This window comes from Peromyscus eremicus, chromosome 16_21, assembly GCF_949786415.1.
Source record: "Peromyscus eremicus chromosome 16_21, PerEre_H2_v1, whole genome shotgun sequence".
Taxonomy (NCBI): domain Eukaryota; kingdom Metazoa; phylum Chordata; class Mammalia; order Rodentia; family Cricetidae; genus Peromyscus; species Peromyscus eremicus.
The window spans coordinates 54,048,913-54,121,001 of NC_081432.1; the positions used below are offsets into that span (position 1 = coordinate 54,048,913).

The following is a 72,089-nucleotide window of genomic DNA, read 5'->3' on the forward strand; positions in this document are numbered from 1 at the left end:
TACATGACAGGAATTCTTTTATTATTTTATTATTTCCCAATTCTTTTACTCAGCAGGGCAACCTAGCATGTATAAATCTGAGAATAGTAGCATTTTTTCTTAATATATAAATATTCAGTGTACTTTCTTCTACGGTTTCACCACATTTCTTATTTTGCTCATTAAGAATCATTGAGTTACAGTGAGTCAGAACAATTTCATTTATTGGGTTAAACATGTAATCTAAATGATTAAGAAATCATTTTCATATTTACAGTTTTTAAACCATCAAATTATGCTCATTAACTAGACTGAGAAACAAGTCCTTTCTCTTGGTGAATGATAACTGATTCAACATACAAGATAGGCTTAAGTGCCTATACCACTAAATCACCTTCTACTATTTCCTCAGTTTGCAAATCTGTAGAGAAAACCACAGTACAAATGATATTTTTTTTCTGTATTTTTTAGTGCATATATGATTGCTTTTAACTATTTAGAGAAAATAAAGACCCATGGTTTTGTGCATTTTATAACTTGTTTGTTAATCTATGACCTTAACTTTTTAATAAAACTATGTAAGTATAGCTCATATGTTCATTTAGAAATATATACCTGAATGACTAAATCATACCATATTGATATTTTTCTCATTTATGATGAGAGAAGATATTTTTAAAACTATAATAAGTCACAAAAAAATCAGTGTGTAGACATGTCTTCTATAGGATGATGAGACTTCCTGGGAAGGTGGCACTTGTTGACCCAAGGAAATCACTTGATCAGGGCCAGAACTCAACCCTGTTGGCCAACACATACAACACTTGAGGACACAGTCTTCTTAGAGTCCTTCTTCCTGCAGTTCTGTGTAATCTCTGGTATACACAAATAGATTCTAACATACTATGATATTTGCAGTGTTACAAAAGAATATATCACAAAGGTAATGTTGAATAGTTAAGACACTTATCTTATACATGACTCACCCATTATCATATACAAAGTTGAGCACAAACATGTTTTTGTAAATGCATATTGAATTATTGAATATTAAGTCAAGAGGGAATGAGAAAAAAGAGCAGGGAAAAGCAGGCCAGTTTAGAAGAACAAGGAGGGAGGAGGGACAAATAACAGTAAGAATGTTTGTAAAAACACTCTAATGAATCATGTTATTTGATATTTTTCTAAAATTACATATAATACATATAAGCACATGTGTATATACCTGCATACATATATACACTCATATACACAAACAAACTTACATATATTTGTGTGTATATATACATATATGTATATAAAAATTAATTATGCCAGTGAAGCTAACAATACTGATTCTAAAAGCTTTAGACTATTTAACAAAACTCTAGTACCTGGCATTAGAAATTTCTGATGAATTTTTGTTTAGGGGAGTCCATGTGACTCTTAAAACAATATAGGCTTTGTGTTGTTGCCCCTTCATTGCAGCCCAGAAGTTAAAGGTAAGTCCCTGCTTCTGAAGACACCACATACTTCAGATACAAGGCCCTGTCTCACTGGCTGTCATCTTAAAGCTTCCTTCTAGAAGTTACTGTGCAAGATGCCAGTGGAGAATAGCAATTAGTAGTCCTAATCAGCTGTTATACCTATAAACCACAATAATGGACAAGCATGGTAAGATAGCCTCAAAGGTTCAGAAGTGGCACTATTAGTGTTGGCTGTAACCAACAACATCTAATTGTACATAAAGACCCCTCAATAAGGGGTAAATTATGCTTAGTTCTAGAAACCGAGCCAACTACCCAGGGCTAGGGAGGTCATGGGTCTTAGAGGAGATTTTACCATCATTTTACTAGACCCATATAATTCCTACTTTGAAAAAGCACCAAATGTACAAATTGTTCAGAACCGCTGTGGTATGAATAAGGCTTATCCGTGCCCTGCTGGGGACCAGCTTCAGCAGAGATCAGACTGCAGAAGGGTGGATGCAGCAGGCAATACAAAAACACTGCACCAGACAACAGTTTGAATTTTTTCTGAGGCTCTAAGAATATTTTATTTGATACTATGCTTGGGAGGCAGTGTATAGAAGAGAATATTTGTGTATCTCTATCCCAGAGCCACGGAGTTTATTTTTATATCCTACAACAATGATTACATCATTTTATATTGGCATTTCAAAAAATATATAATACATGACTATTTTTCCAACATGAATCAACACATTCTTAAAAGACATAATCATAAAATTCAATGATCACAATTCCTGGGGCAAGTAGACAAAGTTTAACTAGGCTGGGTAGGAGAGGCCTTTAATGTTTCCTCATGGTCACTGTTGGCAGACAATTAGAATCTTAAAGCCTAATTCTTAATTTATAATAACCAAACCAAAAATTCTTATCAAATTATACTGTAATCTATTTTAAACATATATTTATATATCTATATAATTTCTACAACATTCCTATCTTTCTTATTTTTATATTCTTCTAATGATTAACTCATAATGTAAATCATATCCTTTATCTTGTTTCTTAGTTTTGAAATTTGCATTTTATATCTATAAAAGCACTAATATCTTCACTACAAAATAGGCAGAAAATGTTCCCAAACTTATTTGTGTGTTTTTTGTATTCTCCCAATCTTGGTCTTCATCTCCATCTCCACAGTTTAGTTAGAACATACTGTTCAGCCATCTTATCAACATTAATACTTTCAAATGCATAGGTTTTATATTATTTTTTTCAGTAAATTTTATTCATCTGATTTCCTTTTCCAGACCATCTCAGACCATCAATATTTTGAAGGCAAAAGGGAACAAGTCAGTGAATCCTAAAACCACTATACAATGATTTTGTTTTTTAAGTAATAAAACTAAAGGAGGAAGTGGGGCTGTATCCACTCAACCAGAAACTGGACTTTATCACAGTTTCTAGCGAAACAACAGTCCTACAGTCTCTTTAGCTAAGTGACGAGAACTGGAACTTTGTCACACAGTCTCTCTCTCTCTCTCTCTCTCTCTCTCTCTCTCTCTCTCTCTCTCTCTCTCTCTCTCTCTCTCTTTTTTTTTTTTTACAAAAAAACACCCCACAGGGTTTTATTTCCATCCCATTGGGCAAGGCTCTGCAGGTCAGGGAGCAGGCTCTCATAGAGGAAAGAGGCCTCTACTCTACTTGTTGGCGATGAGCGGGTTCCGCAGCACCACAATGGAGATGTAGCGGTCCTTGTTGACAGGCTTGGACTTCTTCTTACCCTTGCCGCTCTTGGGGACCGCAGTCCACATCTCTTTCACATTCTCCAGCACCATGTTGCAGTGCCTGTCAAAGGCCTTCACTCGTCCCAGGAGCTTCTTGTCGTTGCGACAGTTAATGAGCACCTGTGTGTTCTTCTTGACTGACTGTGTGAGCACTGAGAGGGGGCCTGTGTTGAATTCCTCCTCCTCCCGCTTTCTGCAGCTCCTCTGGGGTCATCTCACTCTTGGGTTTATTGAGGAGACTCATGGTGGAGGTTTCGCTCGCAGATCACTCCCGCCTCCGTCACGCAGTCTCCTTAGCCACACAACAGTCATGTATTCTATTCAGCTAAATGGGGAATGGAGCCACCATCTTCCCCTTTTTGATTTTTCTGTCTATCAATTTGAAATTCCACTGACAGTGTTCTGATGCCTCATGCTAGTCATTGTAAGATGACTGGAAAAAGAAAACCAATAAGTAAGAAAAAAAAATTATCAATCCCCAATTAATAAAACTATGGCCTAACAGTGGTGGAACCTATATGTTCCCTAATAGCCTTAAGGAAAGAAGTTGAGACTTTTTCCATTTTGGAAGAATCAATACGAGTGTTACTTATAGCAGAAATTTTTTTCAGGTAGATTGCAAAAATCCAAAGGAAAGTTTGAATTATTCTAAACTCCCTTAAGGTGAGCTTGAACGCTGTCCCAAGAATGTTCTGAAGCATTGTATGATAAAGGAGTAAAACGAATCCAGTGGAATTGTGAGTGATATTCTTTTGATAATCTAACCTTAATATTTTAAATTTGGTTTCCTTTATGAAGTACTGCTTCTTCAAAAGCATTAAGTCTTTCCTGAATACCTCTATCCATGTGTTCCTGAATCAAAAGGGCAATAGAAATTTTTTTTGATAATTGATTCACAAGTTGAGCTGCATGAATTTGTTTAACCAAAGCAGCAGTAGAAAAAGCAAAACTAGCTGCAATAGCAATTAATATAGTAAATCTAAAATTAAAGTTCCCACACAATGTTTACCTCTGCACAAAGAATATACAACATTATCCATAACCTGTAAACCAGGATTAGCATACCAATCTCCAGTATTATTTACAGGAAGTAAAATATAACATGATTGGCCTAATGTAACAAAAGCCTTATATGTTACATTAGAAGAAATACATTTGGAACCTGTCTCAACTGAACTCTGCTGACTTCCCATGGGAGACCTTGACTGGGAGGAGGTTGGATTAGTGGATGGTTAGGGAGGGACAGCTGGGTGATAGGAAGGGGGAGGGAGGGATCTGTGGTTGGTATAAAAAGTGAATAAAATAATTTTAATAATCATAATAATAATAATGAAATTCTATTAGAAAGAACACAATGCTTACAAAGTATTTTAAATGAACCACTGTTAGTCTCAAAAATACATAAAGAACTAATGGCTTTACTATGTAAAATTGCATAAGGAGCTCCAGCACAGGCACTCTTGATCATTTGTATCAAACATTACTGGATAATACATAACCAAAGGTTCCCTGATCTGTCAGCTTCTCTAACTATAGCAGCAAAAACTACAGGCTCCCGTAAGATTTTTGGCCTCTTTTTAGGTTTCTTTTTTGAAAAGGAGATACTGAGGTGGCCAATCATCCTTAGGACTTTCAATTTCCTCTTCCTCTCCATCACTGTCTGTTTGAAGAGACTCTTCATTCTTCTTATCTCTTTCCTCTTCATTACTAACCTTTTTTCCTAATGGATTTTTAAAAAGAAGAGGAGAAATTGATTTATTTTGAGGACAGTTTTCTGTAGATTTTTTTTTCATTTACGTAAATCCCAACTTCAACTGGAGCCAAAGCTTGCTTGCTTAATGACCAATAAGTCAAAGCATTTACAGACATGCCTTGTGGCCCATTGGATTCTTAGCAAAATCTAGTATCTTCTACTTTGTCCCAACTATCAATATCTAGGGAGCCTTGATCAGGAAACCAAGGACTAAGCTTATGCACACACTGTAAAAACTCACAAACTTGATTGTCATCTACTTTTATTCCTTGCTTTCTCAATTATGTTTTAAAATATCAACAAAAAGCCTCCTTTCCTTAGACTCCACCTGTCCCATTGTATTAATTTTCTTTTCTCTAATAATCTCTCCCCAGCCCTATTTGGTGACCAGGGGATCTTTATTAATTCTTTTGTATTACCCACTCTCACCCAGCCCACCTCTTTGACAGGGAGTCTGCAGCACCCTTGTGGGATTCTCACTACACCAGAAACACCTTATTAATACTTATCCAACTTCACGTCTGCTGTTCAGGCACCACTTATGCTGGGGAGCAGCTGCAGCAGAGATCAGGAGAAGGGTCGATAGAGCAGGTGATGTAAAGAACTTGTGCTGGGCAGCAGTTTGAATCTTGTCTGGCCCTCTAGGAATATTTTATTTGATACTGTGCTGGGGAAGGAGTGTATGGAGATAGTATATGTCTCTCTCTTCCCAGGACTACAGAGTTTATTTTTATATCCTACAACAATGATTACATCAGTCTATATTTGCAATTAAAAAAATATCAAATACATGACTATTTTCCCAACATGAACCAAAATGTCCTTAAAAAGTCATAAATGTAAAATTCAGTGATCACAGTTCCTGGAACAAGTGGACAAAGTTTAACTAGTTGGGGAAGGAGAGGCCTTTAATATTTCCTCGTGGTCACTCTTGCCAGACAATTAGGATCTAAAAGGCCAATTCTTAACTTATAATAAGCAAACCAAAAAATCTTATCAATTTATACTCTAATCTATTTCAAACCTTTATATATCTCCTAATTTATGTATCCACATAATTTCTGCAACATTCCGTTCTTATTTTTATAATCTTCTAATGATTAACTTCTAATGTGAAATTATATCCTTTTTCTTGATTCTTAGTTTTCAAATTTGCATTTTATATCTATAAAAACACTAATATATTCACTACAAACTGAGCAGAAAATGTTCCCAAACTTATTTGTGGGTCTTTTGTTGTTTCCGATCTTGATATTCTTTTCCATCTCCATGGTCTAGTTAGGACATTCTGTTTAGAAATTTCATCAATATTAATACTTTCCTTTTTTTGTATTTTTTTCTTTTTAATATTAATACTTTCAAATGCATAGGTTTTATATTTCTTTTTCAATAAATTTACTCATCTTATTTCCTTTCCCAGACCATTTTAGACCATTACTATTTTGAGGGCAGCAGGGAACAAGTCAGTGAATCTAAAACCACTATACAAATGATATTATTTTGTAAGTAATAAAACTAAAGAAGAAAGTTGGACTGTATCAACTCAATTGTTAATTTCAAAATACTTTATGTTAATATAGATTTAGTTTATTGATATAAATTTAAGGTCAATTTTGTTATACTGTATGTATATTTCTACCTTTGTTTAAGGTATTATGGTTATATAATTTATTTAAAATTGTAATGTATAATTAAGAATTAGAGATTAATAATTAATCATCTATCATAATCAAACATATAATCTTGTTAGTTAAGTTTTCTAGATATACAAAGAAATATTTTAATTAGGTAGCCAATCTTCAAACACTTCAAAGGCCTACAGAATATGGCATTTAAACTGTTTTAAGAATTTAGACTTTTCTGGAGAGTGAGACATGTCTGTTCCTGGCAGCACCAATTAATTCAGAAGGATGATGGGCATTGAAAAACTCATTATGAAGTTTGCTTACAATGTAGAAAAAGCTAGCCATTTGGACAAGGAACTGCTCTTGCCTGGACTGCTTAAAAAACTGGACATGCAGGACCAATAGGAAGGTGACCACTGAACTTTGCTAAAACAAGGTGAAATGGTCCTTCAGGTTCCTGCCTCACAGAAGAAACTACCAGACATTCTTCAGGACACTGAGGAAAGCAACTGATCAACTTTGCCATTAGGCAGAACAGTCCTTCAAATTTCCTGCTTAACTAAAAAGTCTGCCAGACACTCTAAGACTATAGGCCGATGATGGATGCCCCAATGTTACTAAAGAACATTGGGTGAGTGTCCAGACAGACAGCTGCCTATCATTTCTAGCATTTTTTGGAAGTTGCTTACAATGTACTTCCTGTTTACTTAGGTAATATTATATTATTGTGGGGTCTTTGATGGAGTTGAAGACTAGATATTTATAATTATAGTTTTCCTTAATTATGATAATTATGATACAAGGTAAATTAGATATAAAACCTTAGACTCACAAAAATATGCTGATGATAGAATATTTTCTTTAATTTTGCCAAATACAAATAGACTTTAGACAATGTAACTGTAATTCCTGTTGATAACTTTTCTTTTATATGTAATTTTACTATATTAAAATGAAATCATTGTTTTTGATTAGACAGAGAAATGGAAGTATGGTGGGATATCTTTCTGTAGGTTGTGATTGTGTGTTGCTATCATTGGTTAATAAAGGAGCAGCTATGGCCTATGTTAAGGCAGAATAAAGCCATTCAGGGAATCCAAGCATAGAGAAAATGCAAATCAAAGCAGAGAGAAATACAAATCAAAATGACTCTGAGATACCATCTTACACATGTCAGAATGGATAAGATCAAAAATACTGGTAACAGCTTATGTTGGAGAGGATTTGGGGTAAAGGGAACACTCCTACACTGTTGGTGGGAATGCAAACTGGTACAGCCACTTTGGAAATCAGTATGGTGCTTTCTCAGAAAATTGGGAATCAATTTCCTTCAAGGCCCAGCTATACTACACTTGGACATATACCCAAGGAATGATCAATCATACCACAAGGACACGTGCTCAAATATATTCATAGCAGCATTATTTATAATAGGCAGAACCTGGAAACAACCTAGATGGCCTTCAACTGAAGAATGGATAAAGAAAATGTGGTACATATACACAATAGAGTACTAGTCAGCAGAGAAAAAAATGACATCATGAGGTTTGCAGGCAAAGGGATAGAAACAGAAGATATCATACTGAGTGAGGAAACCCAGACTCAGAAAGACAAACATGGTATGTACTCACTCATAAGTAGGTACTAGAAGTAAAGCAAAGGATAACCAGAGTGCAACTCACAGCTCCAGGGAGGCTAGCTAGTAAAGAGAATCCTAGGAAAGACACAGGGATTACCCAGTGATGGAGAAATGGATGAGATCTACATGAGAAAACTTGGGGTGTGGGATAATGGAGGGCAAGGGTCAGGGGAAAGAGAGCTTAGGGGAGCAGAAGGTCCTAGCTGGATCAGGAACAGAGTGGGAGAACAAGAAAGAGATATCATGATAAATGAAGGCACCATGGGAATAGGAAGAAGCAGAGTTCTAGAGAGGTCCCTAGGGGGGTAATGTTGGCATGGGGAGGAGTAAGGACAGAGGTAATCCGTGGTTGATATGTAAAATGAATAGAAAATCTCTTAATAAAAAGAAAAAATATTCATTTTACATACCAAACATAGATCCCTGTCTCATCCTTCTTCCCCTCTAGTCTTCCCCCAAGACTGACCATCCAATCCCCTCCTCCAAAAGGGTGAGACCTCCCATGGGGAGTCAGCAAAGCCAGTACATTCAGTTGAAGCAGGACTAAAGCCCTCCCCATGGCATCAGGGCTGAGTCAAGTGTCCCACCGTAGGTAATGGGCTCCAGAAAGCCAGCTCATGCACCAAGAACAGAGCCTGATCCCATTGCCAAGAGCCCCTCAAACAGACCAAGCTACATAACTGTCTCCCATATACAGAGGGCCTAGTCTAGTCCCTGTCATTATAGAGCCTTCATCTAGTAACTGAGAGAAGCAGATGCAGAGGGCCAAAGCCAAACACCAGGCTGAGCTCCAGGAGTCCAGTTGAAGAGAAAGAAGAGGGATAATATGAGCAAAGGGAGGTCAAGATCATGATGGGGAAATCCCCAAAGATAACTGAATCAAGCTCATAGGAACTCACAAACTTTAGAATGACAGCTGTGGAACCCTGCAATTTTAATAATACAACTGCTGATCATGAATTTCAGATGATGAAATCTGTTAAGTGTAAATTGCAGTACAGTTTATTTTCTGTATTCACCCTTGTTCACTTCTCATTAGAACGATAGAACAAGCGTTAGTAAGTTAAACTATTTCACACGAAACTAGAGTACAGTCTCATAAGCCCAAGTGTTGTGGACTGACCATCTAAATGATGAAGAAAAGAAGAACAAAGAATATGAAAGTACTGACTACTGTGGGATGTCTTACTGTATGCTGTGAATATGTGTTGCTGTGACTGGTTAATAAAGAAGCTGCTCTGATCAGGTTATAGCCAGGCAGGAAATCTGAGAAAGACAGGAAGAAGAAATGCAGAGGTGGAGGAGATGTAGCAAAACATAGGTTAAGAATTATAGGTTAATTTAAGTAAAAGTGCTAGTCAGTAATAAGCCTGAGCAAATGGCCAAGCAGTTATAATTAATATAAGCTTTTGAGTGATTATTTTATAAGTGGCTACAGGACCATGGGGAGCGGGACAGGACACAGGAAAACTGCTGGTTACAACTGACACCTGAAAAGTTCTTAATACTTCAGATTTTACTCCTCCATTTCCATTCAGAAAAGCACAGGACTCTCAGGGATATCAACCAAACATGTCCTATCATGTTGAAATAAGACTAAGTATATCCTCTTAAGTTAAGGCTGCCTGAGGTGAATCAAAAGTAGGCAAAAGAGTCAGAGAAAGGCCCTGTTCCCACTGTTAAAAGTCCCACAAAAAGACTAAATGACACAACTGTAACATGTGCACTGGGCCTAGGTCAGTCCCGTGCAAGCTCTCTGGTTGTCACAGTTCAATCTCTGTGAGCCCTGATGATCCCAGGTTAGTTGATCCTGTGGGTTTTCTTGTGGTGTCATTGACCCCTCTGCCTCCTGCAATCCTTTCTCTCTGTCCAATTCTCCACAGGTGCCTGCCCTTAGGAGATTTCTACCAAGGTCCAGAACAGAAACTACAAGAGGCTAGGACATGATCTGAGGGATATCAAATGAATCTAAGCACACTGACTTCTTTAGTCCACTCACTTTATTCTTCTCAGTCAATTATACCTACACAGCTTCTTTTCTGTTCTCATACTTAACTCCTCTCATTCCCTTCTGCTCTTTTCTCACATCTATCCAGTTCTTTCCATTTCTTGACCCGATTTGTTTATTAATTAGCAACTTGTTAGTAAAACCTACAAGGTAAACTCTCAGGGACAAGTATTCTGATATGAGTCACACTTTGCCAAGACTTGGTCAGGTTAATTTGTGACTGACAATAGCTGTAGGTTGTAAAAAGTTCTGGCTATCTCTTAAAGGGATGGCTACAAGGTTTACAAAGGAAGAAATTAAACCAATGAGAGATTTAGGAAAAGGGCGAAGAATATTTGTACTCTTTTATGTGATTAATAATATCCAGATATGGTTAGTCAGTTAACAGCCTTTTTCTGTTAATCACCTGAATCTCAGGACCTATACATATATAGTCTACTGAGCCTAAAATCTTGCATAAAAAATTGATGTAAAAAAAAGTTCAAAGTGTATATTGTTTTTTGATCAGAGTGAGGAGGTGCCAGTGGAGGAAGCTTAGGGCAAAACAAGTGCTATTGATCTCTTTTTTTTTTTTTTTGGTTTTTCGAGACAGGGTTTCTCTGTGTAGCTTTGCGCCTTTTCCTGGAACTCACTTGGTAGCCCAGGCTGGCCTCAAACTCACAGAGATCCGCCTGGCTCTGCCTCCCGAGTGCTGGGATTAAAGGCATGCGCCACCAACGCCCGGCTTAAAGCCTTTCTTTTATTTATTTATTTGCTTATTTATTTATTATGTATACAACAGGTATGACTGCAGGCCACCAACGCCCGGCTTAAAGCCTTTTATTTATTTATTTATTTATTTATTTATTTATTTATTTATTTATTTATTTATTTATTTATTTATTATGTATACAACAGGTTTGACTGCAGGCCAGAAGAGGGCACCAGATCTCATTACAGATGGTTGTGAGCCACCATGTGGTTGCTGGGAATTGAACTCAGGACCTCTAGAAGAGCAGTCAGTGCTCTTAACCTCTGAGCTATCTCTCCAGCCCGCTATTGATCTCTTGAAAGACTAAGATATACCAAGGCCAAAACCTGCACTATCACTTTTAGTTCTATATAATTCTTCTAAAGAGTTTTGTTCTAACAATGCCAGGCACCTTCAATTCTACTCTATGAAAGTTCTATGAGGTCAGTATTTACCTTGTCAGTGGCTAAAATGGAGAACAAGACCTCTAAGTGTCTACAGTCCACATGGCACAATAGACCCAGTTATGAAGCATATTTAGTATGTTTCTAATCATATCAATTGTACAGTTAAACAGGAAACCATCTTCTAGGCTATCCACAGTTCTGTGCCCATAAGATTAAGATGCAGTCATGAGATTACATGTACATATAACATGGAAATGCACAATAAAAGAGGTGGTATCACGGCTGTTATTGCACAAGAAGTTTACAACAAGAAACAATTTATTAAAAGGCAGTAATTCCATAATGCCTTGTGTGATGGTTTCCTCTAACAGAACCCTTATTTTGATAGGTTGACCTTCTGAACTCTAGTTGTCACCTGCTATATACTCTCATGGTCTTTTGCTAGAAGCAGCTCTCAATACCTCCCTGTCTCCTGCAGGATTTCATGAGCTCTGACTAGTATTTCACTGTGGGTCTCTGCATCTGCTTCCATCAGTTGCTGGATGAAGCCTCTCTGATGATGATTATGCTAGGCTCCAGGTTGCAAGAAAAGCAGAGTATCATTACAGATCGTTTCATGGACTCTCCCACCCCCCACATGTTTGTTTCTATCCTAGTTCTCAGGGCTATCAAGCCTCTGGTTCGTGGTCCTCCAGGTTGTGTCAGGCATGGGCTCTCTCTGGTGGCAAGAGTCTCAAGTAGGACCAGTCATTGGTTGGACACTCCCACAATCTCTGTGGTACCTACCTTTACCCAGCACAACTTGCAGGTCAAATTGTATGACAAATTGTAGGTCAAAGTTATTATGACTGGATTTGTTTCCCAATCTCTCCACTGGAAAGCCTTGCATGGTTACAGAAGATTTCCAGTTTAGGTTATGTATCCTCCATTACTATAGTGTTCCATAGAGTCACCATTAAAGATGCCTGGGAGTTCCTACTGTACTAGGTTTCTACCACAGCAAATGCCCTCCATTTCCACCAATCTCTCCCAGGACTCTCTCCTTCCATTCTCCATCCTGTTCACTCCTGTTTCTATCTCCAACTGCCCCAAGTCCACCTATGAAGTCTATTCTATTTTCCTTCCCATAGAGATCCATGTATCCTGCCTTGAGTCTTTCTGGTTCTATAGATTGCAGCATGCTTATCCATTATTTTACAGCTCATATCCACTTATAAGTGAGTACTTACCATTTTTGTCTTTATGAGTCTGTGTTACCTCACTCAGACATCTGGTAATTTTAAATATAGAATCAGTTAGTAGTGACTGGGGGAAGGACTTTTTTAGCAATGTAGATCCCACTGTCACATTGGTTAATGATAATGTTGTTGATGGAGGGCAAGTGTGGGTATGTTGTAGTCACATCCACAGTACCCACTGCTCAGAGTCCCTGATCTGAGAATGTACTCTATGTGTAATATATACACCTAACCTCTTATTTACTATGCACTAAGAAATTATTTTATGTGTATGGGTGTTATGCCTGCATTTTTGTCTGTGTAACCTGCCATGATTTTGTCCATGAAGGGCAGATAGGGTATCAGATCCCCTGGGTCTAGACTTACAGGTGATTGTGAGCTGCCATGTGGGAGTTGAGAAATGAACCTAGGACCTCTACAAGAGCAGCCAGTGCTCCTACCTATGGAGCTATCTCTCTATTCACAAGCATGTGCATTGTATGCTACTAGAATCAAAAGAGTGATGTTTAGAGATGCTAAAAAAAAATACACTAACCCTCTCTTCTCTGAAGTGTTAGAATCAATCTACATTTATTTACTAAGTGACTTACTGTTCCTTTTCTGAGTTTTCATGCACCTTTCATTGTTTTAAGAAATAGGGGAAAGTGGAATATTTAATATGAGAAGAATCAAATAAATCTAATGTGTGGTTTGCAGTAAATTCTCCTATGGCAATTAACAAGTACTGACTGTTATGAATATGTGTAAACTGGTGAATTTAGATACTGAACAAATTATTTTAAATGTATATTTTTGAAAAACAATTGTCTAAAAAGGGTCAATACAATATCTTAACATGAAAAAAATTCAAATGCATTTTTGTAAAATAAAAAACAGCCTAAAATGGAGATGAAATTTTATTCGTGTTCCTGATGAGAACATTAATGACAACAAGTCCCAGGAAGGGGATTGAAGACAGGTATGACTGGAGAATGACTATATATTTTCTATTACTGAGAGGGGCAATAGGAAAATTGTATTCTTCTAGCTCTTATAATTTGATGCCAGCTAGAGGACATTAGAGATACCTCACTGCATCCAGCAAATCTCAAGCTTTGTTGACATAACAAATTTGATTTACAATGGATACTCTGTTCTTTCCTAAGTGACAGCATTTCAGGAGAATGAGGATGTTCTTGCAGGAGGAGGTCATGACCCTGTAGTTGTTTGCTGGCTCTATTTCACCGAGATTAACATAAGCTTGCTTTGGACACTGAAGACAGTAAAAACATCATGGGTATTAGATTTGCTCATCAATCCCAACAGATTCGTGCTTTGGGAGAGCCTACTGAATATCTTCTCCAGGACCTACAGACTTATCTGCTACTTTGGTGGTGAACTTTGTCTCATATTTATCTAAGAGAACTGAGGCTGTTTTTTTCTTTCTTTTTTTTTTTTTTACCTTTCTAGAGCTTTATTGAGAGAGAGAGAGAGAGAGAGAGAGAGAGAGAGAGAGAGAGAGAGAGAGAGAGAGAGAGAGAGAGAGAGAGTGGGGAGAATATGAAAGGAGAGAGTGAGGAAAGAGAGCCCAAGGCTGTTCTGGGTTATTAAAATATGAAGTGGACAGAATCCTTTTATTTTGTCAACATTTATACATGTTCTCTAGGCACCTTGATAGTCATATTCTTTTGTGTAAGCAAATTCCTTCTACACCTCACCTACTTGAATTGCTGACAAGTGCAGAGCAGTCTTGTTTTGTATCTGTGTTATAAGGAGGAAAAAAGATGAAATGCTTGTAAAACCAGCTCCTTGGGGATCTGCTATAACATAGTCATTTTAACACAGTAGCTGTGTGGGTTGTGTCTCTATGAAGAATATGGGATGGGATGTATCCTGACAGCCTTGATATAGAGTGGAACATGTAAAATTTTTGAATGTGGGTTCGATACATGAGTAAGGCATCTCGTTTCTTTTTTTTCTGCAGTAGAAGTGTTAAGGTTACATGTGGCTTGCCTTTTAAACATATTTTCTGCTCCGATAATAATAGATCTATTAATTCTATTTATGCACTGATACTTAGCAAAGATAAGCATATAGTTAAGAATATTAAGTTCTTTTTTTGGTTTTTTGAGCCAGGGTTTCTCTGTGTTGCTTTGCACCTTTCCTGGAACTCGCTCTGTAGCCCAGGTTGGCCTCGAATTTGTATGTTAATAAGTAAAGTATGCCTTTACTTATGACCCTCAGAGGTCATGGCCATGAACCAAAGTCAAGTGGTGGTAGCACATGCTGTTTTTCTGATCACATGGCAGTCAGAGTCTCTGTGCATTCAAGGACACAGCCAAGTGTGGTGACACACGCCTTTAATCCCAGTACCAAATATAGAGAACTGGAGGTCTGTATAGACAGGCAGTGATGAGGAAGTGATGTGGCTGTGCTTAGAGACAATGAGAAGGTAGAACAGCAAGGCAATAAAGGCGCAGGTTAGACAGAAAGAGGCTCTCTTGGGAAGCTATGGCAAGGTGGTAAGCTAAGATTAGTTGACTGCTATTGCTCTGATCTCTATGGCTTGCACCCCTGTACTTGGCTCTGTATTTCTTATTTAATAAGACTGGTTAGAAATTTGATTACACATAACATAACCTGATTAAGGTCCCCCTTCCAACACCCCCCCCCTCACTCTATTCCTCCCAGTTCTCCACTATCTGGATCCACTTCCTTTCTGTCATTCATGGAAAACAAACACACTTCTAAAAGATAATAAAACAACACAGGGTCCAGCACATCAAAAGTGAACAAAACAAATGGAAGGAAAAGAGCCCACACCTTCAACAAGGTGAACCACTTCTGCTCTGCCATTCCAAGCTGACTAGATCAAATCCTCTAAAACTGTGTGCTTATATACACCCCTCTTCCTTTTCCGTTGTTTCTGATCTGTGTCATGGTGAAGGGAAGTCTGGCTAGCATAATTAGTCTGTTGAATTAAAACAACTTAAAAGGGAAAAAAACACACAGAAAAAGATGACCCAGTGAAAATAACAAAGCCAAGTGGTTTAGATTGCTACTGAAGAAGAAAACAAACAAACAAACAAGGAGTGGAGTGGTTTAAATTGCTACTGAAGAAGAAAACAAACAAACAAACAAGGAGTGGAGGAGGACTTAGGTGTTAAGCAAGAAATAAATATCTGAGTGTATCAATAATCTGTTTCCAAATGGGAAAACTGACTTAGCCCATGCCTCAAGGACCATGATAGGAAACAGTTTAGTGGAGACTGTGGAAATATAATGTACTAATGGTGAGCTACAATTTGAACTAATATGATGCTTATCTCTTGTGTGAAGTAATGGCACTCATGAAATTTATTGTGAGCAACATTTGAAGGAGAAATATTCTTTCAGATTTAAAATCTCTGGTTATATTATGTAAGGACCCACCCCCATAATACAATATGCAACTGTCCAGTTTAGGATATTAAAAATTTGTTAAGAATCAAAAATTAAAAAAAAAACAGTAAAACCAGATTGTGATGTTTTCTAGAGGATGTAAGAACATGGGAGTTGATCTCTGCTCTACAAAGAGGTACAATGCAAACACACTGCTTAGATGTGGGAGACAGTTGAGATAAAGAGTGAACCAGGGCCTTAGAATTGAAGCAAGAGACAACAGCAAAGAGACAACAACACATTCTAAGAGTGGGAGTCCACCACTGAAAACATCCTGGGAAGCAGTGCCAGAGTAGAGGTTCTGGATCTGCTAGAGAATGAATTCCTGTGATAAAACCCTGAGGGAGAGACATGGAAACAGTATTTAGACTTTCACACTTCCCAGTTCTGCCTCCAAGGGCTTTATCAGATGGGGAAAACTTCCTATTACTTTTATCCAGATTTAGAAGAAGAAGAAAAAGAAAAAGAAAAATAACCAATGAGTAATTTTGTTCCTTATATGTTTTGTTGCTTTTAAAATGAGTTTTAAAATCTTTCTAAATGCTGAAATACATACATTTTCATTTCAGAAACCAACTGTAAAAATTCACTTGTCATGTATTACTAAATATTGTTCGCTTTCTCAAGTAAACTTTTATCCATGCCCTGAATTTGATTTTTAACTTCCTCTTTAGTGGAGATATCAGTGGATTTTACTTTTTCATTTTTTAAAAGAAAATTATTGGGATTACTAAATGCTAATTTTTCTTATTTAGAAAAAAACTGTTAATAGAGACCTAATTAGCAGTCACATTTGCATAATGACATTCTGTTAATTTTGGTCATTTTAGCATTTAACACTTAGACAACTTTTACCCCCTACTTCCCCTATAGCAGATTCTGCGTTATTTCCCACATTCAGAGAGAAACAATCAAGTTCAACTAAAGTAAAGATGACACATTCAACTGATTCACCTCACTTCTTTAATTGGTGACATGAGAATGTTTCCTCCTTATGAAGAACAATGGCAAGTCCTGATGAGATCTTGAAGAGAGTAACAAAAGCATGACAGAATTAACAAGATGTGCTCATGTTGTACTGATGGCACACTGCTTGCTCATTACCTGGGGCTTGATACAGAGTAGACATTAACCAAAGTTAACTTCAGATGTAAAGTCACTAAGTTGGATTCAGCACTCCATACTGGAAACAGGAAGCAAGAGCACTTTGACAATTGCATGCTGCTCAGGGCCTCTACCTCAGGAAGGACTTTACCTTCCAGTAGCTTGAGACTTGCCCTACCTCCAGTGCTCACATGGCTGACGTTATTTTCAGGCCCCTATTTGGCACAGCAAGTAGCAATATCTCTACCCCCTATAATGATGACACATCCCTTGGTGGTGGCCTTCACAACTTCATTCATGAGTGTTTTTGTTCCCTTAGCAAAGGCATCCCATTCAAACATGCCCATGGTTCCATTCCAAATAATAAGGTTTACCTGGGTCATAATCTGAGCATTGTTTTTAATGCTCTCAGGACCATAGTCCAAACCCATCCAGCCAGATGATATGCATATTCTAGAGTGACTTGTCCAACTTTTGCATGCTCATCAAACTTGTCAGCAGTTACAAAGTCAACAGGAAAGTTTATCTTTACACCATTATTTTCTGCTTTGGCCATGATCTCTGAAAATTTTGGCTCTCTTCTTCAAACAAGGAAGCGCTAATCTCCATGTTATTGAGTTCCTTCAGGAAGATGTAAACCATCCCAGCTCCAAAAATCATGATGTTGACTTTGTCTAACATATTTTTGATGAGTTGGCTCTTGTCTTTCACTTTGGATTTGAGCTCAGCAGCAATAGGTGCTAAGGAATATTTATCTGATAGAGCTTGGTATTAGGCATTGTGATATATTGACTAGCACAGGATACTAGGAAAGATTACCAGGAAGGGTTTCTCTGAATGTTCTAAGACTTTGGCAAAGTAATCTAGTTCCTTCTTCATGAAGAACCCAGATGCCTTCTGGGACAAATTTACTCCCACCATGGAACTGTGGGCCTGATGTACAGTGCCAAAATCGTCATGGATGCAGATATCTCTGAGTTTCGACAGTGATGCTCTGAAGGCTTCTACTTTAGCTGGGTCAGTGATAGTCTTTCTTCCAGAGGGATCCTGACCCTTGCCTTCTTCCTCCACATGGAAGCACAGGTTCTCCAATAGGATGACAGACCCATTATCTGGGTTGGCACAAGATTTCTCTACTTTTGAGCCCACATATACTTCAGGAACAAAACATCCTTGCCCAGCCTGGATTTGAGCTCAGCAGCAACAGACACCAAGGAGTATTTATCTGGCATAGGGACACCATCAGGCCAGCCAAGGTAACTCATGAGAACTACAGACTTGGCTCCTTTTTCCAGACAATGCTTGATGCTTGGGATGGCAGCCTTGATTCTCTGGTTGTTGGTGATTTGGTTGTTCTTCATAGGAACGTTAAAGTCTACTCTCATGATGACTCCTTTCCCCTTAAGGTCTACTTTGTCCAGAGTCAACTTACTAGAAAGAGGCATCTTGATGGTATGTTGAACAACCTCTTTACTGCTTCTTGGTGGAGTTTTTAACTCTTGAGTCTTGGCCCAATCTCTTTGAGTTCTAAGTCTCCTGCACAACAGCCCGTGACAGGCTTTGAGAGGAATTCCAGCTCTGTGATTGATCTTGATCCTGTCTATCTTGATTTGGAAAGTTTTGCCTGATAGAGATTCAAACTGCCATCCTAGAATACTAAACAGTGAAACTCAGAGCTGAGCGCTAAAGATGGGAAATTAAAAAGCTTTCAAAATAAAAAGTGCCAGAGGTTCAGACTTTTTTTCCCTCCTGCTTCTTGGTTCTACATCGTCTTTCAATTCTGTTTTGTTCTTAAGAAATTTAAAAGTATAACCAACCATGAGATTACCAAAAAATTACGTAACTCTTCCCCACATCCAATCTCTATTTATATTACTGAACAAAATCATCAGCAATGCAAATGATGAAAAACTGAAAGAAATTTCCTTTAATTCAAGGCAGCATATGATGTGTCTTCTATCCTTAATTAATATTTCTGCTGAGCTTGGTATTAGGCATTGTGATATGTTGTTGCTTTGTGTTGGAAATATGTATTTTTCTTAGTATAGGGTTCTTAAATTATTTATTTATTTTTAGACTTTAGTGAAAGAATGCTTGCTGCCTCCTGCAGGAGACTAAGACAGGATACTAGCAAAGAGAACATCATATTCTTTTCAGAAATTATGATATTGTCCCTTTTCTTTTTTCCTTCTTTCTTTGGATTACTTCTTGTATAATTTAGAAATCAAGTATTTCTTGAGTTGGAACTTTCTGCCAAAATTGAAAATGAGTAAAAAAAAATACAAAAATATATTTATAAATATTGGTTGAGTGGTGAAACTAGTATGAATGATATCTCTCCAGGTTGCTCTTTTTGTTCAGGATTGCTTGGGCTGTCTGGGGTCTTTGGAGTTTCCACATGTACTTTTGGAGGTTTGTTCTTCTGTTTCTGTGATGACAGTCGTGTAGGATTGCTTTGAAACTGTAAATGACTTTTAAGTAGGTTGACCAGATTCACAATATTATTTATACAAAACTGCAAATGTGTGTGTGTGGGGGGGGTGTTTACACATTCCAGTGTCTTCCCCAGTTTCTTTTAGAGATATAAAGCTTCCATTGTCAAGGTCTTTCACTTTCTTAGTTTCCTCCCACAATTTTGTTTGCTTTTTGAGGCTATTGTGAATAAGAGTGTTCCCTCTTCCCATGATCTCTTTCTCAGTATGTTTGTTATGTCTGTATGGAAGGACTACTAATATTTGTAACGTAACTTTGTGTCCTATATTTCTAAAATGTTGATAGTTTCTAATTTTTTTCTGCTGTAATTTACCACACCTTATATATAATATAATATCATCAAAAATAGTAATAATTTGAGCTCTTTTCCTATCTGTATCCTTTTAATTTATTTCTTTTGTCTTATTGTTCTAGCTACCGCTTCAAGCACTATGTTGCAAAAGTGTGAGGAGAGTGGACAACCCGGTCTTATTCCCAATGTAACCAAATAACAGAGTTTTTCTCCATTTAGGGTAATGTTGGTTGTGGGTTTGTCATATAGAATCTTTATTATATTGAGGTATGTTCCCTCCCATCCAAGTTTGCTTAGGACTTTTGTCATGAAGCCAATCAGTTCCCAAATAACCACTGAGAGACATTATTAATTAGAAATGCTCAACATATAGCTTAGGCTCATATTTTAGCTAGCTCTTATAGCTTATTTTTATTAACTTATTTTTATTAACATATGTGCTGCCCTGAGGCTTGTTTACCTCATGTATATACTTCACATCCTGCCTGCTCTGTGTCTCATGGCATCTCCTCATGACTCCTCAGACTCTGCTCTTCTTCTCCCCAGCATTCTCTCTGCCCCAAATACTATCTAGTGATTGGCAAGTCAGCTTATTATTAACAACAAGAGCAACACATTTTCACAGTCTACAGAAGGATTATTCCACAGCACTTCCCCTGATTTGTCTAATTAAAAAGGAAGGTTTTTATTTTAACAGAGTAAATTTATATACCACAAAAAAGTTATCAGTTAAGAATTATAATTACAATATCCAATCCTTTTGTCTTAGGCAAAATAGAGAAAATACTCCATCAGCTGTCTTCTGAAGAGTCCAGAGTTTTGTATCTAATTTACTTTCTGCAATGATTAGGGAGAACAGTAACTGTAACTATCTAGTCTTCAACCACATCAAAGACATGAAAAGGATAAAATAATATTTCTGAGTAAACAGGAAGTGCAGAGCAAGCAACTTCCAAGTTAAGATACCCTAGTTTCTTGTGAAACATTGAGGCATCCAACTTTGTCCTACAGGCCTAGTAATCTGCCAGATATTTTTTGAGATGCAGGGAGTTTTGAAGGACTGTCCTAACCATGCCTTGGCCAAGCTTGGCAGCCACTCTTTTGTACATCTTGCTGGTCCAGTTTGAAATGTATGCTGTCAGAAATTGAGGCAAGTTTTCTTTGCCCAATTGACTAGTTTTTGCCATAAAGAAAGCAAAATCCGAATAGAGGTTCTTTGATACTCATGATTCTCTTTTGAAGTAAATTGGTGCTGTCTGGAGCAGACATATCTCACTGTCATGAATAGCCTTTGGTTATTAAACATCCTGAATGTCATATTCTGTAGATCTTTGAAGTGTTTGAAGACCATCTATCTAAATATATCTGTTTAACCTTGAAAACATTCTAATATGACAAGTTTGATTATTATAAAAGACTAATTACTTACCTGTATTTTTAATTTTAGCAAATTATAGTATAGCAAAAATAACTTTATATTTCTATCAATAAACCAAAATTCATACTAATGTAAAATATTTTGAGATTAATATTTGTTTTTTGGATTAAAGTATACTCAATAATTTACCATTTTCCTATAATTTCTATATCATACACTTGTTTTTTACTTTAGAAAGAGATCCTTGAATTTAACTCTTTGTTGAGCATTTTCTCTGACTATGATCAATAACAATTTATAACCAACCCCCATAAACAATGAGAAACATCCATAATCCATTGAATTACCACAACCCACTTATAACCCATCTCTTGGGAATGTGGGCATCATTTTTTATACTACCTTCTGTTATCTGTGGGTGATGATATTTTTGGGAAAACCTTAAGAAAATCAGGATAATTGTTAAGTCTTGACTAGAGTAATTTGTGAGTTTGGACAATTCAGCAAGCAGCCTTGAGGCTGTTTGAGATGAAGAATTCTGAGAAGACTGTAACAGAGGCATTTTGAGATGCTTGATCACCTGGGCCAAATATTTTCATTGGTGTCTGGTCTGTGTGTTCTGATAATACACAAACTTTTAAAGGTAATCTGCATGTCTGTATTAATGCAGTACAGACTGTGTGTTTTACATAAGTTATCCAAAGATGATTTTTTCGTTTTATATTTGAGCAGATAAAATATACATTACCTGCTTTGTAGTTTTTCTAGGTTTGTTTCTTTATGTATGTAATGAGGATTTTCAGGGGGACCTGCCCCTATCAAACCTGATCCATATTAACCTGGAATGAATCCACAGCCTCTCATTTCCTGTGGAAATAAAAGCATAACCTCTTTCCCAAAGCAACATATCTCTGACTTCTATTTTGAAGTCAAGATATTTTTAAAATATATAGGTTGTTTTAATATGACAGCTTTCATAATCAAATGTCTCTTAGTAGCTATTGCTTCTTTATCAGTAGTCAAAAAATTTTAAAGACAACACCATAGCATATAGGATCCAGACTACCTGTTTATTTTCTATGTTTGTATGGCTTTTTCCTTCATATTACTTTATTCTTTCTTTAAAGACTTTACTTTATTATTTTTAAACTATTTTTATGACTGTCTATACCATTTCTCTTTTCTCTCCCAAGCCTATGTACATTTTTAAACACGCTTAAGAGGTTTTTTTTTTTTCCTTCTGAATTTGTCTCTAAAGCACATCTGTAATCTTTTCTGTCTGCATGAGCAAAACTTAAATTCACCATGCATTTTAGTTCATAGTGTTCTGGTGGAGCTCTCTCTGGCAGCACTCACACTGGCAGCTCAAGCCAGAAGGCAGCAGCTGGAGATGTATCTCTCTGTACTGCAGTTGGCATGAGAGACATGAGACAAGGAAGCCATGTTTGGCTCTATTTTTGTGTTTAGGATCTTCTTTTTAAAGCTTTTTTCAGGTCTTATGCGGATGTAGGTACCCTACTTTGGGTGCCACATGTAGGCAGACTTTTCTGTTTTACCAGTCAGTTGCCAAATAACCACACAGAGACTAATTAATTGTAAATGCTTCATCAATAGCTTAGGCTTATTTTTTTGCTAGCTCTAATAACTTAAATTAGCTCATTTTTATTAATGTCTGTGCTGCCCTGAGGCTCATTTACCTCATACACATACTTGCCATCCTGCTCACTCTGTATCTCATGGCAACTCCTCATGACTCCTCAGACCCCATACTTCTTCTCTCCAGTATACTCTCTGCACCAAATATCCCGCCTAGCCGTTAGCCAGTCAGCTTTTTATTAAGAATGAGAGCAACATATCTTCACAGTGTTGAAAAGGTTTATCCCACACAATGTTGGATTTTGTCAAAGGTCTTTTCTGCATATATTGAGCAGATTATAGATTTCTTATCATTTGTATGATTTATTGTGTTTATTGGCCTATGTATTGAACCACCTGTGAATCTCCTAAATGAATCCAACTTGATCCAGGTGGATGACTTTTTTTTGATATATGACCATATGCAGTTTACAAGTATTTATTGAGGTTATTTCCCTCTATGTTTATTAGGGATATTGGCCAGAATTATCATAATCATCCACATCATTAATGTTATTATCCTTTTCTTTCATTTTCTCCCTCCTTCTCTCTTCTTCTGTTTCTCTTTCTCCTCTTCCTCTTCCTCCTCTTGATGTTGTTTCTTTTTTATTTTATAATTTAATTTAATTTTACATATCAGCCATGGATTCCCCTGTCCTTCCCATTCCCCCCACTGCCTTCCCCCCTTCCCACCCCCCATTTCCATCTCCTCCAGGGCAAAGTCTCCCCTGAGGATTCAGCTCAACCTGGTAGTTTCAGTCCAGTCAGGTCCAGTCTTCTCCTCCCAGGCTGAGCGAAGTGTCCTTGCATAGGCCCCAGATTCCAAACAGCCAGCTCATGCACTAAGGACAGGTCCTGGTCCCTTTGCCTGGGTGCCTCCCAAACAGTTCAAACTAGTCAACTATCTTACTTATCCAGAGGTCCTGAACCAGTTGGGGGCTCCTCAGCTATTTGTTCATAGTTCGTGTGTTTCCATTAGTTTGGCTATTTGTCCCTGTGCTTTTTCCAATCTTGGTCTCAACAATTCTTGCTCATACAATCCCTCCTCTTTCTCACCAATTAGACTCCTGGAGCTCCACCTGGGGCCTGGCCATGGATCTCTGTATCCACTTCCCTCAGTCATTGGATGAGATTTCTAGCACAACAGTTAGGGAGTTTGGCCATCCTATTACCAGAGTAGGTCAGTTCAGGCATTCTCTCGACCATTGTCAGTAGTCTATTGTGGAGGTAACTTTGTGGATTTCTGGAAGACACAGGGATCACCCAATGACAAAGAAATGGATGAGATCTACATGAGGAACCTGCATGTGATTAGGGGTAATGGAGGGCAAGGGTCGAGGGAAAGAGAGCTTAGGGGAGTGGGAGATCACAGCTGGATCAAGAACAGAGAGGGAGAACAAGGAATAAGAGACCACAATAAATGAAGAACACATGGGAATAGGATGAAGCAAAGTTGATGTTGTTTCTTTACCTGGTTTCTGTTTTAGATAATACCAGCTTTGTAGATGATGTTTTTTAGTGAAGTTTCTGTTTCTAATGTTTTATTATTAATTTTTACTTCCTGGCTACTGTTTCTTCTTCTTCATCTCCTCCCAGTCCTTTCCCTACCTCTCTTCTGCCCCAATATCCACTATTCCTCTATTTCTTTCAAGAAAAGGGGAGATTTCTCATGGATATCAACCAAACATGGCATATCAAGTTGCAGTAAGTCTAGATACCTACCTTTGTATTAAGGCTGGATGAGGTGATCTGATAGCGGGGGAAATGGTCAGAAAAGCAGGCAAAAGAGTCAGAGACAGCTGCTGCTCCCATTCATAGGAGTCCCACAAGAAGACCAAACTACACAACTGTAGCATACATGCAAAGGGTTTATAAGGGTTGACAGTTCAGTCTCTGTGGGCCACTATGAGCCCAGGTTAATGGATTCTGTGGGTTTTCTTGTGGTGTCCTTGACCCCTCTGGCTACTACAATCCTTCCTCCCCCTCTCCCACAGGAGTCCCTGATCTCAGCCTAATGTTGGCTGTTGGTCTGCATCTGTTTCCGTCAGTTGCTGGATGAATCCTCTCTGATAATATTGGCATCAATCTATGAACATAACATAATATCATTAGGAATAACACAATATTGTGTTATTTAATATCCATGAGTTTATAGAATTACTAGAGCATTGCTTACTGTTGAATTTAAGCTTGTAATTCATGTGATATGTAAAAGACATGAAATTATTTCAGTTTGTTTGAATCTGTTAAAATTTGTTTTGTGTCCCAAGCTGTTGTCCTTTGTAAAGAAGGTAAATAAAATGTGCATTTTTTGTTTTTAGTGAAATATTCTACAGAAATCCATTAGGTCTACTTAATATTTGATGCCATTTAATTCTGATGTTTCTTTTTTTTTCTACATGACTTTTCTATTGGAGAAAGTGGGGTATTGAAATCACCTCTTATTATTAGGCTTGTGTTAATCTATGTCTTTATTTCTACTAGCACATTATAAAAAGGTTTTATATAATTTTCTATTATCATTATTATTAACCAACTGTTTATGTTTTAATAAAAAACGTATTTAAAATATAGACACAACAAGGGGTTTGATCATTTTTCTAGTAGAATGTGTTTTTAAAACAGTAACTCAAGTTTCAGAAAATCAGGAGATTCAGGTCTTCATCAGAGTAACTTATACATATATTCAGTATGAAGTTTCCTATGCCTTAAGTATAAGGTAATCTAAAAAAAAAAAAAAGAGCATGTTCTGAAGGGATTTTATTTATTTGTTTGTTTGTTTTTTGAAAGCAAGAAAGTGGACAGAACATAGGAGGTGCTTGGTCAGGTGGAGGGTGAGGGAAGGAAGAATAATCCAGTTCAATGGCCTAGACTATATTTCCAAAAAGATCATAGAAAACTTTCGCCATATTGAGGGTAGATATACTCAAACAGATGGAGAAGCACACAGAACTCCAAATAGACAAGACTAGAAAAGAGACACTCATAAAGTAATTTATTTAAAACACTAAATAAATAAAGCAAAGTGAGGATCCCAAGAGCTGCAAAATATAACGACAGGTCAGTATAAAAGAAAGCCCATCAGATTAACAGCTGATTTCTGAATGGAAACTCTAATAAGCAGAAAAGCCTAGAACAATGTATTTCACATTCTAAAAGACCATGCATGCCAACCTAGACTATTGTTCTCAGTGAAACCATCTGAATAGCTGAAGGAGAATAAAATATTCTCCCTTTTCTATGCCTAAAAGTCCAAGATTAGTGCTTCCATGGTACACCACAGTTTTGCACATTGCTTTCCTATATGTGCCTATTTACATTTTATATTCTTTAAATGACTGGCCCAGTTCTTTTGACTTTTCTTTAAGTCCTGATATTCTATCATCTACTTCATCCATTCATCTGTCCTTCCCCTGATCTTTCAATCCCATCTTCATTTCAGCTGGAGTTCCCTTAAATATTTCTTTCTCTTCCTGAATATGGTTTTCAAATTCTGAATTGTCTTCACCATTTGGCAATATATTATATATATATATATATATATATATATATATATATATACCTAACATCATTCAAGAACTACTTTATGTTATTTCAGATGTTTGTTTATGTATTCTTTAAACTCTTCATATTTCTTGATAAAATTTTGTGATGTTTTAAAGGTTTTGTGTCCTGAGGTTCATTCTCAATGTAAAATATTTCTGTAAATGTAGTATATTTGGTGGGACGCGGTCACACTACTAGGCTGTAGATATCGTGTTTTAGCAATGAGACCAGGGAATGTGGGTTTCTTTCATTGATTGTATGTCTGATGTTAGATTCTAGGGTGCCTCAGAGTTATCCCAGCAAATAAGATGTCTTAAAGTTGGGATAATACAGGTGATCTAGGTTCCATTGCACTCACCAGTCTGTGAGGGCATAGTGGATATATGATCTGGGCTAGGCCTGAAGGTTGGATATGGCTTGCCAGGGTAGGGTCAGGAATATTTATGAAACTGGGCTCCACTATTACTTATTAATTGAAGTGTGTACTGATAAGTGCAAACTCTTATGAAGGCTAAGAACCTTAATGTAAATAAAAATTAAGTAAATGGTATCATAACTATTGTAATACCGTACTAGAATAAACAAACTCCAAATCAGAAATTCAAACAAATACTAGAGGAGGATTAATATGCAAATAGTAAGATTTATTTAAATTTTTTAGAACAATCAAGGTCAGTGCAATCACTTGGACATGCAATTTCTATTCATTAAGTTAAATTTTTATAAGGTGCTTGAAAAACCCAAAAACTAAAATGTAAATTGAAGTTTAGAATTTGAACCACTAATTCCGGCGCATGTGAAGAAGAGCAAATGTTGGGAAGAAATCAAAGAAAGCTAATGGGGATTTGTTTTCAGATATAGTTAGCTAGGTAGAGCTAGGAAAGATGACTGACAGTTACAGTGGAAGTATATGCTGTTCCTTTACTCCATTGTGCTCTTGGAGCCTGATTCTTATTTTCTGGATGGATTTTTCAGTGACCTTAGTCATACAGTCAAACAGTATAACCTTGGGCTTGACTCAACTCAATAAATGTGTCACAGAATTCAGAGGTTAAGGTCCAAAGGTATTATTGATTATGTTATTTCAAAATCTTTGGATGTAAAATATTTCTACTAAATAGAATGATACAGAAGAAAGGAATGTTTACTGTTTGGAATCATTTCAATGTATCTATACCTCAAATTTTCTAGTGGAATGTAACTAGCCTAAGTAGAGGAGGTGCTCTTTCTTCACATAGCCCTGTTCATTTGTACTAGAAATTTAATGAATTTTGCCTTCACAGTTGAATGTAGCTTTGCACTCGTGTTTAACCATTGGATATTCACAGGTTAGTGAAGCCTTCAATTCTGCACAGTTAGAATACTTATCTTCATATTCACATTTACTGAATATTCAAGTATTCATATTTGCTGAAAAAAAGAAACAAAGAAATTCATTACTTTGTTATTATTTTCCTCTATTAGCAGTGACAAAATAAACATATGAAATGGAAGAAGGGGATTGAGCAAATGAATGAATATCCTTTAAAATTAGAGCTTTATGACATGTCTTTGATATGAATTAATGTGTTTCTTCACTCACAAAATGCTTGAGAAAATTAACTTCAGTGGTTCTTTGAGGAACTAAACTATCTAGAGGCTAAAAAAATGGCTCAGTTATTAAGAATCCTTGCTCTTGCAGAGAACTGGTTTTGATTTTCAGAATCCACATCATGGCTTAAGACCACCTGTAACTGCAGTTCCATGGGACCCAGTGCTCTCTCCTGTCCTCCATGGTCACTGGGTTCAAATGTATGTGCATAAATACATACATGCACACCAACATTTATAAACATAAAATAAAGATAAATACTAAAAAAGAACCCCACTATTTAAAATATCAGCCATTATACAAGTACTTTCTAAACTTAAGTATGGTTAATATTTCAACTCTATATTCTCAGCAAAACAAGATTCATTGATATGTTGTATAGCTACTGTTCCTAGCAGCCAGCCTCTTTATGTAAAACTACCGACCATTAAATCATTCCAGAATATTCTGTTGTCCATGATTGCCCTAAACTTTGACTCTGTTTTTCATAACAGAGGAGCTAATTTTATGAATACCGAGATTTGGAAAAGTAGATAGTAGAGAGTTTTCCTCTGATAATTAAATATTTATATTAAAATGTCCAGCAGTGACCACAAACTCAAGAAAACTCATTTGAATTTCATGACCCTGCAGTCTTTGTCATGTCTTAGATGTATATTCACAGCTCATGAAACTCCGTTCAGCTCACCCTGTCTCAGAGATTTGGAAACTCATAATTATCAATTCATTCAAAATAACTTGTTTATACCCTGTACTTTTGGTCCTGTTTATTGAGACAGAGTCCTGTTTGTTGCCTAGGCTAGAATCTAGCCCTTACAATCATATACCTCTGCTAATTCCACCTCCAGAGAAGCACCACTACAGGCACATGGCTAGTTCTGTTTCACTTTGTGTGGTGGTTCTCTGCAGGCTTTACAGCCGGCAGGAGGAAAAAAAAAAACATGATCCATGAAGAGATAAGAATGAAACTCAGCCTGATTTTATGGTAACAGTGCTGGGCCAGGATTTCTAGAGTCTGGCCCAGACCATGTCACATTAGCCATGTTTAAGTCTAGCATAATTTTGGAAAAAAAAGTTTTCTGATAACAATTAACTCAGTCCCAAGTACACAGCAAATGAAGACATGTTTACACATTGAGGTTCTTTACAAAGTACATCTGTCTTCCTTCATAAAAGTGGGTACTGTTGACTCAGAGATAGTGCCCAGGATTTAGGGTCTAGGAAGATGACTGATGTAAACATAATCCCTGCGGGTGTCAGGATTGGCCAGGCTCTAAGATAACATAGAAGTCACTTAGGCTGTTGAAATGCACAAGTGACATCACTCGTAAGAATGGGTTTTATGACCTAAAATCACTGCTGAAGATTTACAGATAAAGGGTCTAGGATAAGTAAAACAAATTCTGAGAGATACGGTGGAGCCTGTCCCATCAGACAGCAAAGGATCACCAGGATGTAAAACCTTGTAATTCCTGACATTCCAGAAAGAGCAGTTATGCATCTCATTCCACTGAAGAGATAAGGTATATGTTTAACTTTCCTGACTTCCCTGGTGCTCATCTGTGTGCACAAGGCCTTTTTGCCCTTTACACTTGTCCGTGTACATGCCTATGTTTATAAACTCTGAACAAACACAATTAGCAAAAAAAAATTTTTATTCTACCTTCACTCTCTGCAAGCCATTTTCATAACTTTTAGAGCAGTAAAACAAAAATCGCTAGTTCTGCATCTATATCTCCTAACTGGCTCTTTCAATATGCTTTTTCTAAGAGCTATTTGGAGGATTCAATTTCTGTAACACGTGGGAAATGATTGCCGGAAGTTCCAGATAATTGGGATCAGACTAGACTACATAGTGAGTTCTGGGTCAGCTTTGGTTATGTAGTGAGACCTTATTTCAAAACTGAAAATGGTCTAAACCACAAATAAGTAAATTTAAAAACTACAAAAATAAAAATAAAGATAATTTTCTGTCTATTTCTGTTTAAGTCTTTCTATTTGTTGTTTGTTCCTAGGATAGATCAATATTTCAAACTGGTTTGGAACTCCTGATGCTGCTTTCTCTGCCCTCAGAATGTTGGGATTATATTTATTTTTGTATTTATATTCGTAATAATACTAAAAACAAGATACTATGACATTCATTTCACTCCCTTCCTGTGATGAAATATTAACATTTTTAAAGTACTCATAATATGTATAGACTTGATTTAGACTCTAATAATGCACAGAAAATGGCTTAAAAAATCATGTAACTGGTGACTAAATGGAAGGATATTCAAATAACAATCTAGGGCCAGTGAGATGGATCAAGGTAATAGTACTTGCCACGAAGCCACTTGAGATCAATCTCTCATACCTTTATTTGGGAAGGAGAGAACTAATTCACACAAGTTGTCCTCTAATCTCAACACACAATCACACACAGAAGCCATTTCACACATGCATGTGTCTGTACATATACAGAGAGATACAAACACCCATTCACAAATAAATAAAAATGTAATACAAAATTCAAATGATGCTCCAGAGGAGCTTGAGAATTTACTGTGCTAAGCTCCTTATTGGGCAAAGAATTGTAGTATATTTCTTAGTTCTCTGGGCTGACCACTTAGATTTATAGTGCTTTCTCTTCTTAAAATGCCAATCTTAAGTTCCTAAAGTCATTGGGGATAAGAAAATTCATTTTAAATTTGGTGAATTATAGCCACAGAAATATTTCTGTAGACTCCAACAGCAATAATACTAATATAGTTACAAGCATGCACTGATTTTAAGTGTTTCCTTAGACAACATAAATTATAATGTTTTTCAATGTCAAAAGTACATACATCCTAAACAAAGGAAAATATGTAATTCTAAAAATGATATTAAGTACATTTTTGTCTCTTGAAAATAAGGCCATGCTATTAAATCTTAAAATAGATTGATATTTTATATTATTATATTAGTATGTTAATAAAACTTACTGCATAGTCCATCATCACAGTGATCAGAACAAAGGGCACACGGTTGTCCTATTGTGTAAGGTATGTATTGCCTTCTTACAAAATTACCACTGAAATTGAAATGCAAAAATCAAATACTTTAATTTTTCTCTGTACACTCTAATGTTTGCATATATCACCAATATATATTTTCATATACATATGGATTCCTATTAAAAGCTTTAGCTATGCCATACAAAAACCTAACATTTCCTAAGAGTATTCACATAGAGATGTGAAAAAATGGGATAATTAATCCATTCACTCTTTCCCTCAACCATCATCTCAGAACCTGAGCAACTGAAATAGAGTAAATAAGACTCTAAAGGTTATAAACATTTTAATGTTGAAACACTCTCTTCATTTCTTGATAAACCTGAAAAATAATTATGTCAGGAATGCTGCTTAGGTATAAAAGGTATTTCCTATAGAGAAAATTAGATACAGGTATATGCTGTGATTCCTATAGTGTGGAGGAGGTCCCATTGATGATGTACTGTGTTTCAGGTATTTAGTGTATAACTGGGAAAGTCCTAATGCTTAGGAATATTTGGGGATTTCTGAAGGTAGCATGTGGGTTTGTGACTTCTATGCTTATCAAAATTAGAATATTAATGAGAAAAACCCTTTATACAAACTATCTGAAGGGTGCAGTACTCTGAAAATGCCAAGCCTGTACCTCATCAATTCCCTGATCATCACAGGAAATTAGAAAAGTCAGATTCTCCATTGCACTAAGGGTGGCAGAGGTGTGTGTGCAATGCCCAAGGGCTTGCAGCAGAAACTCCCCTCTATATGCAGAACACAGCTCTAGGTGTACGAGTAATGTTAAAAATGAAAAAGTCATAAAGCAGTGTACAAGATCTGTCACTTGCTCCTCTTCATTACTCCTCTGACACTTCTAGGTGCCAGACTCCAGATGCCTACTTGACCAGGCAGCTGGATGGAGTCCAGTGGCTTCCTTCTTTGTATTACTTAATGCCAACAGAAACGTGCTTGAAAATTCTTTGAGGATCCTACTATTCAACCCACAAACAGATTAGAAATGAATCATTTAAAAGACTTGTTTTGAAGACCCTCAGCCTCTTGTTGTACAGGTTTCTTTATAAAAGGATAATAGAGGTAGAGAGATGTCTCAGCACTTAAGAGTACATATTCCTCTTTTAGAAGACTTGAGTTTGGTTCCCAGCATCCACTTCAGGTGGCTTGCAACTGTCTGTAACTCCAGTTCCACAGAATTTGATGACTTTGGTCTCTACAGTGTTTAGGGTTGACAACCTGGGACTGGATAACTTATCAGGAGTCTCTTCCCTGAAGAAACTGATCCTTGCTCAACACCCATAGATTACCCATAGCTCCTTATCCAGGGCAATACAACCTTTTGTTATCACCCTTGGTTACCTTCCTGAAGTCAAAGATAAGAGCCTATTGTTAAAAACATCACCAACGTCAGACACAGGAGTTGGAGAAATTGAGCTTTAATTGACCTGGAAACCTCTTTCTTCCAGATTAGCTCTCATAGTATTAGAAGATGCTATGTAAGCTGCCAAGGGAGAAAATAACCAATAGTTTTATCTTTCTGCAAAACCGTAACAATGACTAGCCTGGTTGCAATTTTTCCGAGCTTAATTTTTGTTGCTTTAGTTGTGCATGTGAACACCCACACACCCACAAAGGCCAGAACAGGTCCTTAGTCCTAAAGTTAAAAATAGATATGACCTACTTGACACAGTTGTTAGGAACCAATCCTGGATCCTCAAGAACAGCAAAATTTCTACACCACTGAGTCATTTTTCAGCCCTGTGTTGCTACCTTATACTTCTAAGAATTTACTAATTCTTCAACTTCAAAGGCTCTTTGAGAGGTCCTTAATATATTTAAAATAGTTTAGAAAGTTAAAATCTTATCTTTCTCCTAACAATTTACTAAAAAATTCTGAAAAACTCATTCTCTAGATCTTGATTTTAAAGCCAGAAATTCACTTCCCTTCTATGCTGTGTTTGAGCTCTTAAAAAATTCCCATGAGAAAAAAATAATGTATTTTCATAATCTGTTAACTTAATTTGTTTTTAAAAATATTTTAATTACATCTGCATCTATGTTTGTCCATGGGTGGCTTTGTGCATGTACAATAAGAAAGCTGAGATCATGAATTTGCCAGGGAGTGTGAGGTAGGAAGATTTCATGTAGAGGGAAATGTGGAAATGAAGGAAATACAGTACTCCTATATGAAATTCACAAAAAAATAAAACAAACTTTTTTATGGGTTTTGAAGACAGTGGTTCTCTGTGTTGCCTTGGCTAGCCCCAAACTCACAGAGATTGCCTGACTCAGCCTCCCAAGTCCTAGGATTAAAGGTGTGAACCACTACTGGGCCTTAACAATTAAATTTTAAAAACAGATACAACAACCTATACAATCAGGGGTAGGATCAATTAATTAGAAGCACCACAATCACTAACCTGTGTCATTCACTCATGTTCACTCCTGGTCTACTACTAAAAGTTTGCTTTGTAGCCCACAAACATAGCATGAACAGACAATATGAATTCACAATCCTTATACTTGGGTCCTCATGAGGTCACCATTAGTCCAGAAAACAGCAATGGAGGAGGGAAGAGAAATCATTTTTAAAGATAAGGAAAATGCTTCTGAGTTTGATTTGTAAAACTGATGAGATGGACATTTCAAAGATTTAGTTAAGTAAGTTTCAACTCTAGGGAATATTTAGAAGTTTTTATTTCCCTCTCCATGTGTAAAATATATCTTTAATTTGTTTTTATACCAATAATCTTAAAATGTCAAGTTTCATTTGACATTGTTGAAAATGAACTTTGAAGTGGATACTTACGGAGGACAATAGTGACAAACATATAAGAATTTCAGTAATTCCCCATAGCACTTAGCAACTCCACAGGCAACTTGGTAAGATGTATTCCAAACAATCTATACACCCGGAGAAGACAGGGCACAGTTCAGAGAGGAAAATAATGCAGAAAAACAAACACAAAATTAAAAACACCACTGGTAACTTTGTTTATATATGCCTTATAGACATATTTAAGTGATGGAATCAAACTACAGATGTGAGAACCTCTCTAAGGGGCTTCTGTTTTTCAGCTAGTCTGGCAAAACTTTCAGGAAGCACTCATTGGAGTTTATAAAGGCTGAGCGTGGCTTCAGCCCCATCTCAGAGAATCTTTCTTCTTCTTTGTCATCTTTGACAGTTTCCATGATGATGAGGATGCAGAAGGCTGGGCTGAGGCCAAGGAGCTTCCTGTCAAAATGAAAGGCATCAAAGAATCTATGGACACCAGGAGGATCCTGGTGTTATGTAGAATTTCACTGCTTCCAATCCTACAGGCATGTGATCATAAACAGCTAGAAGGTAACCTGGATATCAGGTCAATTCCTGGTCAGACATCAAACTGACCAAGATGTTCTTGGTGACTACTCTGAAGTGCTTTTATGAACCCTGGCCTTGGAAGATGAGCCAGGACTTCCTCCCTTCATCTCAGAAAAGACTTTCCAGTTTGATACTAAGCTGTGATCATGCGTGTTTCTTTTCTAGGAGGGCAGGGATCATGAGTGGCTGGAAGCCTTGCTTGGTGGAAAGCTGATACTCAGCATATTTCCTAGAAGTTGTATGTGGTAGTTGTTTCTGTGTGGTGCTTTGGGCTTGAACATCCTGGTTCCCTGCTGAAACTGTGATTCAGCTCAAATCTCTCAGACTGCAGGATCCATCAGGCCATTGATTTGGACCTGCTGCGTGCCTATACCACAACTGGATCTTCTCTCTACACTGCCAAGCAGGAATCCCAAATCACCTTCTTCCTAGGTTTGGAAGGCCCTCTTTGACAGTGGACAGGATGGAGCCACAGTCTTTTTATTCTTGCTGAAAAAGTCATTTGTTTGATAGGAAAGGGCCCAAGGCCCAGGCCTTTAGACCAGCAGGAAGGTAGCTGTCAGGGTTTCTGGTAATAAAAGTTCAGGAGATACTGTTCTTCTTTTCACACAAGAGCCATATAGATGTACAGCCCTGTTAAGTCTGGGGAGGTGCCTTAGAATATAGGCCATTACCCCTGTTTGGGGACTTGAGTCAAGAAATTATGGTTAGAAAAAAAAAAAAACATGTTCCCTTACAAAGATTAGATAAACCATTGAAAGATGGCAGCTCAAACAGCCAATGAGTGTCAAGACTGATTTACAACCAACCACTCAAGATCTTCCCCAAGGCATACAGTTGATGTGCACTCTCTTTATACTTCTTGAAATTGGGAGAATGTGATATGAAGACAAGAAGTTTAAAGCCAGTCTGAGCTACATAGTGAGACCATGTCTCAAAAAGTAAATAAAAACTCTCTGCACTGAAATTCCTTATTGAAATCAGTCAAGTAATTAAAAATATTTCCTTGCCTAGAACTTACAGAGAGAGTATTTTTCTTACCTGAGTATAATGTCCAATTATTGCATTAGGTGATTTTGGGCCTGAACCAAACTTGAAATCTTTGGCTTCATCATACCAGGTTTGGATTGCACGAGACCATGATGCTGGGTAACTTGACATGAAGATATTCTCACCACATATTAAGTCTAAGGAAAAAGACAGAACACTCACAAAGATAGCAATAAAGAAAAAAGAAGAATATACACACACACACACACACACACACACGCACACACACACACACACACACACACACACACACACACACACACACGCATCCACGCATGCACGTACACAAATCCCTGCTTTTTAAAGTCATTGCTCACAGTTCCTTTTGTTTATTTGGGTTTTTTCTTTTCTTTTTTTTTTTTTTGTTATCCTTTCTGTTATTTGTCTTTTTATTTTTTTCAGAGCTGAGGACCGAACCCAGGGCCTTGCGCTTGCTAGGCAAGCACTCTACCACTGAGCTAAATCCCCAACCCCTCACAGTTCCTTTTGAATATTGCATAAGAAACATGATTCAGACCTGAGGAACCTTTATCTGCAGAGAAGCCATAGGTATTCAACATGTGTGCTAAACACCATGAGCACTAAGTAGATAGAGAAGTCTTTTCTTCAGTAGCTTCTCTCCTTGAACTCATTTATCCATACATTAAATTCTCCACATCTGTGTGCACCTGTGTGCATGCCTGTGTCTCAAGTGTACCAGATGTGGATTTGTAGTCTTAAGACCAAGAAGAGCTCCATTCATGTCTTTCCTGAGTAGCTAGATATTTTTTATAACAATTTTACATGTTTAGGATTATTGTTCTGTGTGAGCCTTTTTATAGTCATTCTTTAAAAACTACAAGTACAGAGCAAAAAAAACAGAAAGGATTATATTTTCAAAGTTTATAGGTCATGTGTGGTGATATTTTATTTGTGCTCTAAAAAATAAAGCTTTCATGGAGATCAGAGGAAAAATATAGCCACTATGTTACACATAGAGGCTAGGCAGTGGTAGCACATGCCTTTAATCCTAGCTTTCAGGAGGCAGAGATTTATCCAGATCCCTGTGAGTTCAAGGTCCCACTGGGAACAGAGCCAGGCCTGGTGGCACACACCTTTGAGACCAGCACTAGTTAACCATAGAAATCTAGAGGTTTATACAGACTGACAGGAAGTGATAGAATAGGGTGGGAAGAGGAAGTGATGTAGCTGGGTGGAGAGAAGAGGTAAGATGGCTGGGCTCAGAAAGTTATATAGTCATGAATGTACAGGAAGTAGTTCTCTCTTTGCCGGAGGATTTCCTAGAGGTAAGAAGTGGCTGGCTCCAGGTATTTTATTAATAAGACCATTTAACAATTCATGTTACAGTCATGTCTTAACTAGAAAATCAATACTTCAAGGGCCAAATTTTCTTCAGAGAATGGGAAAAAAAGCATCTTTTAAGCCCCCAAAATAGCTTATTATTTTTATCAAGCTCTGTAAATAAAAAATTACTTTAAACTGTAACTGAATATTTTAGCCTTTTTAATGAATTTTTAGTCATTTTATTACTAAGTTAGAAATGCTTAAGAAGTAAATCTTTAAAAGAGGTTATTAGCCGGGTGGTGGTGGCGCACGCCTTTAATCCCAGCACTTGGGAGGCAGAGGCAGGTGGATCTCTGTGAGTTCGAGGCCAGCCTGGTCTCCAAAGCAAGTTCCAGGAAAGGCACAAAGCTACACAGAGAAACCCTGTCTCGAAAAAACAAAAAACCAAAACAAAACAATAAAAGAGGTTATTGATTTATTAGGTTCAAATTGAGACAAAGGTGATCATTTTTATTTTCTCAAGAAATATTTTATCTCATGGTCCATTTATTAATTTTGTTATCATTTTTATACTTTCTTATGTAAATATTTTTCATAGGTTATTTTTAATTTAACATAATATGTTATTTCAGGCACTCAAAGTATACAAAAGTTGATCTCCCAAAAAGGAAGGGAGAGCTGAGTGTACACACAATGGCAGCTTACACATAAAATCCCAGTACTTAGGAAGCTAAGGTGGGAAGGTCAGAAATTTGAAGATATCCTGGGCTATACAGTGGGACCTGTCTCCTCCCCATCAAAAATAATAAATGAAGTAGTCAAGGTAAATGCCAAGATATTTGGTATTTCTTAAGAAAAATGAAGAATTAGTTGATCAAATTAAACATATTTTTATAATTAAAAATATAGCTTGGAAACACAACAAGCCACATCATTAATAATTGGGTTAAAGTTAGAAATTCTAATTTCAGAGTGCTGGAGAAATGGCTGATCATGTAGGAGTATACCTTGCTATTTCAGCAGACTTGAACTTAACTCCTAATGTCCATACAGTGTTGCTTACCACCACCTGTGACTACAACACTGTAACAACCACCTGTAACCTGTAAGCTCCAGAGGGTCTGGTGCCTTCTTCTGGCCTCTAGAAGCATTCTTACATACATGCACACATGCATAAATACACAGAGACAAACAAACACATATTTAAAACCATAATAGGATAAAATTAAAAAGAAGATTCTAATTTCAAATTTCCTTTATAAGGAAGGCCATAATTGGTAATTATTTTCATTCAGACATCAGTTTCTAATCTTCAAAGCAGAGAAAGAGACGATCCATACCTTGCTTCACTTGTAAATCTGATTGCAAAGCACAAAACTGGCATTAGGAAAGACAGTTTGTGTAAAATATAAAACATTTAATAAGCACAAAGTGGAGCCTTTCAGAGCCATCTCTGTTCCACAGATATTTAACATTTAAAAAAGGCAGTATCAAAATACATATTTATTTATAACATTTTGTCAGCACAGTATGAGAAAATGGGCTTTCTTTTGTAAGTCTCCATTCCTTTGCAAGTAATTTTGAGTTTACATACTGGTGGTCCTGGCTTCTAGAGCACTGTGTTCATAAGTGCACTGGCTTGCCCATCTCTGTGCATTCACTCTGGCATCATTGCTCCATTGCTAAAGAGAAGAAAAAGAACATACCCATGGAATAACTCAAACATCAGGGTTACAAGATCTTTGCAGACAGGCTAATATATTGCAAAATATCGTAGGCACCTTCTGATTTTCATCATAATCAATATATAGTATAGTGTATGTCTAAATTTTTGTGTTAGCATATATATTATCACCATTTATGGTTGCATTTATAAATAAGTTTACTTTTGCATATTTTCCTCCCCCTATCTTCCTGATCCTGCCCATCCTCCCATGCATGACCCCCCACCCCCAGCCTCCATTTGATGTCACACATGTTCTCTTTCCTTCCACTTCCCATGCCTTCTAGAGTCCCTTCCCAACTCCCAACATTGATCTTCTTACTAGTTTCATAACCTATGTCCAAAGTTACTCCAACTTGTATATGGCCTCTTCTGTACCAAATAAATACAAGTAGTCTGTCTTTCCAAGGCCACCAAAAATGCTAAACCTTTAATGGTCTAATGACTTAGTGAAATCACAATAGGAATCCTTAAAAATTGAGTAATTGCTGTAGAGTGAGTAGCACTAACCATGTTGATGTACTAAGACTATTTTTACAGCTGTAAGAAGTTGCCTCATTAATTCTAGCTTCATTTGTTCACTCATTAAATGAATTTAAGAGACACATGGATGCTGGTTCTCGATCCAGAAAGTAGACTATTTAGATGAAAGGTCATTTGACCTTAAAGGAGAAATGTTCTGACCCTGATTAGGAGAGAGAAGAGTCAGCCAAAATAACATAGTGGCATTTCACTGGAGACCAAACTCAAAAGATTTGATTTTTAGTTCAGTCACTATAATTGATATAGCTCCATAATACCAATGAGTCACTGTTATAAAAGAAATTTGATAAATTCTACTCTGATCATTGCACAGCTAAAGACATAGAAGTTTAAAACCAACTCTGATATAATGGACACACACCCACGCACATGCACATAAACAAAACAATGGATACATTTGTTTATTTTTTTTAAAGAGAAGCTAGAATAGAGGCAGATGCTCTTAAAGCACACAGCAGAAGCCAGATGCTATCCTCAGGCTCCAAACACAGCTCTCCAAATGCACTGTCCTATTGTGAGGCCTCACCATCTTTAGTAAGTCACTACCAGGTGGAGAAACCATTCTTCTCAGTTGGTTGTGCTTGTTTACAATCTCTTCTTGGACTGACAATTTAGTGGTTGTCAAATCCTCAAAATTTTTATTCTGAAAGAAAATAAAATTAAAGTCATGTTAGTGTACATTAATGGCACAGCCGTATCTGAATGGAATGGCAGAAGTCATAAAGCCAGCACAGCTGCTTGACAAATCTAGCAAAGCTGAGCCACATGATAGCTGCCATGCTACTTTTGGTTTTCATCTCCACCTGTTACGTACTTGGGGCACTTTTAATATTTATACAACTTGAGGATATTGGGTTGATGGAAAATTTCTTATGAATTATTTATGCCTTCTCCCAGGAATTCTGCTTCTAAGCTTATACAGGAAAGTCCTGAACATTTTCCCACACGCACTTTGAGAGAGATACCCTTATCTACTTGAATGTGTTCCTTATGCCTTGGAGGTTGTGACACATAAAGAAGAAGCCAGAGGTCTCTTCATGAGGCTATGAGACATTCTTGAGACATCTGTCCCTGCACTTACACTGGAACAAGATATTCAAAACAAAGTAAAATTAGAAAGGTCAACAAGATTTTGTGGGCTAGAGGAATTGCCCGCATTTCAGATTACAAGCTTCTTCCCACTGTACACTCAGACAATTATGTCACATACAACTCTGCCCTACATAGAGACATACTGATGAGAAAATTATGGAGTGGAAAGATTATAAAAGTATGAGATGTTAGGACCTCCTTCTGTTAGAAGTTAGCTCATGTAGAACCACTATAATGTCATATGACCAAGGAACAACAGAATGCCAGGATTAGACATATAGACAAATTCTATAAGGATATTAATGTGAACATTGGTTGTATTATGCCAGAATTTAAATAATAACTGCAGAAGTTTTAGCCTGAGGATTTTTCCTGGGCACTCTGATCGCTAAGAGTTAATAATAGATTGCTTGAGACATGGCAAAATGCCCAGGGTGTTTGAAGATTTTTTGTTTTGGTCTAGTGTCCTTGAAGCAAACAAAACAACCAGCCTGAGCACAGGCTGTCATATGCCTCTAAATTCTCAAAAATTGGGTTATGGGGTTAATGATTAAGAATGATAACTCTGTTTATTAATGATATCAATACTTGAGGGAAAATGATTGGAAATGATAACTTTGTTCTGTCATAGTTTATTAATGATGACAAAAAGATGAGCAAAAGGAAGTGAAACACATATCCAAAAACAAAAATGATACGATCTATGTTTTGGAACATCATGAATATATCCCTGCTAAGTAAATTCTGTATAAATAAAGAAACACTCTGGCTGCTAGTCAGTCAGGCTGCAAGATTCTCCCGACCACCATGGCCTGGCTCACTTCTTTCCCCGCCAACTCCTTACACCATCTGCAGGACCCATCCATCGCTGGGGATGGCTCCCAGCACATTAAGATTGTATAAAAAGGTGAATAAGTTGTCTAAAGTTAATGAAAGTCATTTTAAAGTATTCAGGCCAATGTTAATCATTAAGACTTGATAATAAATTTAAGAAAATCTATTCCTTTTTATTAGAAACACTTTAAAAAATTGGAGAATAGAATGAATGTCTGGCATGTCAAAGTAAAACCTCTTCTGAGGCTACAAATGTCAATTTGATTTAAGAGAGACCTATAATAATAGCCATGAATGGTAGAGAACCTTAAGTCATTTACACTCAGTTAGGCTGTAGCAAGGAAGTGCTATATAATTATGAAGACATAATTTATTATAGACCTTAAGAGACATTAGCCATCTGACCAGGAGTGTGAAAGCACATGAAATAATGTGTAGGCCCTTAGCCAATACATTTATGCATTAGAGAATTTTATATGGAACAGGTTTTGTGATCTCTCCAAAGACATTTTTATCTAATAGAATATCCAAGTCAATTTGGAGACAATGGATTCTTGAAAATAGTTGAGCATTACTGACATTACATTTCACTGGACAGCAATAACCCTGCTAAGTTAGCTCAGATGTTGATATTTAATTTTACATATTTCATTTGTGTGGCACAGGTGGATGGAGTGATATTGTGTGAGTTGGCAGAGATATAAGAGCCACTTACTGACACAAACATACTCCAAAATGTGCTCTTTTATAGTGTAAAGCAAGATGTTACAGCATAACTATTGATGGACTGACTCTCATATACATATCTTAGTGCTAGAATCAGTTGTTTCTCCTTCCTGCAGTCTTGTTTCCCCCAAGTCTCTGTAGACATTGCATCCATGGATCTAATCACACTGCATTGCCAGTGGCTGCGACATGTCCATCTCTCCCTAATGTTTTATGTTCTAAAGGCACCTTGAAAGCCTTGTGCGAAGAAATCTCTCACAGCTAGTGATTTCTAAGGCAGAAAGGGTGTATATGTTAAAGTCATTGTTTGAAAATCCTCACATTTTATTTTAATGCAAAGTAACAATATCCCAAGATGTTTATTTATTAAGGGAATGGCATCATTTTCTAAATTTTTTTAAAGTTAAGGGTATATGTTTGAGTTGAATATGGGTTTGTGTAGAAGAGTGCAGTGCCAGTAGAAGCATTAAGAGAACATCAGATGCCCTGGAGTGTGTGTTACACGTTGATGTAAGCCACCTGAGGTAGATGCTGGAAAAAAAGGGTCCTGTTCAAGAGCAGTAAATGCTCTTATCCACAAGCCATCTCTCCAACCCCACCCCCACCCCCAGATGTTTCATTTTAACCTGAAAACTCTACCTAAAGAGGTTTTGTTTCCAAAGACAAAATATATGGCTTCTGAGAAAGCCGTTATTATTTTCTGCTTGTTATGCTACCTTCCGTGGTAGCTAAAAATTCCATGAGACAAGAGTGTGATTATATTTTCTTAGCAGGAATTTGTACAGATTTAAAGTAAATCACACTACGAACACTGAAATGTGAGAATAAAATGTTTAAGGGTTTGTTTTGGATAGAAATGTGACCTAATAATTACAACACCACAAAGTAAAACCAAAAGAAACAACAATAAATGACACCAAAAGATGAATCAGTTCTCCATGGTAACTCTCAAAGAAACCTTCATTCATAAAACATGGCTTGAATCTCCCTGCTATTAGATCTTGAAAATTTATAAAGAATATCAATAGATGAAAGATAGAAGGCAGGAAGAAGGGATGAAGGGAGAGGATAATAGATGGTTCAAGGTGCCTTAAAATACCATCATTTTAGGAAAGAAACTGGGAATGTGAACAACTTTAAAGAACACCTAGATAATTGTCTCCATGTTACTAATTTGATTATGGTAACAAAAGACAGATAACTTATATTCAAAAACATTTTTAACCAGATATTGGCACTCCATAATTTTGAGGAATTCTAGTAGTCTTCAATGCAGAGGTCAAAGAAGAGAATGAAGGCTACAGCAATGATCAATGCTTCTAACTTTTAGTAGCTTTCTAACTAAGGGGAGAGTATTTTTCTGGTACTACACATTCCATCATTAAATAAGGTGACTGAGCTTCATCTGGGATTGGCTTAATAAGAGAATATATTATAAATAATAAATACTTGGCTCATGTATATACTTATTGTTTGCCTAGTAGATATACTTAACCATCCTGGTGTGTGTGTGTGTGTGTGTGTGTGTGTGTGTGTGTGTGTGTGTGTGTGTGTATGTGTGTGTTTATTTATTTCTGAGGATCAAAGTGACTTACTCCACACTCTGGCCTTTTCATTACCTAAATTGTTCTGAGAAGATACTAAATCTTACCCATACCTCATAGTCATCTTGAGGAAGGGATGTGGGCAATACAGCAACCAGGAACAACAATAATGGGAATAATGTCATGTCTAGAAAACAAAGAAGAGGAAAAATGTCTGCATTTGAATGTTTAGTACATGGAGTACTGAGTAACACAGAAGGTATGGAGGAAGTAATGAGATCTATTTCCTAGATTTACTAGCAATAATAGCAAGGAGGACATACTATTTATATCATCAAAATGATAATAAAATCAACTCAAGAATCCTGCTGCCAGCTGGTGCAATAGGGAATAAATCCAAGTGCCCAAGAGAAGCTCTCCAAAGCATGCACCTATGAGTGCACCGGGGGAATAGTGTCTCCTCCCTGTCACACTTTAATCCATGGAGGTCCTCTCTTCAGATTCTAGAAGTTTAGGAATTCTTCATTTGTCCATTCAAGAGAAGCAAAAGCACCCAAATTTTGCCATGCCAGGGTAAGACTATGATACGATATACTCTTGTTGGATATTTTAAGCTCTGCCTACTCTATTATAGGATGTTTGTTATTCATTCATTAAAAGTTTTTCTTTTCTTTTTGAGACAAGATTCCACTATGTAGCCCAGTCTAGCTTCAAACTTACAACTTTGCCTCAGAATCTCATGTGCTGAGACATATCTGTACATTACCACACAATTCTGTCATATTTTTACATCAATGTCCATAACTTGGCTCATGTGTTCAGTGTATTAACACATTTATTCTCAAAGTCTGGTCCATAATACCTAGACTGAACCTTGAAAATCTTAAACCTTCAGCATCATATTTTACATATAATGGTAAATGTATGATAAATAAATGTCATGTCCAACAACAGGGAAACCATTTAAATAATTTGAAACACTTTCTTTTACTAAGGATATTAAGTAAAACACACACATGCATGCACACACACACATTTCATATATATATATATATATATATATATATATATATATATATATATATATATATATATGCATGTGGAGACCTGAGGCAGACATTAGGTGTTCCCCATTGCTCCCTACCTTATAAGTTGAGACAGGATCTGTCAGGGAGCCCCGAACCCACCATTTCAGTTAGTCTGGCTACACAGCTTGCTCTGGGTATTTTCTGTCTCTACCTTCTGCCTGCACTGAAGTTATTAGCATGCAGCCACACCCACCTGGCTTTTATGTCGGTTCTGGTGACTTAAACTCTGGAGCCCATGTTTGCATAGCAAGTGCATTTTCTACTGAGTCATACTGCCAGCATCTACAGTGGGCTTTTAATGATTTCTCCTAACCAGAAAGAAGTTTGTCTTACTCTACAATTAATAAAGACATATATATAGATAGATAGATAGATAGATAGATAGATAGATAGATAGATAGATAGATGGATGCAATGAATAAATAGGTAATGTTCAAGAAACTTTGTAAAGTACCCTTTGCCCCAATGTAGACACACAAAATAGCATAGACTATGTTTGGTGTCAGTTGTTATGTGACTCTCTATGGGCTTCGTTTAAAACTCATAAAAACCTATCAGTTAGATACTGTGACTCAATATCCCACTTTACACATGAATAATATCAGTGTTGTAGATTTAATACTGATGCATCATAAGAATTTTGGGAGCACAACTGAAATCTAAGTACCAGCTCTGTGGCATTAAAGCATTCGGTTCTGAGAGCCAGAGGCTGTGGTGATTTAGAAGATTATGGAGACAAGGAAATATGTCAATCAAACCCCAGCAGAGGTGCCTGGGGTGAGTGCATTACTGGAAGAATCACCGGGTAACTAGTCATATTCTTCTGAGTATCTACTGTAATAGTTTCTAAATTCCAATGTCATATTCAATCATCACTCAGTTTGCTTTGTTGTGTTTCTCTGAGATATGAAGCAGTTAGCATAGAACATAAGTACTATAGAACTGCTGGAAGTCATTATGGACACAATCTGGACAAATATCTTGTAAGAACAACAGTGTTGTCAATTCCTGAAAAGCATTGTTTTTTTTTTTCATTTCCAAGAATAAAAACCCCTGCTTCCTTGAACTTGCTAAGCAGGAGCACTGGAATTCTGAGCTATGCCTGATCTATGATACTTGAAATTTCTGACATGCACTTATGCAACTTACCCGTTTTTTGTAAAATGAGCTCTCTCTCCTGAAGTATTGAGATTTACCACATAGCAGTCTATTATCAAATAGTTCTTAGGATTGACACTTATTATAACTTTGACTAATTTTTAATACAACATCACAAGTTTAACCAGATTGACAGGCTCTGTAGATTCAGATGTCATTTAGTTGAGTACATTATTTAAACACATGAAGAAAAGTATCAATAAATCACTTTTGGAATTACAATCTTCTCCAAATTCATATAATTCCCTATTAATTGATATTAAGTAGTATCATAATATCCTAATATTCTCCAGAATCATTTCCTGTCTGCCACAAACACAAATATCTATCAGGGAAACTGCTTTGTCATATAAGATATACACACAATTTATACATGTATAGAACCTACAAGCTACCTGAGTATATTCACCTATGATCAGAATAATGAAATGTATTGTTTTCTGCTTGTCTTGAATGTATTTTATGGGCCAGTTATATATTCTGATGATCACCAATAACACATTTATTTCAAGTTCAGAGCTATAATGTTGAGTTGGACAATTTAAAATCATTAGCAAGGCTACCCTCTCATCCATAATTTAATAATATCTGCATTAGTGCACAGAAAAATTCCTACACTCATAAATTGTAGTTCTAATAAAGGTACCTCTAATATAACTACTTTAGAAAATCACAGACATTATTTCTGATTTTAGTGCAAAGAAATTCATTCCAATATCACTTTAAAATGTATTTTCAGGGTAACAGATAAGCTACTTAAATCATATATACTTAGCTTTAGAGATTAGATAAAAAAAAATGTACTCACTAAATGTATCATTAGAATTCTGACAACAGTCCAGATGTACAATTACTAATTACAACATTTTGTGTCAATTGTTATGATGAGTTATGAATGCACAGGCATCAGGAGATTCATCTTAAAATAAAACAGTGCTACTTACTAGTGGTGTCCAACCAGAATAAAGTGTTTGTTTGCTGGAAGAAGAAAGATGGTAACAGACAAGAGTCGGAACTGTCTATATGTACTCTACCTATTTCCTGCTTTGACACAACTTGATTGTGTAAGAACATCTTGGTTAACAAGGTATGACACAAGATCTGTCATGGTAGATTTTATAGCTGAAATTTTGACATTGTATGGTTTATCTGTATATGGCTATCAGAAACAAATTATTAGAGAATTTTACTAGCTCTTGAGTGCTCATCTAATATTATAATGTATCTATATATTTGTCAGTAGATGCTCCTACCCAACTCATTTTCATCTTATCAGAGCTGTATTTCTCTCTTTTAAGGGGGCTGCAGAGACGACTCAGTGGTTAAGAGTAACTTACGCTCTGACAGACAATAATGTGTTTCTTCCACCCATGTCATTTGTCTCACTACTGCTTGTAACTCCAGCCTCAGGGACCTGACACCTTCTAGTCTCCCTGAATACTTTATTCACATGCATGTACCTCTACACAGAAGCAAATATATACATATATATGCATAATTTTAAAAAATAATTCCTTTGTGAATAAGTGTTAGATTATATTATTCATGATCTCTAGAGAATTCAAGATGTCTTCACAAAAATCCAAGGCATCTCTGATTAGTTGTTGGACCATATAGATATAGAAAATAATTGTGTCCTTTACCTTTGTAAATTCAATGTGATAGTGCTTTACAGAGTACATTGGTAAAGGACCCAAGAGCTCTCTGGTATATTTAAGGTCCCTAGTATTAGCTTTTATTTTCTGGTCAAATAAAGTTGAACACAATATTGAGAACATATCAAATTGCTATCATTTGACTATTAAGATCCACACAAGGTTTCATGATTTCTAAGCTTGTTTTGACAACATAAAAAAGAAACAGGATAGACTAATAACAACAAGTTTCCTAGGCAATGATGTTAAGAAAACTTTTTTGATAAATAAGCAAGAATAAATTACACAATCACAAGTAGTACATACATAGCACTGAGAGGCATTTCGGGAGGCTCATACTGGCATATACATTAAAATATTTCATGCATGATTCAATAATCTATTCTCATTTTCTTATTTATCTTTAAGTTCACTGATTTATGTGAAAAAGATATACCAGAGAAAAGATCTACTCAACACATGTTTGAATTGTATTTAATAATAGGCTTACATATTAGATGCTGTTTAAGACAATCTTTAAAGCTCAGGGTGGACTTGACCATAAGAAATTAAAGGCTCACAGGTTGCTTAACTCTCTTTCATCACCTTCACCTGTGTATTTTTTAAATATACAAGTGAGAGCTGGGTGTTGTTGGCACACAAATATAATGTAAGCACTCGGGCAGCAAAGGCAATTGGATCTCTGTGAGTTTAAGGCCAGCCAGGTCTACAGAGCGAGTTCCATGACAACCAGAGCTACACAAAGAGAAATCCTGTCTCAAAAAAACAAACAAATAAATAAATAAAAATAGATATACAAGTGAAATATGAGCTCTAAGTAAGTAAATAACATTCCTGAATCGCATTACCTTCAGATATGCTGTTTCTACCTCCAGCTTTCTATGAAGAATGTGTCAAGATCATGATCAGAACAGTCTCCATCCTCACCCTGATGGCTGCTTAATGGTGTGCAAACTGTCACAAGTTTGAGATTTCAGTTCTCATGAACATTGGTGAAATTTTTATAATGATATCCACTTTAAAGTATATGTGGGGAAATACTCTTTAGTTTACTTATGATAAAATGATAAAGTACATATCATCCATTGCCATGTAGCAGGTATTTTCAAGGCCTTTCTTTTTGTGTGTTGAATGCTTCTTTTCTCTTTTACCAGAATAAAAGTACTCTGTACATCTGTGAATTATGAGAGAATAAGTTGGCTTTCCTAACTAATAAGAAGTAACTGGTTCTGAGAGAGTAGACGAAAATGGCTTTAAGGCAAACATCTGATTCCTGCTTTATGAACTTTCTTAACTTTATTCCTTTATGAGCATTAAATATGCAGTGTTATAGAAGGATGCTGTGGTTCATGAAATAACACACATGAATTCAACCATCAAAGTGACATTAGTTTTCCAATTTGGTTGTTGCCTGTCAGTTTTGTTTCCTCATTTCTCACTATTTTTGTGACCTTTTCTTCATTGACATATATTATAGCCAGTGTTAATTTTTCATAACACATGTTTCCTAATTGTAGACCCCAAAGTATCTACAGCCCACAGCTTATGTTTGGTTGGAAACCTAAATAGGTAAACTGATTCTTTGTCTACACTGTATGTATTTACACTAGTGTCATAATAAAACTGGTAACTGAGTACATGTGACTGTTGAGGAATCATAATTGAGCAAAAACTATAATGAAGGGAATGAATCTATACATGGAATGTCAATAATCTAGAGAACAATATGCATTTAGGTGAAGTCTAGTTTACTCCAATCAAAATGGTTAATGTTCTAGACAACCCCTTAAAAATGTCTTCTAGATTTATAGGTCTATGGAATAATGTATGATAACTCAATTCATGTGTACAATGTGAGATGATAAAATCAAGATAATTAGCAATTTTCTCTTTATCATTATAACTTCATGCTTTCAACTTGTAGTTTGTGTCTCCCAGTTATGTTAATATCTATAACAAGTCATCATGGTAATCCCTTTATATGTCATAAGACATCAGACCTTATTATTTATGTCTGTTTTTTAGGGCATGCTCTCTAAACTTCTTCTACACTACACCACTGTCTTTGATAATTGTTCCAAATTCAAATTGTTCTTTGCCTTAATAAAAATACTATACATTTCATAAATATGTTTAAACAGAGCTTTTGTGGAATTACAATAAATATCTGATATACTGAAACATAATTTCAAAAAAAGACAACCTCTTTACTAAAAAAATGATAATTAAATGACAGGAATTGTTTTCCAATTCTGTTACTCCACCGCTAAGAAGTGTCCAGCAGGGCAATCTAAAATGTATAATCTGAGAATAATAGCATTTTTCTTAACATATAAATATTCAGTGGATTTTCTTCCACAGTTTCACTACATTTCTCATTTTACTCATTAAGAATCATTGAGTTACAGTTAGTCAGAGCAATTTCATGTATTGGTTTAAATATGTAATCTAAATGATGAAGAAATCATTTTCATATTTACAGTTTTTTAATCCAACAAATTATGCTCATTAACCAGACTGAGAAATAAGTTCTTTCTCTGGGTGGATGATAACTGATTCAAGATACAAGATTAGCTTAAGTGTCTATACCACTAAATCATCTTCTTCTATTTCCTCAGTTTGCAAATCTGTAGAGAAAACCACTGCACAAATGATATTTCTTTTTCTGTATTTTTTAGTACATAGATGATTGCTTTTAACTATTTAGGGAAAATAAGAACCCATGGTTTTTCACATTTTGTAACTTGTTTGTTAATCTTTGACCTTAACTTTTATGGCTTTAAGCTCTGTTTTGTGCTAGTTTTAAAAACTGTCAGGAAGAACATCAAAGTCACTGAAGAAAACAAATACTACTTTCTGGATAGATAAGCTCCAATCAGCTGGCTGTCTAATGGAACCATGTAAGCATAGATCATATGTTCATTTAGAAATACATACCTGAATGACTAAATCATGCCATATTGATATTTTCTCATCTATGCTGAGAAAAGACATTTTTAAAATATAATAAGTCACAATAAATATCAGTGTGTAGATATGTCTTCCACAGGATGATGAGACTTCCTGGGAAGGTGGCACTTGTGACCCAAGGAAATCACTTGATCAGGGCCATAGGTCAACCCTGTTGGCCAACACATACAACAGTTGAGGACACAGTCTTCTCAGAGTCCTTCTTCCTGCAGTTCTACGCAATCCCTTTGGGATACACAAACAGACTCTACCATACTATGACATTTGCAGTGTTACAAAAGAACATATCACAAAGGTAATGTTGAATAGCTAAGACATTTATCTTATATATGACTCACCCTTTATCATATCCAATGTTGAGCACAACATGTTTTCAATAATGCATATTTTTTATTGAGTATCTAAATCAAGAGGAAATGAGAAAAAAGAGGAGGGAGAAGTAGGCCAGTTTAGAAGGACAAGGAGGGAGGAGGGACAAATAACACTAAGAATATTTGAAAAAACTCTAAAGAATCAAGTTATTTCATATTTTTCTGAAATTATATATAGTACATATAAGTATATGTATATATGCATACATATATACACACTCATATACAATCATACATATATATGCATATATATATATACATATATGTATATAAAACTTAATTATGCAAGTTAGGCTATAATACTCCCTCTAAGAGCCATAGATTATTTAACAAAAGCTCTAGTACCCTGCATTAGAAAGTTCTGTTGAATTTTTGGTTAGGGGAGTCCAAGTGACTCCTAAAACAATATAGGCTTTTTGTTGTTTCCTTTTGATGCAGCCTACAAGTTAAGGTAAGTCCCTGTTTCTGAAGACACCACATACTTCAGGTACAGGGCTCTGTCTCACTGGCATTCATCTGAAAGCTTCCTTCTAGAAGTTGGTATGCAAGATGCCAGTGGAGAATAGCAATCAGTAGTCCTAACCAGCTGTTATGCCTATAAACCACAGTAATGACAAGCATGGTAAGATATCCTCAAAGGTTCATAGTAGCAATCTTATGTTGGCTGTAACCAACAACATCTAATTGTACTTAAAGATCCCTCAGTAAGGGGTACATTATACTTGGTACTAGAAACCTAGCCAACTACCCAGGGCTAGTTAGGTCATGAGTCTTAGAGGAGAATTTACCATCACTTTACTAGACCAGTATAATTCCAACTTTGAAAAAGCACCAGCTGTTCAAATTGTTCAGAACTGCTATGGTATGAGTAAGGCTTTTCCATGCCCTGCTGGGGAGCAGCTTCAGCAGAGATCGGACTAGAGAAGGGTGGATGCACCAGGCAATATAAAGAAGTTGCAGCAGACAACAGCTTGAATTTTTTTAGAGCCTCTAGGATTATTTTATTTGATTCTGTGTTCAGGAGGCAGTGTATAGAAGAGAATATACGTATACCTCTACCCCAGAGCCACAGAGATTATTTTTATATCCTACAACTATGATTAATCAGTCTATATTTGCATTTCAAAAATATTGAATACATGACTATTTCCCCAATGTGAACCAAAACATCCTTAAAAAGTCATAATCATAAAATTCAATGAACACAGTTCCTGGATCAAGTAAACAGAGTTTAACTGGGCTGGGTAGGAGAGGCCTTTAATGTTTTATCATGGTCACTGATGCCAGACCATTAGAATATAAAAGGCTAATTCTTAACTTATAATAAGCAAAACAAAAATTTTTATCAAATTATACCATAATCTATTTTAAACCTTTATATACACCCTAATTTATACATCTATGTAGTTTCTACAACATTCCTGTCTTTTTTTATTTTTATAATCTTCTAATGATTAACTCATAATGTGAAATAATATTTTTTCTTGATTCATAGTTTTCAAATTTGCATTTTATATCTATAAAAGCATTATTATCTTCACTACAAAATAGGCAGAAAATGTTCCCAGACTCATTTGTGGGTTGTTTGTACTTTCCCAGTCTTGGTCTTCATCTCCATCTCCGCAGTTTTATAAGAACATACTGTTCAGCCTTTTCGTCAGTATTAATACTTGCAATGCATAGTTTATTATTACTTTTCTCAATAAATTTGTTCATCTTAACTCCTTTCCAAGAGCATCTCAGACCATCAATATTTTGAGGGCAAAAAGTAACAAGTCAGTGAATCCTAAATCCACTACACAAATGGTTTTATTTTTTAAGTAATAAAACTAAAGGAGGAAGTGGGGCTGTATCCACTCAACCAGAAACCGGACTTTGTCACGCAGTTTCTTTAGCCAAACAACAGTCCTACAGTCTCCTTAGCTAAGTGAGGAGAACTGGAACTTTGTCACGCAGTCTCCTTAGCCACACAACAGTCATACATTCTATTCAGCTAAATGGTGAGTGGAGTCACCATCTTCCCCTTTTTTATCTTTTAGTCGATCCATTTGAAATGCCACTGACAGTGTTTTGATGCCTCATGCTAGTCATTGTAAGATGACTGGAAAAAGAAAACCAATAAGTAAGAAAACAAAAATTATCAATCCCAAATTAATAAAAAAAAAATGGCTAAACAGTAGTGGAACCTATATATTCCCTAATAGCCTTAACAAAAGAAGTTGAGACTTCTTCCACTTTGGAAGAATCAATATGACCTTTACACATAGCAGAAATTTTTTTCAGATAGATTACGAAGATCCAAAGAAAAGTTTGAATAATCCCAAACTCCCTTAAGCTTGAATCCTGTCCCAAAAATGTTCTGAAGCATTGTATGATGAAGGAGTACCACAAATCCAGTGGTTTTGTGAGTGACATTCTACTGATAATCTAACCTTAATATTTTGAATTTGATTTCCTGTATAAAGCATTGCTTCTTCCAAAGCATTAAGTCTTTCCTGAATATCTCAATCTATGTGTTCATGAATCAAAAGGGCAATAGAAACATTTTTTGATAATTGATTCACATGATGAGCTGCATGAATTTGTTTAACCAAAGCATCAGTAGAAAAAACTAAACTAGCTGCAATAGCAATTAATTCAGTAACATCTAAAATTAAAGTTACCACACGTTTACCTCTGCAGAAAGAATATACAACTTTATTCATAACCTGTTACCAGGATTAGCATACCAATTTCCAGTAATATTAACAGGAAGTACAACATAATGTGATTGGCCTAATATAACAAATACTCATCTGTTACATTAAAAGTAATACAATTGGGACCTGCCTTACTGAATGTACCAGGCTCTGCTGCCTCCCCATGGAAGACCTTGACTTGGAGGAGGTGTGATTGAGGGACAGATAGAGTGACGAAGGCTGGAGGGTGGAAAGAGGGAGGAGAGGGATCTATGGTTGGTATGTAAAGTAAATAGAAAATTTTGAAATAATAAAGAAGGAATAAAATTAGAAAGTACTTAAAGCTTACGAATTATTTTAAATGAACTATTGTTAATCCGAAAATATGTAAAGAACCAATGAATTCACTAAGTAAAATGCATAAGGAGCTCCAACACAGGCATCTCTTGAATATTTGTATCAAACATTACTGAATAACACCTAAGCAAAGATTCTCCTGCTCTATCAGCTTCTCTAACTGCTGCAGCAAAACCTACAGGCTCATTTTTATTTTGGGCCTCTTTTTAGGTTTCCTTTGAAAAGGAGATACTGAGGTGGCCAATCCTCCTTAAAACTTTAAATTTCTTCTTACTCTTAGTCACTTTCTGTTTGAAAAGTCTCTCCATTCTTCTTACATCATTTCTCCTCATTACTAACCTCCTTTCACAATGGATCGTTAAATAAAAGAGGAGCAATTGACTTATTTTGAGGAGAGTTTTCTGTAGATTTTTATATTTAGGTAAATCCCCAACTTCCATTGGAGTCAAAGCCTGCTTGTTTAGTGACCAATAAGCTAAAGCATCTGCAGGCATGCCTTGTGGCCCATTGGATTCATACCAAAATCTAATCTTCTCCTACTTTACCCAACTATCAATATCTAGGGATCCTTGATCAGGAAACCAAGAACTAAACTCATGCACAAACTGTAAAATCTCACAAACTTGATTGTCATCAACTTTTATTCCTTTCTCTTTCAAGTATGTTTTAAAATATCAACAAAAAGCCTCCTTTCCTTAGACTCCACCTGTCCCATTGTATTATTTTTTCTTTTTTCTTATATACTCTCCTAGGCCTATTCAATGACCAGGATATCTTTATTAATTCTTTCATATTACCCACTTTCTCCCAGCCCACCTTTTTGACAAGGGGTGAGCAGCACCCTTGTGGGATTCTCTCTATACCAGAAACACCTTATTAATACTTATCCTACTTCAGGTCTCCTGTTCAGGCACCACTTATGCTGGGGACCAGCTGCAGCAGAGATCAGGACTGGAGAAGGGTGGATGGAGCAGGCGATAGAATTTCTGCTGGACAGCAGTTTGAACCTTTTCTGAGTCTCTAGAAATATTTTATTTGATATTGTGCTCCAGAGGCAGTGTTAGAAGAGAATATATGTCTCTCTCTTCCCAGAGCCACAGAGTTTTTTTTAATATATACCCTACAACAATGATTACATCAGCCTGTATTTGCACTTCAAAAAATATCGAATACGTGATTATTTTCCCAAGATGAACCAAAATGTCCTTAAAAAGTCATAATCATAAAATTCAATGATCACAGTTCCTGGAGCAAGTAGACAAAGAATAACTAGGCGGGGGAGGAGAGGCCTTTAATGTTTCCTCATGGTCACCGTTGCCAGACAAATGGAATCTAAAAAGCTAATTCTTAACTTATAATAAGCAAAACAAAAATTCTTATGAAATTATACTATAATCTATTTTAAACCTTTGTATATATCCTAATTTATACACCCGTATAATTTCTGCAACATTCCTATCTTTCTTATTTTTATAATTTCCTAATGATTAACTCATAATGTGAAATCATATCTTTTTTCTTGATTCATAGTTTTCAAATTTGCAATTTTATATCTGTAAAAGCATTAATATGTTCACTACAAAATAAGCAGAAAATGTTCCCAAACCCATTTGTGGGTTTTTTTGTACTTTCCCGACCTTGATCTTCTTCTATATCTTCACGGTCTAGTTTGAACATTCTGTTCAGCAATTTCATCAATATTAATACTTTCAAATGCGTAGGCTTTATATTACTTTTTCAATTAATTTATTCATCTTATTTCCTTTCCCAGACCATCTAATACCATCAATATTTTGAGGTCAGAAGGGAACAAGTCAGTGAATCCTAAAACCATCATACAAATGATTATAGTTTTTATGTACTAACAAAAGAAGAAAGTGGGGCTTTGTCCGCTCAACTGTTAATCTCAAAATACTTTACATTAATATGGATTTTGTTTATTGATATAAATTTAAGGTCAATTTTGTTGTACTGTATGTATATTTCTACTCTTGCTTAAGATATTACATTTATGCAATTCATTTAAAATTGTATTGTATAATTAAGAAATACAGATTAATGTTTAGTCATCTATCATAATCAAACTTATAGCCTTGTTAAATATTCTAGATATACAAAGATATATTTTAATTATGTACTGTGGATGATTGATTGATAAATAAAATGCTGATTGGCCAGTTGCCAGGCAAGAAGTATAGGCAGGATAAAGAGAGAGAAGAATTCTGGGAACAGGAGGGCTGAGTCAGCAGATGCTGCTAGCTGACACCATGAGGAGTAGATGTTAAGATTCCAGTAAGCCGCCAGGCGGTGGTGGCGCACGCCTTTAATCCCAGCACTCGGGAGGCAGAGCCAGGTGAATCTCTGTGAGTTCGAGGCCAGCCTGGGCTACCAAGTGAGTTCCAGGAAAGGCGCAAAGCTGCACAGAGAAACCCTGTCTCGAAAAACCAAAAAAAAAAAAAAAAAAAAAAAAAAAAAAAAAAAAAAAAAAAAAAAAAAAAAGATTCCAGTAAGCCATGAGCCACATGGCAACTTCTAGATTAATAGAAATGGGTTAATTTAAGATATAAAAACTAGATAACAAGAAGCCTGAGCCATGACCGTACACTTATAAGTAATATAAGCTTCTGAGTGATTCTGTGGAACTGCGGGGTTTGGCAGGACAAGAGAGAAACATTCCAGCTACAATTAGGTAGGCAATCTTCATACACTTCAAAAACCTACAGTTATGGCATTTAAAATGTTTTAAGAACTCAGACTTTTCTGGACAGGGAGACACGTCTGCTCCTGGCAGCACCAATTACTTCAGAAAGGTTGATGGTCATTGAAGAAACTCATTATAGAGTTTGCTTAAAATGTGGATAATGCTAGCCATTTGGGCAAGGAACTGCTCTTGCCTGGACTGCTTGAAAAACTGGACATGCAGGACCCAAAGGAAGGTGATCAATGAACTTTGCCAAAACAAGGTGAGATGGTCCTTCAGGTTCCTACTTCACAGAAGAAATGGCCAGACATTCTGCAGGATACAGAGAAAAGTGACTGATCAATTTTGCCATTAGGCAGAACAGTTCTTCAAATTTCCTGCTTCACAGGAAAGTCTGCCAGATACTCTAGGACTATAGGCTGAAGATGGATGCCCAATGTTACAAAAGAACTTGGGTGAGTGTCCAGGCAAACAGCTGCCTGTCATTTCTTGCATGTTTTAGAAGTTGCTTACAATGCACTTCCTGTTTACTTAGGTAATATATTATTATGACATCCTTGATGGAGTTGAAGACTAGGTTGTTATAATTATAGATTTCCTTAATTATGATAAGAGGTAAATTAGATATAAAACTTTAGACTCACAAAAATAAGATGGATGATATAATATTTTCTTTAATTTTACAAAATCCAAATAGACTTCAGATATTGTAACTGTAATTCCTTCTTGATAACTGTTTTGTTATATGTCATTTTACTATATTAAAATGAAAATCTTCCTTTTTGATTAAATAGAAAAGGGGAAGTGCTGTAGAGTGGTCTTTCTGTAGGCTGTGAATATGTGTTGCTACTCTTGGTTAAAAATAGGAACTGCTAGCCGGGCGGTGGTGGAGCATGCCTTTAATCCCAGCACTTGGGAGGCAGAGCCAGGCGGATCTCTGTGAGTTCGAGGCCAGCCTGGGCTACCAAGTGAGTCCCAGGAAAGGCACAAAGCTACACAGAGAAACCCTGTCTCGAAAAAAAAAATAGGAACTGCTATGGCCTATGGCAAGCCAAAATAGAGCCACACAGGGAATCCAAGCAGAGAGACAAGGAGAAAAAGGCAGGGTCTGTGGATACAAGATGTAATGGAATACAGGTAAAACCACAAAGCCCTGGGGCAAAACACAGATTAATACAAATGGGTTGGATTAAGTTGTAAGAGCTAATTAATGATAAACCTGAGCCATAGGCCAAACAGTTTGTAATTAATATAAGTCTCTGTGTATTTACTTGGGACCATGCAGCTATGGAACACAGAAAATCTTCAATGTACAATGAGAGAAAAGCAAATCAAAATGATTCTGTGATACCATCTTATGCCTAAGTAGGAGAGTATGTTGAGTAACAGGGTTACTCTTCCAATGCTGGTGGAAATGCAATCTTGTACAGCCACTCTCGAAATCAGTATGGTGGTTACTTAGAAAGTTGGGAATCAACCTACCTCAAGTACCAGCAATACAACTCTTAGTCATATACCCAAAAGATGCTTAACCATACCACAAGGACACTTGCTCAACTATGTTCATAGCAGCATTATTCATAATAGCTACAACCTGGAAACATCCTAGATACCCACAAACAAAGAATGGATAAAGAAAAATTGGTACATTTACACAATGAAATATTACTCAGCAGTTAAAAAATTACATCATGAAATTTTTAGGCAAATGTATGGAACTAGAAAAAAATTATCCTGAATGAGGTAACCCAGACCCAGAAAGGCACACATGTTATGTATTCAGTCAGAATTGGATATTAGTCACAAAACCAAGGATAACCAGGCTACAATCCACAACCTCAGAGAAGCTAGGTGAAAAAGAGGACCCTAAGGGGGATACACATGGATTCCCCAGAATAGGAAATAGTTAAGATCTCTTAGGTAAACTGGGACAAGGGAACAGGGGAGTGGTTTGGAACATAAGGCATCAAGATGGCTGAGTTGGAGGAGGGACAGAGAGGAAGAGCAATGTATAAGATATCTTGACAGAAGGAGCCATTATGGGGTTAGGGAGAAACCTGGTGCTAGGGAAATCCCCAGGAACCCACAAGAATGACTCAAGCTAAGACTCCTAACAATAGTGGAGTGGGTGCCTGAACTAGCTTTCTCCCCTGTAATCATATTGGTGACTATCCTAATGGTCAACATAAAACCTATATCTAGTAACTGATAGAAGCAGATTCAGAGACCCATAGGCAAGCACTGGGCAGAGCTCCTGGAATTCAGTTGAAGAGAACAAGGGGAGATTATAGGAGGAAGGTGTTCAAGATCATGGTGGAGAAAAACACAGACAGCTGATCTGAGGTAGTGGGAGCTCATGGACTCTGGACTGATAGCTGCAGAACCTGTGTGGGATGGAACTAGACCCTCTGAATGTAAGTGACAGTTGTATGGCTTGATATGATGTTGGGGTCCCTGGCAATGGGATCAGGTCTTATCCCAGGTACATGAAGTGGCTTTTTAGAGCCCATTTCCTTAGGTAGGATACCTTTCTCAGCCTTCATGCAGCAGGGAGGGACTTGGTCCTCCTCCAACTTGGTATGCCAGCTTGTGTTGACTCACCAAAGGAAGACTTACCATACCCCCTGTGAGTAGTGGATGGGGGGAGGTGGAGGACAGTGGGAGAAGGAGAAGGAGGGGGAACTGTGGTTGGTATGTAAAATGAAAGTAAACCTTTTAAATAAATTTATAAAAAGAAAATTGACAGTGACCCTGACAACAAAACTACACAAAGAATCAACAATGAAAGAAAATTGCAAAACAATTTCCTTTATGAACATAGATGCAAAATGCTCTATAAAATTCTGCAAACCAATTTAAAAGAACACATCAAAAAATCACTCACCATGTTCTAGGAACCATGGAGTTGGCCTGGCCTAGTTGCCTTCAGAGTATTTCCAGGTTATAGTCAGGAGCTCCTAAGGTCACTATGAGTTTTTCAGTTCCTGAGAAATCAAAGCACTCCCTCAGGCAGTGAAGTATTCAGGCCACTTTGTGTTTTTCTGTGTGTCTCATAGAAGTAAAAGAAGCATGAAAGATTGACAACATTTTTTCTTAAACATTTACCTTTGTACCATGCATAGCAAGGAAACATCACTGTATCCTGGCAACTACAGCTGTATTAATCCTAGCAATTTCCACTATATCTATTTCTGAGAAATGTATAAAACGTCTGATTTCACTCCATAAAATTGTCACAGCCTCATTCTTGCTGTAGCACCTCCATGCCGAGCCTATTCTAATTTCTTGATGAACCATACATATCTCATAACTTTGGCCAGTTACTAAATATGGGGCACTTGAACCATGCTCAAATAGCCTTAATCCCAGAGATGCAGGGATGGTTCAATATACAAAAATCAGAAATGTAACCCACTATAAAAACAAACTGAAAGAGAAAGAACACATGATCATCTCATGAGGTGCAGAAAAGGACTCTGACAAAATCCAAAACCTGTTAATGATAAAAGTCCTGGAGAGATGAGGGATACAAGGGACACATCTCAATATAATAAAAGTAGTTTTCAGCAAGCCCAAAGCCAACATCTACTTAAATGGAGAGAAATCAAAGTAATTCAGCGAAACTCAGGAACAAGAAAGTTTGTACACCCTCTCCATGCCTATTCAATGTAGTACTTGAAGTCTTAGCCAGAGGGTTAATGCAAGTGAGGGATATCAAGGGAATACAAATTGGAAAGGAAGAAGTCCTCACATTCTGACAAATTGAATTTCATTGAAGACCCAGACATAAATCCACATACCTATGGACACCTGAGTTTTGATAAAGAAACCAGAAATGCACACTAAAAAAGACTGCAATTTCAATGAACTTTATGGCTGCAAGCTGAAAAAAGCAAATAGATCCATGCCTATTAACTTGCAGAAAATTCATCTCCAAAAGGATCAAAGACATCAACACAAAATCAAATACACTGAACCTGATAGAAGAGAAAGTAGGGAATGCCCTTGGACTCACAGGAGAAACACAGGAGACTTCCTGAACAGAACAACTATAGTTCAGGCATTAAGATCAACAATTAATAGATGGTACTTCACAAAACTGTAAGATTTCTGTTAACGACATCATCATTTGGAAAAATTGACAGCCTACAGAATGGAAAAATATTTTCTCCAACTCCATGTCTGAGAAAGGGAATACATCCAAAATATATAAACAACTAAAGAAACTTGCTTTCAAAAAGCCAAATAACCCAATTCAAAAATGGGGTACAGATCTAAACAGAAAATTCTCAATACAATAAAACAAAATGGCTGAGAAATACTTAAAGAAAGGTTCAATAGCTTTAGTAATCAGAGAAATGCAAGTCAAAACTACTTTGAGATTCCATCTTATACATGTAATAGGGTTAACATGAAATACATGCTGGTGAGGATATGGAGTAAGGAGATCCCTCCTCCATTTTTGCAAGGAGTGTAAAGTGGTACAATCACTATGAAAATCAATATGGTGTTTCCTTGGAAAAATGGGGCTCAATCTACCTCAAGACCCAGCTATACCATTCCTGGTGAGATGCCCAAAAGGAGGCGCCATTCCTCCACAGAGACATTTAGTCAACCACGTTCATAGTAGCTTTATTCATAATAGCCAGAAATTAGAAACAACTTAAATGACCCTCAACTGAAGAATGGATAAATATTAATATTACATTTACACAAAGGATTATTCACCCTTTAAAAATATGACATCATGAAATTTGGTGTCAAACGAGTAGAAATGAAAAGAATCATCCTGAGTGAGGTAACCCAGACCTGGAAATCAAACACAGATTATATGCACTTATAAGTGAATATTAGCTGTTAGGTCAATGATAATCATGCTACAATTCACAGACCCTGAGAGTCTATGTGTGGTGATATTTATAGAGAGCCGTGCACAACCACGCCTCAAAGATGGCGCCGGCGTCCGGCTTCCGCCTTCCAGATGGCAGGTGTTCTCTGGGATAAACAACTCCTTATTTGGCTTGGGCATGGTATCTGGCTTGCTTGCGTATGTCTGACCCTATCAGCATTGTCCACGAGGCACTACGGGGTTGGTTGCCCAGTGGCTATAAAGGGTGTGGGCTGGCTTTCCCGAGAGAGAGAGAAGATGGCTTTCCCCGGGGTCGGAAGATTGTCTCAAGGTTCCTGAATAAACTGCTTGGAGAAGAGCCTGGTGCTGCGTCTTCCTTGCTGGTTGAGGTGGTCGCGACAGATATTTTATTTGTGCACCCCAATAAAGCTTATCTGGAGATCAGAGGAAAAGCCAACCAGTATCTTGAACATAGAGGTTAGGCAGTAGTAGCATAAAACTTTAATTCTAGCATTTGGGAGGCAGAGATCCATGTAGACCTCTGTGAGTTCAAGACCACACTGGGAATATAGCCAAGTGTGGTGTCACATGCCTTTAATCCCAGTGCTAGTTAACCATAGAGGTCTGGAGGTCTGGACAAGCAGACAGGAAGTAATAGAGCTGGGCAGAAAGAGGAACTGATGAAGCTGGGCAGAGAAAGAAAGTAACATGGTAGGGCACAGAAGGATATGAGGGCATGAGTATACAGGTAGTAGCTCTATCTTTGGCTGACGATTTCCTAGAAGTAAGACGTGGCTAGCTTGCTCAGCTAAGGAACAAGAAGGGCTCTAAGTGGGATGCATGGTTCTCCTTGGAAATAGTAATTGTATGAGTAGAATGGGTGTGGATGAGAACAGGAACAAGAGTGATCAGGTTGGGTGGGGGATAGAAAGAGAGAATATGAAGAGTGGCAATTCGGGGGCATTTGGGGTACAATGTGGAAATCAAGTCCAGTAGAAAGTCTCAGGTTTTTAGAAGGGTGACCCAAGTGAGGACTCCTGATAATGTAGGATTCAGAGGCTGAACCAGCCATTCAGTGCAAAAAGGCAAGACTTTCAGAGATGGGACTTCAACTCCAACCAAGACACAAAACATATTGCCTCCAATCTGTCCTCCTGCAAGACATAGTGTGGCAGTAGAGGAACAGAACTTGTGGGATGGCAAAACAATGACTGGTTTAATTTGAGTCTCAGTCCATGAGAAGAATCCCATGAGAAGGATCCCTACTTGACACTGCCTAGAAAACCAGGAACTGTAGGCTGGATAGCCCAGAGACTGTCTGGTAACAATTGATTATCCACAAAATGCCCCAGTACCAGTGGTAATCTATAAAGTTTGACAAACAACGATTTAAAACTACAAAGTAAGATAACACAAAAATTCTGAAAAGTCTCTAAAACTTGAGCCAATCAGAATTGTACCCTTACTAGCACCCCAAATGATGTAACCTTGTAGTTTTTGCCTTCAAAAACTAAGCTTGCAGAGGGGCGGGCACCCCCTCTATCCTCCACTGTGTCGGGGTGCTTGACCAAGGGCTCTGCTGTGGTTTGAATTGAAATAAACATTGCTTTTGCATTTCAGTGAGTTTGTGTCTCTGGTGGTCTCTTTGGTGGTCTCTTGCCCATGCCCAACATTTGGGGCCCTTCCGGGATTTGGGGGGACCCCAGAGACCACCTAGAGACCCCAAACCTTGAACAATTATACCGGCCGATCGGGTGAGTCTGTCTGTCTTGCTTGTTTGTTGTTTCTGTTTTCTGTTTCTCCTTTATGTAATTTGTTATATTTCTTATCATTATTCGTTTGCTAACACACTGCAGACCGTGACACAGGGGTTTTGTCTGCAGGCACCAGGAGAGCTGTTTTCTTGTCTTGTCTTATGTTGTAAAAAATTTTGTTTGTCTTTCTGTTGGAATGTCCTACCTATATGAATGCATAAGTGTGTAAAAAATGTGGCCACAAGTATGTGTGTTTTATGCCTGAGCTTGTGTGTGCTTTGCAACTGGAGGGCCAGCAAAAGAGACAGAGGTCCCTTTGGTTACTTTCTTGCTCTCTGACCAGAGTTCTGGCAGCAGGCAGGAACTCACAGCAACGAGTCTGGCAGACTGTGACTGTGTAGTCCAGGGTGCTGCTGAGTGGGCTAGGAGGACTGTGAGCACCACAGGGCCCAGACTGGGATGCTGCTTGTGGACAAGGCATGTCTGGACCCTGGGGAGGGCTGTGAGCACTGTGGGGCCCTGACATGGCCAGCAGGTTCGGGCTGGGCCCCTGTGCAGAAAGCCATGGGGCAGAGCTGGTGGGAGCCAGCAGGGGCCTCTGAGGAACTCAAAGTGTGCCTGAACCAGGGGCTGGTGGAGAACTAACTGCCCATCCAGGGTCACAGCTGAAGAGTGGCCTACAAGTCTGTGGGCCCAGCCAGGGACAAGGAGTACCTTCCAGTCTGCCACTCTCGTGTACTTGAAAATTTAAGGTTAACAACAATCTTTTGTCCCCATGGTGAGCACTTTTTCATCCTCTTCCTCTCATGCTATTTGGGTGGGGCTCCCAAGATCTGCCCTGGGGCTAAAACCTGATCAAGGTCTGACCCTGAGAATAAAATGTCACTGCCTATGGTTGCTAAGTTACCAGGACTATGTTATAAGGCTAACCAACAGTTTCTTGTCTGTGGTACAGTGCTGATGCAAATTTAAGAGTTATTCTTGTTATGATATATGCATGTATTTCTGTTCTTGTTTAAAATATTGTAGCTTTACAATATATTCTAAAATACTGAGGGAAATCACAAGAAAGACTTTGGTAAGAGTTTCTATGTTTAAAAAAACAGAATTTATCTGGAATAAATGTCTGAGGGATCAAAGAAAAGGACTTAGGGTACATAAAAGGTTGTAAAAAGTCAGAGAGGATGTGATGTAAACTATTTGTTATGGTTTCTTATATCTGCAAATACTGAATTTAAAAGTTAATTCTGGTTGGGTTTCATTTTAAAAATGGCTAATGATCTGCAAAATGCTTATGTATGCATGTATGTGGACAGGTATGTGACTTGGATTTAACTGTGTGTGTAAATGTAAGCTAGCTTTAATGGTATGTATGTGTATGTAACTTGGATCCAACTGTACGTATGTATGCAAGTTATTATTGTTTAAAAGCATGCTATAAACAGCAACCACGTGGTGACCTCATGGGCAGCCATGTGAATGGCAGCTATCTTTTACTAAGGTTATAAAGATCTACTCAGGTTAACACCTAAGTACTTATGTCTTTACCAAGTGTTTAGCAGCAAGCTTCTAGAGAATTTAAATAGATGGAAGCATATGTTTAATAAAGAAGATATTTAATAAATATTAAAGCTGCACTTAAATATTTTTATACACAGGAATATACCTTGCTCTGGCAGCTAAACTTTGTAATTTAAGATTTACCCATGTAATAAAATGATAAGGTTTTAAAGACATAAAAAGATCATAGGAAATGGCTGAGGTTTACAAATGTGTGGCAGAACTAGAGTCCCAAAAAGAGTCTAGTTACAATGGTGGACCTTAGCAGTTTTGAAAATGTCAGTGCCAGATGATGATCACTGGAAGCACCAGCCATAAAGAAACAAAGCAGGCAGGTTATGTATGTGCTGCCAAGGATAGGGTCAGAGCCATAAGCTCCAAATGCTAACCAGAAACTGAAATGGTCATTTCTTGTGATGCGGCAAGACAATGACCTAAGGAGTCTGACAAAGGGCTTAAAATAGCTTCTGACTCCACGAGTCTTCACCCTTTGGGAGTTAAAAAAAAAATCATTTTACAGGGGTGGCCTAGGACTACCTGTATGTCGGATGTTTGCATTGAGATTCAACAACGGCAAAACTGCAGTTATAAAATAACGTTGAAAAAGTTGAGAACCAGTAACTTAGAGAATGTTTCTCCTTACCCAAGGTACATTCAGGCTTATTATAGTCAGGTTAAGTAAGTACTGATGTAATATTATACAGATAAGTTTACTCAGTCTCTTGCATATGTTTTCAGGGTTGAGCTTGAAATAAGTAACTAGAAACAAAATCTGTCTATTCAGATATACCTGGACAGCCCTCATATTTCAGTGATCTGCAGAACATGGCATTTAAATGTTGCTCTAAAAGCTTATTGTATCAGATAGACTTCCAGATCCTAGCAATGACCCAAGGTCTCCAAAGAAGATTACATACATACCATAACTTCTCTGCCTGGATTATGGCAACACTGATCACAGGGCAAGATGCCCCAATGCAATGCATGCCACCAGGACCCAGCCCAGACTGTGGATAAGCAGCCAGGACACTGAAATTGATTGCACCCTTTTGCCTGGACAAATCAAGGTGAGTCTTCTGTGTCCCTATTCCACAGGAAAAATACTCTGCCTTATGGGCCTGATGGCAGAAGATTGATGCTGTTCTGACTGGTGCCTCCAACGCTATGGAGAACTGTGTATGGACTGGTCCCTGGCACTTACAGGATTGGAAGCTGCTTTGTCTGCACTCAAATATAATTTATCCTTCTCAGATCTCTGATAGTACTGACATCTAGGTTAACTATAACTTTGTCAGCTTGGCAGCATCAGACAACCAGATCCTTCTGCAAGGCTATAGCCAGCTTGTTAGCTCACTTTTAAAAAATGTTCTAAGATACAAAATTTTAAATAAGTCATAAAGTTTCAGATATCAGTCTAAGAATGGTCTAAAGATGAAAAAGCTTCTAAGCTTTAAAGATCTCAAAAAAAATGATTTAAGATAAAAACAATGTTTCAGATTGCTCTCCTGTTCTATGAGAGTTTAACATTTAATAGAGTTCTGAACAATGACTACTTACTGTTCAGCCACAAGCTCAACATTTTAGATTTATTTTAGATGTCATCTAAATATGTCTAAATATAAACCTAAAAGTACTTCTCATCAGGCCAAAAATCTCTGTCCAGTTTATACCTGGCTCTCTGGACAGAAGGAAAATGCACCTGCTTTAACCCAAAACTGTAGTTCTTGTTGGGACTCAGAGATATGAGTCCACTCCTGCTGTTTTGCAGATACCCATTATCTGCTTTGTCTACAATATGGATTTCAGTACAAATTAGTAATACTAATGTATCTAAAACTTTTATGTCATTTTATAAGATAGTTCATGTTGGCCTCAGAGGATTAAGAGTCATAAAACTTGAATCCACTTCACAGGGATCAGAAGGACCCCAGATAAGTGCAGATTCCTAAGGATGGTATTTTTCCTCTCTCCTGGTCTTGGGACTCCTGTTTTTTCCAATTACTAAGGGTATGGGACTAAGGGTTCCAAATAAGTTCATAAATTTTAACCTCTGTTCCTAGTTTAAGTTTACCTCAACAGATTTCCACTTGGCTGGCAGTCACCTCCAAGCTTCAGTTGCTGACTACAGTGCTGCAGACGATTGTGAGCTCCGGACTTGCTAAAAGCTGATTGACATGGACCAGCCTAGCCAACATGATTCTTCCCTGTCTCTCCTGGGTCAGACAGCCACATGATTCTGACAAAGGCCCCATTTCCCAGTCTTTGACTAGGCTTTCAGCCTTTGGGGAGCCCTGACAATGGTACCCCAATGCCAGCTTGAAGCAGTTCCAGAAGAGAATAGTCGTCCCATGTTCCCTGTCCAGAATAAGGCTGAAATGCTGAGTCAAAAAGAAACTCCCTGACATAGAAGCAAAATGACCATTATTAACTACTTCAATTTCCATGCTAATAGGCCAAATAACAGTCAGTCTTGCTTCTGGTACTAACCCTCAGGCCCTGTATCCTCAACTGTCTGCTCCAATACATAAGACAGAGGCTGGGTACCATTCAGTTCATGTTATATGCCCGCCGACAAAGGAACACCCACAAGCTGGCCATTAGGAACCCATGATTGGGTTCCATTAGGCACATGAGAAGGAGGAAATAAAGAACCAAAGCACCCCCATTTCAAGCAAGACCCTCACCCCAGCTTGAAACAGGCCTGAGTTTCAAGATTCTCAGAACTGCTGACATAGGTCCCAGGACAAAGTCAGGATGTTTGAAGGACTATCTGGTAAAAATTGATTATTCACAGAATGCGCCAATGCCAGAGGTAATCTATAAAGTTTGACAAACAACGGGTTAAAACTACAAAGTAAGATAACACAGAAATACTGGAAAGCCCCCAAAATTTGAACCAATCAGAATTGTGCCCATACTAGCACCCCTAAATGATATAACCTTGCAGTTTTTGCCTTTAAAAACTGAGCTTGCAGAGGGGCGGGCACCTCCTCCATCCTCTACTGTGTCAGAGTGCTTGACCAAAGTCCCTGCTATGGCTTGAACTGAAATAAACCTTGCTTTTGCATTTCGGTGAGTTCGTGTCTCTGGTGGTTTCTTTGGGAATCTCTTGCACGGGGTGCAACAATCACTACATCATAACAAATAATAATTGGGAACAAGATATAGTTGATAAATTCAAACAGCAAATGCCCACCATCAAAAGCTGCATGGGAAGCAGTACTAGACTATGAATCTTTCATCTGCTTTGAGGACTTCTGTGAAAAGAGTGTCAAGGAGATCCATTCTCTGAGGAAGATCTCAGCACTTTCTTAGCTTTCCTTTAAGTGCTCTACATGGTATGAACAGTGAAAATTTAGGGGGAAATATCCCCACCAGACCTCCAGAAGAAGTTGGGGGTGGGGTGGGGTGTCCAAGAATTTCAAAATATAAGAGTGAATGCTGTTGTTTTTACAAAGGCCTGTCTTCAAGAACAAGTACTTCACCAGTCCCTTATCTGAATTTCCTAAATGCTTAAATGACTTGAATGTACATGAACATACAGCTTTGCCATGGTCCGTGGCATATTACAGTAGACGACGACTTATATTCATAAGATCATCCCACCAGATGAACAATTCTCTGATGGAGGAACCTTATGAAGCAAGGCTTACGAGGACACAGACTCTGAAAACTGCTTGCTTCTGTCTGTAACTTCTCATGTGCAAAACCAGTCATGGAAACTCCGCATTACCATGCATTTTCATGGAATGTGTACATGTACTCTCATGATTACATCTCAATCTTGGGCATTTATTCTATGGACTGTCTAAAGATGATTTCTTCTTAAGCTGTATAATTTTGATGAACAGAAATAATATTAGGATATTTTTGATAGCTCACGCTGACAGGAAAATAACAGTATACTCAGCTACAAAGACAGGTTATTACACAACTAGCTGATTAAAGACTCAGAGCAAATTCAAAATAGACTAGTTGCCTGTGCAAATGAATTGCACAAGGACAGATTCCCAGGTGTCTGGTTTTTGACCCAAGGTCAGGCATAAAGCAAATTTAGGGCCAGTTCTTCCCTTGAGAAACTCTGGTTGATAACATTAAAGACATAACTCCCTGAACATATTCTCTCAGCAACTGACTCTCTGCATGAACTCCTAAATCTCAGTTTTATGAAAGAAGATTCAAAGTTCAGCCAACTAACTATTTATTCTTTAGGCCCTGGGATGCTTTTAAGGTCACTGTCCCTCAAGAAAATGTGGACAACTTGAGTGCTATGTGCATCCTGCTGGCTCACCAGGGAGCTTGACAGCAAAGCATGGTTATGGGCAGTGTAACATTTCAATCCAAGAAAAACCATGTGATTTCATATGTGTTATCAGAATGACTACTTCTTATGGCTTATTCCATAAATGAAATGTGACCCTCAAATGTAAGTTTTCTGTGTGGAAAATATAGAACTGTGTAAAGACAAAAACAAAGAAAGAGTTTAGATTTTATACAATGAAGTATAGAAAAAAGATACCATCAAAATGCATGTGTTTCTTGCCTAATACCCATCAGATAGAAGTTTGGTTCTTGCTGACATTGGGGATGTTTTTTGCATACCATGGGTGCAGTCTTGGAACAGGTACTCCCAAAGACTTTGATACAGCTCAGACTTACTCTTCTTTTCAAAGAGGAAGAAAGGGACATATGTTTGTGACTGCAAGACCTGGACAAGACAGGGATTGTAAACATTTAGTAATAGATGGGGGAGGGCCTCATAGGAACTGAGTGCTCTCTAAGAAGGCATTGGCAGTTGAAAGCTGCTGGAGTAGGGGAAATCATCGTCTTAAAGTGGCTTAGCCATTGGTGATTACCTCTGCTCCCGGGATCACTTCATACACATGATCACGTGTGTAGCCCTGGTTAAATCCAGTGAGCTCAAAAACAGCATGAGACATGAAGCAGGAGAATGTATTTGGAAGTGAGTTTATAGTTCATGGGAGATAGAGGGAAAAGAGAATCTGAGATCTGGGCATAATAAAAACATATCATATACTTGTATGAAATTATCAAAAATAACATAAAACAAAAAACACATTATAGTTACTGTTTGTAATCACAATGTTCATAGTCTGATGCATAAAGCATTTCCATTTAAGTGTGATCAGACTACAGTTAGGAAGAATGGGAGGCCCATGATAATTTTACTGGGAATCATGCCATGAAATGAAATGTACATTTAAGACAATGGTTCTCAACTTGTTGGTCAAAGTCCTTCGGTATTTGAACGACGCTTTCATAGGGTTTGCATATCAGCTATCCTTCATATCAGATATTTACATTATGTTTTTTAACAGTAGCAAAATTACAGTTATGAGTTAGCAAGGAAAATAACTTTATAGTTGGGGTTCACCACAACATGAGGAACTATATTAAAGGATTGCAGCATTAGGAAAGCTGAGAACTACTGATTTAAGGAAAGAAAAGTTAGACCATGAGTTCTGAAGAGATGCTAATTCTGAGATGCCTGTTCCATCCATAACTTGTTCAAAACACCTTTTCAATGCCTATAGGCAGAGAGACTGATTAGTTTAGTTTATTATATTTATTTTCAGTCTTCATTCCCCTAGTATTTAACCAAATAGTATATAGGACTTGAATGAGAACATAATAATGGGCACAGTGAATAGGACACCAAGTGGCTCCTAGTTAACATCTGGAAATCAATACAGTACTTACTAAGGTCAAGAATTCCTGAACATTGTTATATTTTGTTTTGTTCTGTTTTGTTTTGTTTTTGTGGTTTTTCCAGAAAGGGTTTCTCTGTGTAACAGCCTAGGCTGTCCTGGAACTCACTCTGTAGACCAGACAGAACTTGAACTCACAGAGATCCACCTACCTTTGCCTCCAGAGTACTAGGATTAAAGACATGGGCCACCACTGCCTCCAGTTAATGAATGTGGAAATCAAACTGTCTTGATGGTGTCTAGCTCTGGTTCATTGAAACCTAATGGCCACACTTTTGAAACTTATTGGGTAGACTTGATGCTCATGAGCACAAGGTTTTCTTAGGACATTCAAGACAGTCTATCATGTGTTGAGTAACATTGGTCAGGACTTCCAATGATGTTTGGTCTTGGTAGAACCCCCAGAACATCATCTTCAAGACCTCTAAGATATTTCCTGTGCCTTTGTCATCAACTTTGTTCAAGACAGCCTTGACATTTGTCTTGTCTTTGGCAGATAGGATAGATTATTTATGAGTCTGTCACAAACCTGAAGTAGAAATGACTTTTCTCACAAGAATTATAGTAAGAAATATAAAGCCTAACCTTTGCATGTGCACTAGATTCAGTAAGATGGAATCGGCTGGGTGCTCATGGAATACCCAAGATTTTATAGGGAATACTTGCCTCCATATCATCTACATTTAGAGAGTTTGGCTCAGGGCAAGGGCAGACATTCCATGCAATACTAGGAGTAGTTCACATATTTGGAGTACATTTTTCAGGACTGCTCAACACCCAACTTTCAGATATTAACTCAATGATATTCTTTCATTTTATTTGAGGAGAATAAATTGATCTACTGAAGTGTTTTTCATTTTGTTCAGGTTAGAGGTAGAAATGCAACTGATGAGCTATTAACACTGGTTCTGTCTTATATATTATCTGTAGATGTGTGTATGTGAGCATCAAGTGCAAGTGTAGAACAGTGATTGTGAATTATTGGAACAAGATGTAAGTTGGATTTACACAGCAGTATGGTCGCCTATGGCTGAGAGCTATATTTTAAGCACATGTTAACAGACACAGTGTCATTATGTATTGTCTCTGATATTTTTAATGAGTTATTCACTCCATCATAACAAAAGATTGATTTCTTTAGATTCTTGGGGATTTAGCCTTATAGACCTCACCATAGAGTACGGCAATTGTCTACTCTCTGTGCGTATCTATCTCTTATTTTATTTTCCCAGGAAGAAGAGCATTAGTGAGTGCTTGAACAAACAGAACCAACACACTTAACAATTCCTTGTAGAACAAATGCACATGCTAACCATCTAAAACAGTGAATCACAGTATTTTATCTAAACAAAAGCTGTCACCCCCATCCTATTTCTATTAAACTCAAAACCAAGAATAAAGAAAATTCATTTCAAAACTCAAAAATGAGTTTTCTTAGGTGAAAAAGTAACGGTAATTTTCTGCTTCTTATGCTATCCTGTTTTGTATATAAAACGTATTCTGAAGAAATGTAGATGTTTTCTAATGGGTATTTTTGGAGATAATACTAGGAGTCCTAAAATTTTAAAAAGTTATTGAGAATAATGTAGAAAACATAACATCTTAAGAGTTCAGGTTGAGTGGACAGTTATGTCATCAAACTTAATTAGGAACCATCTTTATGTTACAGAAGGAGGAGGGGTTATATATCTCTTGAGAGTGAGGCAGTCTTCATATGTTATAGAGTTTAATAAATAGTTATGGCTGCTGGTCCTCAGATCCAACTTTATTTGATACAAGGTCCATTGTTAGCTGCTGGATTCCTCTGCCCCCACCTCACATTGCACAATGGGAACATTCCAATTGAAGACAATCTTCATATCTGAACTCAACTCTTCACACTGCACTGACTGACATGCATCCCAATCCCCTTAATGTGCAATTTGATGTCTGGTTTGGACCACATCCTTGTAGTGCA

The 72,089-nt window shown here is 37.1% G+C and overlaps 1 protein-coding gene and 2 pseudogenes across 2 annotated transcripts; all 3 read right to left on the bottom strand.

Moving 5' to 3' along the window:
* Positions 1-3,058: 3,058 nt before the first annotated feature.
* LOC131926525 (small nuclear ribonucleoprotein Sm D2-like) lies at positions 3,059-5,670 on the bottom strand (annotated as a pseudogene).
* Positions 5,671-16,980: 11,310 nt separating this feature from the next.
* LOC131926537 (phosphoglycerate kinase 2-like) lies at positions 16,981-18,610 on the bottom strand (annotated as a pseudogene).
* Positions 18,611-27,105: 8,495 nt separating this feature from the next.
* Positions 27,106-54,638, bottom strand: LOC131893975 (cysteine-rich secretory protein 1-like). 2 transcript variants are annotated; one of them, XM_059244168.1, is made up of 9 exons: positions 54,432-54,638; positions 50,472-50,534; positions 43,376-43,449; positions 39,593-39,709; positions 38,395-38,482; positions 35,508-35,653; positions 33,912-34,006; positions 31,043-31,131; positions 27,106-27,892 (listed from the first exon to the last, which is right to left on the bottom strand). In XM_059244168.1, exons 2-9 carry the CDS (start codon positions 50,500-50,502, stop codon positions 27,876-27,878), a joined length of 657 nt encoding a protein of 218 aa, XP_059100151.1. In that variant the 5' UTR covers positions 50,503-50,534; positions 54,432-54,638; the 3' UTR covers positions 27,106-27,875. The 2 variants fall into 2 exon arrangements, with proteins under 2 accessions (XP_059100151.1, XP_059100152.1); XM_059244169.1 differs by lacking the exon at positions 50,472-50,534.
* Between the last annotated feature and the right edge of the window lie 17,451 nt (positions 54,639-72,089).

Excerpts from the sequence above, each read along its gene's own strand:
- LOC131893975 (XM_059244168.1), bottom strand. The coding sequence starts at position 50,502 with ATGTTGTGCTCAACATTGGATATGATAAAGG. Across the intron at positions 43,450-50,471 it reads AACATTGGATATGATAAAGG|ACATGACATTATTCCCATTA; the intron begins GTGAGTCATATA and ends TTTGTTTTCTAG. Across the intron at positions 35,654-38,394 it reads TCTAGAAGCCAGGACCACCA|ACTTAATATGTGGTGAGAAT; the intron begins GTATGTAAACTC and ends CTTTTTCCTTAG.